General features: G+C 43.3%; 1 protein-coding gene across 1 annotated transcript; it reads left to right on the top strand.

Annotated features, from left to right (window-relative positions):
* Positions 1-46837: 46837 nt before the first annotated feature.
* On the top strand, positions 46838-71516 carry LOC138671182 (sarcolipin-like). Its single transcript, XM_069759134.1, has 2 exons — positions 46838-46950; positions 71210-71516. The coding sequence occupies exon 2, from the start codon at positions 71286-71288 to the stop codon at positions 71379-71381; it is 96 nt and encodes a 31-aa protein (XP_069615235.1). The 5' UTR covers positions 46838-46950; positions 71210-71285; the 3' UTR covers positions 71382-71516.
* The last annotated feature ends 573 nt before the right edge of the window (positions 71517-72089 follow it).

The following is a 72089-nucleotide window of genomic DNA, read 5'->3' as shown; positions in this document are numbered from 1 at the left end:
TGGATAATGACCTGCGTTTTGTAGTTTTACTGAATGACAGTTGGTGCCAGTGCTGGTGGGGTCGCTTATGCTGCATGTACACTTTTTGAGGTAGACAGTAAAATGTCATGGATTTTAGACAATCTTCTTTTGTGATTTGAAAAAAAAAATTGGTTCTTCCTTCACAAAAAAAATTGCACAAGAAATGCAAAAACTCAGTACAGTCACTTATGACAAGTAAGACCATCATCTCTGACTGACACTGATTTCAGAATATTTCTTTCTGAAAAAAACCCCATTGTGCTGGATTGCTGCTGCTTTCTAGTGCATTATGAATGAAAAAAAAAAATGTGTAACTATAATTCAAATGCAGGACAAATGTCAGTTGCTCCATATCACTAAGCAATCACGCATCTTTTATTTTTTCCCCTGTCAATTTCATCTATATTTTATTCCTAACTACTCCACTCATCTTCTTCAGTGCTGCAGCTGTAAAACACATTACTGTTTATTTGTTCAATGTGTGTGTACTTTCTTTTCCCATCTGTATTGCTGATCTGTGGGCTCTAATGTCTTCTCGCTATCATAAATCACCTTAAAATGGCTTTGGCATTCCCTGCCTCAGCTTTTATACAGGCTATGAAATTCCCGCCTGATTGGCTGAGCTATATCAAGTCACTTACAGGGGCGGTGCTGGTCCCTGCTTGCTTGTTCTTTACTTACACTGTGCAATGACAGTGCGCTCTGTTGCCTGTCTTCACTTCAGATCAGAGCGCATTGTCACTGTGCACTGAGAAGGACAGTGCACAGTGACAGCGAACAAATAATTTTTCTGGACCGCTGTGTGTTTTCTAGTATTGTGGCAAATGAATAAATCTCAACAGCTGTCTTGTTGCCATTTGTAGGGCAAACAAATAATATTTCTGGTCCGCTGTGTGTTTTGTAGCAGTGTGGCAAATAATTAAATCTCAGCAGCCATTTATAGGACAAACAAATACATTCTCTGGACTGGTGTGCCTAGTTGCCATTTGAAGGGCAAATAAATGATTTTTCAGGACTGCTCTTTGTTTTATAGTAGTGTGGCAAATAATTAAATCTCAGCAGCCATTTAAAGGGCAAACAAATACTTTTTCTGTACCTCTGTGTGTTTTCTAGTAGTGTGGCAAATAAATAAGTCTCAGCAGCTGTCTCATTGCCATTTGTAGGGCAAACAAATATTTTTTTCTGGACCTCTGTGTGCTTTCTAGTAGTATGGCAAATAAATAAATTTCAGCAGCTATCTCATTGCCATTTGTAGGGCAAACAATTTTTTATGGATTGCTGTGTGCTTTCTATTAGTGTGGCAAATAAATAAATCCCAGTAGCCATTTGTGCAGCAAACAAATTTTCTAGACCACTGTGTGTGTTTTCTAGCAGTGTGGCAAATAAATCACTATCCGTAGCTGTCTTGTTGCCAGTTGTAGGGCAAACAAATGATTTTTATGGACTACTCTGTGCTTTCTAGTGGTGTAGCATATAAGTAAATCTGAGCAGCCGTCTCATTGCCATTTGTAGGGCAACAATTTTTCTGCAACGCTGTGTAATTTTTGGTTGTGTGGCAAATAAAGAAATCTCAGCAGCCGTGTCATTGCCATTTGAACGGCAAACAAATAATTTTTCTGGACTACTATGTGTTTTCTATTATTATGACAAATAGATAAATCTCAACTGTCATCTCGTTGCTATTTGTAGGGCAAGCAAATCATTTTTCTGAATCGCTGTGTGCTTTCTAGTATTTTGGCAAATCTCAGCAGCCATTTGTAGGGCGAACAAATAATTTGTATGGACTGCTGTGTCTTTTCTAGTAGTGTGGCAAATAAATATCAGCTGCTGTCTAGTTGCCATTTGAAGGGCAAATAAATGATTTTTCAGGACTGCTGTTTGTTTTCTAGTAGAGTGGAAAATAAATAAAGCCCAGCAGCCGTCTTGTTGCCATTTATAGGACAAACAAATCATTTTTCTAGCCAACTGTGTGTTTTTTAGTAGTGTGGCAAATAAATTAATCTTAGCAGTCATTTGTAAGGCAAATTAATAATTTTTCTGGACCACTATGTGTTTTCCAATAGTGTGGCAAATAAGAAAATCTCTGCAGCCATTTGTAGGGCTAACAAATAATTTTTATGGACCTCTGTGTGTTTTCAGCAGTGTTGAAAATTAATTAATCTCAGCAACTCCCTCATTGCCATTTGTAGGGCAAATAAATAATTTTCCTGGACTGCTGTGTGTTTTTTACTAGTGTAGTAAATAAATAAATCTTACACACATGGTCAAAATTGTTGGTACCCTCGTATAATGACAGAAAAAAAACACAATGGTCACAGAAATAACTTGAATCTGATAAAACTAATAATAAATAAAATATCTATGAAAAGTAACAAATTAAAGTCAGACATTGCTTTTCAACCATGCTTCCACTGAATTTAAAAAAAATAAAATTCATGAAATAGGCCTGGACAGAAATGATGGTACCACTGAAAATAATGTGACAAAGAGGACATGTTAAATCACGGTGTGTCCACTAACTAGCATCACAGGTGTCTACAATTTTGGAATCAGTGAGTGGGCCTGTATATAGGGCTACAGATACTCACTGTGCTGTGTTGTGACATGGTGTGTATCACACTCAACATGAACCAGAGAAAGCAAAGAAAAGAGTTGTCTCAGGAGATTAGAAAGAAAATAATAGACATGTTAAAGGTAAAAGTTATAAGACCATCTCCAAGCAGCTTGATGTCCCTGTGAATACAGTTGCACATATTATTCAGAAATTTAAGATCCATGGGACTGTAGCCAACCTTCCTGGACGTGACTGGCCACATGAGGAAAATTAATGACAAATAAAAGAGACAGATAATATGAATGTTAACAAAAGATCCCAGAAAAACTTCGAAACAGATTAAACGTGAACTTCAAGCTCAAGGGACATCAGTGTCAGATCGCATCATCTGTCATTGTATAAGCCAAAGTGGACTTCATGGGAGACGACCAAGGAGGACACCATTGTTGAAAAAGAATCATTAAAAAGCCAGACTGGAATTTGCTAAACTACATGTTGACAAGCCACAAAGTTTCTGGGAGAATGTCCTATGGACAGATGAGACAAAAATTGAACATTTTGGCAAGGCACATCAGCTCTATGTTCACAGATGGAAAAATGAAGCATATCAAGAAAAGAACACTGTCCCTACCGTGAAACATGAGGGAGGTTCTGTTATGTTCTGGGGCTGCTTTGCTGTATCTGGCAGAGGGTGTCTAGAATCTGTGCAGGGTACAATGAAATCTCAAGACTATCAAGGGATTCTATAGAAAATGTGCTGCCCAGTGTCAGAAAGCTTGGTCTCAGTCGCAGGTCTTGCAACAGGATAATGAGCAAAAACACACAGCTAAAAGCAACCTAGAATGGCTAAGAGGAAAACATTGGACTATTCTGAAGTGACCTAAACCTGACCTAAATCCAATTGAGCATCTTTGGAAAGAGCTGAAACATGCCATCTGGAAAAAGCAACCTTCAAACACGAGACAACTGGAGCAGTTTCCTCTTGAGGAGTGGGCCAAAATACTTGTCGAGAGGTGCAGAAGTCTCATTGACAGTTACAGGAATTGTTAGATTGCAGGGATTTCCCCTATTTCATGAGTTATATTTTGTTTAATTCTATGGAAGCATGGTTGAAAATCAATGTCTGACTTTCATTTGTTCATTTTCATAGATTTTTTATTTATTACTTTTGTCAGATTCAAGTTATTTCTGTGACCATTAAACGAGGGGTACCAACAATTTTGACCACGTGTGTAGCAGCCATTTGTACTACTAACAAATAATTTTTGTGGACTGCTGTGTGTTTTTTGAAAAACTTTGATCACAGCAGGGTGGCACTCAGAGCAGCTCTCAGGCGTGACTTGGGGATGCCCAATACTGAGACGATACACCTCCCAGCTTGTAGTTGCCTCTGGGCAGTTTGGTACACATAAGCCAATAAATGCTGCTGTGGCCTGCGCATTGACCACCGAGTTGACCATATAGTTACCAGTGCGGACTACTGGGTGACTACCCTGTTGGTCCCCGCTATAATGACAACGTACCATCATTACGTCCTTCTGGAGAGGGATTGCAAAATGTGGGAATACAAGCACACTCTGGTAGAAAAACTACTGATGGCTTTTCCATCTGACAATGGGTCAGTGTAATAACAAGGCAGAGGTGAAGGACGATGTCACGATCAGCTGCAGCCGCAGATGCGGCCCAGCCCATAGACGCCCCAAAGCCGACCAACCTCAGAAGGCGTGGGGCGCGTGTCCCCCGGGGATGAAATATGGACCCTTTAAACCATAGAGGGGTACCCGGGCCTACCCGAACTAGGGGAGGGCAGAAACCGGGGTTCTGTGGCAGCTGAGCAGGTGGACAAGGAAAGAGACACGTAGAACTTGATTACACCGCACAAATTCAAGTATAGAGAAAGTAAAGTTTACTAAAGTAAAGTCACACAGTACATAAACAAAACATGACGATGTCAGGCTCCCGATTCCACACCTCCAGAAGGGTACCACCCAGTGGACCCCAAGGCACCAACGGATCACGGAGGCACACATAGGCAGGACATCAGGGTACACAAGGACATCAGGGCTCAGGCAAGACATCAGGATACAGACAGGACATCAGGATACATCTGGACTCAGGAAAGACCTCAGGACATCAGGACACAGGCAGGGCATCAGGACACAGGAATACTGGATAGATATCTGGGACACTGGCATGGCAGCCCAGGTTATCAGTTACATCAGAACATCGAACACAGGAAGGACATCAGGACATCAGGGAACACAAGGTCATCAGGATGCAGGTAAGACATCAGGACACACGAGAACATCAGGACATCAGTGTCCATGAGGTCATCAGGACACAGGTAAGACATCAGGACACACGAAAATGTCAGGAAATCAAGGTCCATGAGGTCATCAGGACACAGGTAGGACATCAGGGTACACACAGGACATCAGGACATCTGGACCCAGGGTCACCGGCAGACATCAGACAGGAGTCGTTTGGTTCCGGACATCCGACATGACTTACAGGCACCACCAGTCATCAGGCTCTAGCTCCAGGCAGCGGTCATCAGGTTCCAAACTGCGGTTGTCAGGCTCCGGGCATCGGACCTAGGAAGGAACTCAAGCATGATGGTGCAAGCACCGCTGTACTGGACGTGAGCCAGACGGGGTTAACACCGCATGGTAGTCAGAGCGTAGATGCTCAGCAGAAACACTGGTTTCAAGAGACTCAAAGTCACTGGAAATGAGGCTCCAGATGCAGGGGGATTCCAGGACATAATCACAGCAGACACAGTTCAGACAGGTTCAGGCTTAGGACAGGTACAGGATCAAGGATTCGGGCATGGGTATACCGCCTCCAGGACAGGCGCCAGAAAAGGACAAAACAGGAATCAAGGTAAGGACTTTGGTACCAAAACATAGACAGGAGAGGTGCAGGAACACAAACACACATAGCAAAGTTCAGGAGCTTTGTGAGTAGCAAAGGGCAGGGGAACTTTATATAGGAGCTGCCCCTCAGCAATTGGCTGGAGACAGCATTTCACGTACACACCTTAACCCTGATAAAAGCAGGAGAGGTGTGGCCGTGCACACCCTTAGCATACACAGAAACAATTACAGCACAAACAGTGCAGGAACTGTGGCTTAGGGCACCTGGCTGTGACTGCATGCACTGACACATGTGGAAAGTCATACACCAGTTGCAAATGACCTCACAACCCGCCGACAGCTTCCGCAGCAGCAACCAGGGACCGCATATGCGGATGGTCCTACAGCAGAAAAGACCTACAGTAACCACCATGTACGGCTGCGCAGCAGAGCAGGGAACTGAGAAGGCTCCATCCAGTTAACAGCCAACAGTATTCCAGCTCAAATTAGTGGGAAAAAAGTAAAGGGTTAAAGCAAACATATGCATTGTCATGCCAAAAACCAGAAACATGTAGAAAAGCCGCGGAGACACCATCATGTGTTTCTCAACGCAAGAAATAAATAGCCAGGTCTTTCACCGGGAAGGAACAACCACGGGAAGGGCAGCATCCAAAAGGAAAACCACAAATGCCAAAACATGGTATCCATCCACAGACAGCTGTTTTGGGGTATTTGCCCCTCATCAGTGTGGAGTAGGAAACTGTCTATTAGGAGAAGTGCCTGGTAAAAGGACTATAAACATAAGGATGAATGACCTCGTGGAGATCAAAACATCCAACACCGCGGAGACACCATCACGTGTTTCTCAACGCAGTGATCAAGAACACTGCCCCCATCCCTTATGGGAAATATGCAAATGCATGTAGAAAAGCCACGGAGACACCATCACGTGTTTCTCAACGCAAGCAATAAATAGCCAGGTCTTTCACCGGGAAGGAACAACCACGGGAAGGGCAGCATCCAAAAGGAAAACCACCTATGCTAAAACATGGTATCCATCCACAGACAGCTGTTTCGGGGTATTTGCCCCTCATCAGTGTGGAGTAGGAAACTGGCTAATAGGAGCAGTGCCTAGTAAAAAGGCTATAAAGGCACAGATGATTGGCCTCGGGGAGACCAAAACATCCAACACCGCGGAGACACCATCACGTGTTTCTCAATGCCGTGATCCAGAACACTGCCCCCATCCCTTGTGGGAAATATGCAAATGCATGTAGAAAAGCCGTGGAGACATCATCACGTGTTTCTCAACGCAAGCAATAAATAGCCAGGTCTTTCAAACAGTTTCTACAGAGCTGCCTGTCTGGATCTCTGTGGAGATATACATTTTCCTAACATACAATGCAACACCTCCTCCCTTCTTTTTAATCCTGTTTCTAATAAATAAGTTGTAGTCTTCAAGGTTTGTATTGCAAGTATGTGTATCATTCTACCAAGCTTCAGTGATGCCTATGACATCATATCTCTCTTCCAGTGTTAGCAGCTCCTTGTTTGTTTCCCATGCTCTGTGCATTTGTATAGACACGTTTTAGTTTGTAGTCGACTTCTCTTGCTCCTCTATTTTCATTCAGAGTTTGATGTTTTTATTCTTCCTTTCCACTTCTAATAGCAGGTTTCTCAAAATAATTAATTATATATATATATATATATATATATATATATATATATATATATATATGAGCCATCCCACTTTGCTCAAGTTTAAAGCTCTCCTGATGAGTGTAGAAAGGTGTCTAACAAATATGTGTTTTCCTGTTTTCGTAAGAAGCATCCCATCTCTTGTAAGGATTCCATCATACAGGTAATTCACTGCATGGTCAAGAAATCCAAAACATTGCTCACGACACCATTGACATAGCCAGTTGTTCACCTGTAGAATCCTGTTCAATCTCCTTGGTCCATGACCATTCACTGGGAAAATGGATGAGAAGAACCTGCGCTCCTAGTTCCTTCACTTTCTAGCCTTGGTCTTCAAAGTCTCTGCCTATAGTTTCGAGGTCCTTTCCTGCTGTGTCATTTGTTCCCATTTGTATTGGTGAACATGGTTAGTCATCTTTAGCACTGAAGAGTCTTGATACCCTATCAGACACACTTGTGAAGTAATGTCCGGTCGCCAGATAGCCGGCTTCTGTTCCTCTCAGTAGGAAATCCCCCACGATCAGCACTCTCCTTTTCTTCTTCATCACAGCCCTTCTTTTTTTCCCTTCAAGAGGCTTCTGATTTCTTACCGGGGTGTTCTTTCTGGGCAAAGAACTTCTTTGATATACATCTCCATAGTTGTCCTGGTAGAGCGTGGTAGCGGTTCTTCAGCGGTATGGGTGCTGACTGCCTCCCCTTCCTCCTGCTTCTTTGGGTTACATGCTTCCAATTTTCTTCTTCTGCGGATACATTGAAAGAGACTTCTCTTCGAACATTCTAAATAGATTTTTCTATTCTGTCATCTTCTGCAGGAACACTGAAAACTTCATCAGCGGCTGCAGTAATGTGCGCTGCTGGAGCTAAAATTTTGGAGTTGTGTTGGAAATGTGAAAACGTTCTGTGGGTGAAATTATTAATCAGCTTCTGTGGGGGCACTCTGCCTCATGATCTGTGGGTAACATTTTTAACTGGATTCCCAGGAGTAAGCCCCGTGGTGGACCACCAGCTCGATCTAACATCATGCTAGCAGCTTTTCATCGGTGACTGCTGTAATGTACGCTCCTAGAGCTGAAAGTTTGGAGCTGACGGGGAAATGTGAAAACATGCTCTCTAGGTGAAATTTGTAAGCTGCTTCTGTAGGAGTACTCTGCCCCATGGTCTGTGGATGAAATTTGTAAGTTGCCTCTGTGGGGGTACTCTCCCCATGCTTTGTGGGTGAAATTTTTAACTGGACTGCTGTTAGCAAACCTCAGTCTCTGTTGGAGTACTGTTAAAATTTTTACGTTATTCATTTACTTCCTATTTTACCATGATTGTTATGGTGAAAGAACCGCTTTAAGTAATTTCCTTAGCCACGTTTCTTTGCAGGACAATTATCATGCTCTTACCTACACTTTGCTCCCTTTTTAAGTCCCTAGCACTTACTCCAACAATTATACGGCTGTTTTACAGCATTGAAGTTTGGGTCCTTTTGACTTATATTGGGTTTGGGGTCCGGGGTCAAGTTCGGATCCTGAACCAGACTTTAAAAAAAGTCCGGAAGAACCCGGACATCCACGTGTCTGCTCATTGCTAATCTCAATGTTTTGGGTAATGTACCTTCAACATAGTTTGAATGGGGTATGTGTGGAATGTCTTCCTTGGACGAAGAAATGCAAAAATCCGCTTGTACCAGTATATGAAGAGATGGAATCACTGGGCTGTCCAAAGAAAGTGTGGAAGTTACTATTGCCCATAGGTGAAGGAACCCGTGGTACTACAATCATGGAGTAAAGAGGAATGTGGTTCTTCCAGAGCAGTGGGAATTCTTCTACATGATGCCTTTATTTAAGTATGTTATGGAGGTGGGTTAATGGGTTGTGATAATCAAATAGAGAAACTGCAAGCTAAATTGTTTTTATAAACAGAAGATTAAATTAGGATGAGTATGATTTCATGATATTAGTATTGTTTTTCCAGTCATTTTAATAAGAAATCATAGGTTAAACTTTTGCAAATGGAAAAATGATTAGAAACAAATATCATTAACCGTGAAGAAGTTAGATTGACAAGTATGCTGCATTTAGTAGGTGGTTGCTTTACCTTTGGAGATGAGTAAGTTTACATGCCCAAGTGGTTACTAGTTATTTTCAGAGGCTGCATGCCTCTTGATCTGAATCCCAGGAAGAATTTTTGGACAGTCAGCATTACTAAATGTAGACCAAAGCCATAACAGTGGATATGTAAGGGATGGGCAGGAAATTCTGGCGCAGCTGTAGTGTAAGGTTAGAACTTTCTATCCAAAGCCAAGAATTATGAGTATCATCTTAACAAACATCCAACGTATTATCCAATACTTACATCAATCAAGATGTTGTCCTCTTAAAAATATAACATTTTAACCTTTAAGCAAATGTTTTCAACCCCGATGTTTATTGAGAAGTTAATCAATCAGCCCAAATAAAATGGCAAAGTGTTTTTGAATCTACAATACAACTGGAGCGCCCCCAGACGCAGGGCCGCGGGTTACTCGGTACTGGTCCTCTGTCTCGGTGCTTGGTTTGTCACGGTGGCTGGACCCGGTCCGTGACACTGCTAAGGGGCGTCCAATAAAAGGGGTGATGATAGTTTGTCAAGGGTTCGTGATGCCACCTGTGGTCTTCGGTCAGGGTGACCGACGCTGCTTAGGGGTCCGCTGGGGTGATGGAATGGCAGCTAGATGGTATACCTTCCCACAGGTGAAGTATATCCCCAGGGCTTCCCAGTAGTGTAGGTGGCGATGATGTGAGGCGCAGTTAATAACGAGGACACAGGGTTGCAGTCTCTTTACCTTTTACTGAAGACTTCAGGATCCGCAATCCAGAGCCCTGCTAACAGGGCTGGCTGAGTCCGGCCGGTCCGAAGGCACATCCAGAGTTCCCTTTGCAGGTGGAAATCAGTGCCTACCAACTAGCGCCTGTGTGTTGTAGTCCTTCCCTGCTGAGCATTCGGGATAGTCCTCACAACTTTCGTATCTGTTCTCTTTCTCTCCGTCCCCCAAGTTATTGTCTGGATAGGACGCACCCGTTTGACGGGAAGGCTCGGAGCTATTCTGGGACCCTAGAGACGCCCCTCTCCAACTTTGCCCCCTATGTCTGCTTAGGTGATGTAAGGTAGACAGCCAACCTAAAATCAACTGTCCTGCCGCTGTTTGAAGTAATGCTTGGAGTCTGTTACTTCCTCGGCGTTCCGGCCACCGGCTATGCGCCTCAGTAGGATGTTGCCGATCACGGGGCACGACTCCTACTGGATATCTCCTTGTGCTGCGATTTCGTTTCTCACTTCTCCACAATATCCTTCGCTTCATGTCCTTCCTTAGGATGCCGCCGCAAGGTAGTGCAGGCGCGGCTCCATATGCTCTGTCCTTTCTGCTAGGTACCTGCCAGGAACCCACCCCTGACAGGTCCTCCCTGGAGCTCTCCCAGGCTGCGTTCTCACTAACTTCCTATCCAACCCCCAGTTTTGCCAGAGTGTGTGGAGTGGCCTAATACATAGTGCCTTTTGCTCCCCCTGGTGGCCGGAGTGTGAAGTGTAATGTGTGACTGTGATACCTGGTCAGGTGAACTCCTTTAGTGCAATCAGACATAACATCACTCCCCTTAGTGGCAGAGCGACATTACTGCAATGACCAGGACTCTGGGGCGCTGCACAACCACAGTGGACAATGAAGTGAACTCCTATAGGGCTGAAACAGGGAATTTATTGCTGTTATAATCATCCAAAATTAATATAAAAACTTTATTCTAGTAAAATTTATTGTAAGAGATAATTGTTGAATGTTTTGCTATTCTTTATACAGAACACGGGCACATAGTCTTTGTTGTTATAAATGTGTACAAATGACATATCATTACTAAGATCCAATAGGCTATGCGAATAATGCCATGAGAAATGGACCTTAGTAATAAGTGATTGGCCCCCCAAAACAAAAGAAATTATTTTGCCTTCTGCTGACCTTAGGGATCTGTTTTTGGTTGGTCAAAGACTATGCTCACAGGAGAATCCTCTTGTACTCTGGTAAGCCAATCCAATTCTGTAATAGATCAGAGCTACGTATGAACTATCAATAAAAATAGAAAATTCAAAGCTACAAAATATATTGATGCCTGAAGGTTTGTGAACCTGAAAACAATTTCCATATTTCTGCAAAAATTGAATTGAAAACTAAATGAGACTTTAATTTTCAAGTCCTAACGGTAGATAAAGAGAATCAAATCAAATAAATTAGTAAAAATTATTAGACTTTGTCAGTTTTTATCGTGGAAAATGATTCAATGTCATGTGTCCGTGAGTGGCAAAAGTATATGAAACTAAAAAAAAGCAGCAGATAATTTAAAAGGTGAATTTAGAGATTGGTGTTTTTAAGCAATGGATGACAATGAGGTGTGGGTGGGGAACCTTTTTTTATATTAAAAGATTAGGGGTATATCAAAGTTTGATTTTAACAATATGGTTGTGGAAAGGTATAATGGCAAGATCAACAGAGATATTTGAGGACCCCAGAAAAAGAGTTGTTGATGATTATCAGTCTGGAAAAGGTTACAAAACCATCTCTAAAGAGTTTGTACCTCACCAATCAACCATCAGAGTGTGTACAAATTAAAAATATTCAACATCATTATTATACATCACAAGATCAATCAACAAAGATCATCCCATCAACAAGGCATATAATAGATCGGGTTAGTCACCCAAGGTAACCTCTAATCAACTAAAGGCCTCTTTCACATTAGCTAGTGTGACGCGCCAGGGTCCTGGTCGTCACAGTGGCATTGCTTTCCTCACAGGGAGAGTGATGTCACGCTTGGAGGCAAGGAAGGATAACTTTCACCAGGTAAACACAAACATGCAACATGTTCACACTCCAGGCCACAAGGGGGAGCTTTTGATCCTATTCCTAGGTGACTCCCCTACATATGTTGTGGTTTGGAGGGAAAGTTGAGTCAGATAGTACCGGAGAGCAGACTAGAGCAGTCTGAGGCAGGAAGAATGTATGAGGAGCCGTACAGCCACAAAAAAGTGCTGCAGCTCCTGGACCGTGATAAACTGAAAGCAGAATAGATTTTAGCAAGCGTGTAGGAGAGAGAAGCACAGGCAAGGACACCAGGGGAGGACAGCAGCGAACAGACTGTCTCCCTGGCAAAGCGCAGACCCCAGTAGCCGGAAGACCGAGGCTTTTGTGAGACTCTAAGACACATAGCAGAAACCAGCATGGCAGCTGGATTATATATCACTTGTTCACCCTAACACCCAGGAGACACAGTGACACATAGAGCCCGGGTCGTGATAGAGACCCTGTAAAAAGGCTTGAGTCAGCTGTCATGCGGGTTTGTGTCCTAGCCTATATGAGGGACAGAGAGAAGAACTGTGAGGACCTTATCAGAAGCCATAGGCAGTAGGGGACTACATTACCACTGTGCTAGAAGGAAGGCTTTAATCTCCACCTGGAAAAGGGAACTCCCAACTTGCCTCCAAGCCGACCGGACTCTATCTGTCCTGTGATCTGGTACCCTGGACTGAGGCTGCCTGAAGTCTTCAGTAAACAAGGTAAAGAGACTGCAAACCTGTGTCCTTGTTCCTTACTGCACCATTCACCATCATCTTCCATCTACGCACCGAGAGCCCTGGGGATATACTTCACCTGTGGGAAGTTATATCATCTAGCTGCCATAACATCACCTCAGAGGATCCTTTAAAGCAGCGTCGGTCCCCACTGACCGAATACCACAGGTGGCGTCACGAACATAAACTTTATTCAATTTCCCTTTTACATGGGCGCCCAGGGCCACGGACCGAGTCGCCACCATCCTATACCCCAATGAATACCGGACTCGGTACCGGGTACCCCACGGCCCTGGCGGGCGACTCTCTACTGTTAATGTTCATGAGTCCATCATCAAGAGGACACTGAACAATAATGGTGAACATGGCAGAATTGCCAAGAGAAATGCACTAATCTCCTAAAAGATCATTGCTGCCTATCAGCAGTTTGCTAAAGACCTCTTGCACAAGCCATAAGACTTTTAGAACAATGTCCTGTACATGAATTGAACCAAAATAGAGCATTTTTTAAATTAAATTAGAAGCGTTATATTTGGATAAAGAAAAACTCTGCATTTCAGCATAAAATATCATACTATCTGTGAAACAAGGTGATTTGGGTTTGTTTTTCTGTATCAGGGGCAGGACGGCTTGCCATCAATGACAGATTAATGAATTCTGATTAATACCAGCAAATGATTAAAAAATATCTGTGGATATCTGTCCATGAATAGAATCTCAAGAGAACATGGGTCTAACAGTAAAACAGTGACCCAAAGCACACAGGTCGTTCTACAAAAGAATTGTTAAATAAGAATAAAAATAAAGTTTTGGAATCGCCACGTTAGGAACCTCTCTTGGCTCGGCCGGGTCGTGACCCCATTTGCCATATGGTCACTGCTTTTGCTGTGCTCAAAGTTGAGTTTTCCAAATGGTTCCATGTGTCTACTTGACATCATTTTTCAAGGTAATTTACTGACTGGAGACAACTAACAGACTTGTGATTATACTCAGACTATACCCAAATCCACAATCATTGTAGTCTCATCAGACGTCAGTGAACTCTGTATAATACCAGCTGGTTAACTTATCCCTTGTCATAAGCTTCTCGACTCATTATTGTATTATATTTGCATTACCTGCATCTGCTGCTATTTAACCCATTGACTACTGCGAACATCTTGAACTGTTGTTGGAGCCTGTTTGCATTACTTACAATTGTATGCCTGTTTCAGATCTGCCGTTTTTCCTACATCTGTACTCCTAGTTCTCTGACTTCTAGCGTGTCATCCATTACCTGTTTATCTGCTGTCCAGCATAGCCAGTTATCCAAGTCCTCATTGTACCATGTGCGTACTACCATGCAGTGCCGATACCCTCGGTCTATGTGTCCTCCCTGACCTGTGGCTTCATGGACCCAGCTCACTAGGTGATCCTTGAGATATTGTTGAAGGACCTACAGAGATACACTGAACACCTTGTATTTCTGTGTCTTGCTCTTTGTTAGTCGGATTTTCATCTTCCTTACCTCAGTCATGTCTCTGATCACTGAACACCTTGCGCATCCCTGCAGCAAAGCATCACGCAGCTAAACATACAGATGCCGCAGTTATTTCAATGGCAGTTAGTCACGGCAGGAGTCAGGACCCCACTCTATGTATCTGTCTCTTTTGGGTATGTCTGCTGAATAACCACTTCTTATTGTACTAACTTTTCTATTAACCCATCTTACTCCTTCAGCATGTTTACATATGCCCTTACAGTGTTTGCTCCACTAATACTCTCACTACTTCGCTATCCACAAACCCCAGCACCCACTAACCAAATAATCATCTCCACTGCACTCTTACCTCCCCACCTGTCCTCCTCTACTGACATGCTCCCCAACCTCAAATCTGTCCTAATAAAACATAAAACAAGTCAGCCACTCTCCTTCTCCCACCTGCTCTCCCTTTCTCTGCTTCTCCTCACTGCTGGCGACATATCTCCCAACCCTGGACCCCCACAGCTCATACCTCCCATGACTACCCCCTCCTATCTCTTCCTATCTAATACAAACTACCGCAATCTTTCCAATATAAAACCCGTGCCCCTGACGCCCACCCTTTGCTTCCTCTCCCTGGAGCACTCTGGAATTCCCGCTCAATCTGCAATAACCTTCATGTGATTCATGACCTTTTTCTCTCATGCAAGCTTGCCTTCCTTGGCCTCACAGAAACATGGCTAACACCCTCTGACACTGCCTCCCCTGCTGCGCTGTGTTACGGTGGGCTCCACTTCACCAACACCCCTCGTCCCGGCAACAGACATAGTGGAGGAATGGGTCTTCTCCTTTCTTCTAACTGCACCTTTAACCCAATCCCATTTCTACCCTCCCTTATCCTCCCCTCTTTTGAAGTCCACTCTGTCCGCATCTACTCTCTCTCCAACCTCCAAGTGGCCGTCATATACCGATCTCCAGGCCCAGCCACTGCCTTTATTGACCAATTCTCCATCTGGCTTCTTCACTTTCTCTCTGCTGACATTCCCACCATTATCATGGGTGACTTCAACATCCCCACTGATACCCTTCAGTCAACAGCCTCCAAACTTCTGTCCCGTACTGCATCTTTTGGACTTACTCAGTGGTCCTCCTCAGTCACCCACACAGACAGACATACCCTAGACCTGGTCTTCACCCGTCTCTGTTCTCTATATAACTTTACCACCTCCCCTCTCCCTCTATCCGACCACCATCTGCTCACTTTCTCATCCCTGTCCTCCTCACCGGTCACCCATGCCCAGCAACATGCGCACCCCCGCAGAAACCTTGCACACCTAGACTCCCACACGCTCTCTGACTCTATCCTACCTGAAACTGAAACTGAAGCTGAAACCAGGGATTCAAGCTTCAGGAGGCTAATTTGCATATTCCAGGTGCCTTCTGGGAGAAGCGAAGTCTCCCTAAGCTAGAAGATCGTTGGGTACAGCCGGGACCAGCTGCTTCGAAAGCATCACCAAACCAGGGATTCAAGCTTCAGGAGGCTAATTTGCATATTCCAGGTGCCTTCTGGGAGAAGCGAAGTCTCCCTAAGCTAGAAGATCGTTGGGTACAGCCGGGACCAGCTGCTTCGAAAGCATCACCAAACCAGGGATTCAAGCTTCAGGAGGCTAATTTGCATATTCCAGGTGCCTTCTGGGAGAAGCGAAGTCTCCCTAAGCTAGAAGATCGTTGGGTACAGCCGGGACCAGCTGCTTCGAAAGCATCACCAAACCAGGGATTCAAGCTTCAGGAGGCTAATTTGCATATTCCAGGTGCCTTCTGGGAGAAGCGAAGTCTCCCTAAGCTAGAAGATCGTTGGGTACAGCCGGGACCAGCTGCTTCGAAAGCATCACCAAACCAGGGATTCAAGCTTCAGGAGGCTAATTTGCATATTCCAGGTGCCTTCTGGGAGAAGCGAAGTCTCCCTAAGCTAGAAGATCGTTGGGTACAGCCGGGACCAGCTGCTTCGAAAGCATCACCAAACCGCGCGCCTTACGGCGTGCGAATTTTTGCCTGTAGGACATTATTGCAAGAGAGCTTGGCTGAGTAGATTACACAAGAAGGAAAACACACAGCAAGTCAGCAGGATCTAGGAGCAACATGGCAGATGTGACAACCTACATGGTGAGCTGCAGCATGTGCTACATGTTCACAGATCGACCAGAAGAAGAATCCAATTTCACCTGTCAGAAGTGTAGACTAGTGGCCCTTTTAGAAGAAAAGGTGCGGGGTCTGGAAGAAAGAATAGCAACTTTGAAACTCATCAAAGAGAATGAAGACTTTCTAGACAGAACAGAAGCATCTCTACTGGTCACAGAAGGTGCAAAAAGTGTCAGAGAACCTCCAAAAGCAGATGAGTGGAAGCATGTGACCAAAAGAAGCAAGAAGACCATGGAGAAATCACCAACCACACAACTGAAGAACCGATATCAAATCTTTGTAGAGGATGAAGATGGCACACCTAAGAATGAAGCAATACCAGCAAGCAAAAAAGAAAAGGGCACACAGCAACAAGTGACAGCAAAAAGTACAGCCAAGAAGCAACGAAGAGTGGTGGTGGTGGGAGACTCACTACTGAGAGGCACAGAAGCAGCCATCTGCAGACCGGACATAACTGCAAGAGAAGTATGCTGCCTTCCAGGTGCGATGATCAAGGATGTGACCGATAGGATACCAAAGCTCTTCAGCTCCAAGGACGTCCACCCATTTCTTCTGATACATGTTGGCACCAATGACACGGCAAGGAAGGACCTACCGACAATCTGCAAGGACTTTGAAGAGTTGGGGAAGAAAGTAAAGGAACTGGATGCACAGGTAGTTTTTTCTTCTATCCTTCCAGTAGATGGGCATGGCACCAGGAGATGGAACAGGATCCTCGATGCAAACAACTGGCTAACACGATGGTGCAGACAACAAGGATTTGGATTCCTGGACCACGGTGTGAATTACTGGTATGATGGACTCCTCGCCAGAGACGGACTACACCTCAACAAACCTGGGAAACACACATTCGCCAGAAGACTCGCTACACTCATCAGGAGGGCGTTAAACTAGAAGAAGAGGGGACGGGAAGAAAAACATTAGACTCGAACAAAGACGACCCAGGAATACATACTCAGAAGGGAGGTAAGAACATTTCTAAAACAATCCACAGTGAGGAGATTGGAACAAAACAAAATCGTCTAAACTGCATGCTCGCAAACGCCAGAAGCCTGACAAACAAGATGGAAGAACTAGAAGCAGAAATATCTACAGGTAACTTTGACATAGTGGGAATAACCGAGACATGGTTAGATGAAAGCTATGACTGGGCAGTTAACTTACAGGGTTACAGTCTGTTTAGAAAGGATCGTAAAAATCGGAGAGGAGGAGGGGTTTGTCTCTATGTAAAGTCTTGTCTAAAGTCCACTTTAAGGGAGGATATTAGCGAAGGGAATGAGGATGTCGAGTCCATATGGGTTGAAATTCATGGAGGGAAAAATGGTAACAAAATTCTCATTGGGGTCTGTTACAAACCCCCAAATATAACAGAAAGCATGGAAAGTCTACTTCTAAAGCAGATAGATGAAGCTGCAACCCATAATGAGGTCCTGGTTATGGGGGACTTTAACTACCCGGATATTAACTGGGAAACAGAAACCTGTGAAACCCATAAAGGCAACAGGTTTCTGCTAATAACCAAGAAAAATTATCTTTCACAATTGGTGCAGAATCCAACCAGAGGAGCAGCACTTTTAGACCTAATACTATCTAATAGACCTGACAGAATAACAAATCTGCAGGTGGTTGGGCATTTAGGAAATAGCGACCACAATATTGTGCAGTTTCACCTGTCTTTCACTAGGGGGACTTGTCAGGGAGTCACAAAAACATTGAACTTTAGGAAGGCAAAGTTTGAACAGCTTAGAGATGCCCTTAATCTGGTAGACTGGGACAATATCCTCAGAAATGAGAATACAGATAATAAATGGGAAATGTTTAAGAACATCCTAAATAGGCAGTGTAAGCGGTTTATACCTTGTGGGAATAAAAGGACTAGAAATAGGAAAAACCCAATGTGGCTAAACAAAGAAGTAAGACAGGCAATTAACAGTAAAAAGAAAGCATTTGCACTACTAAAGCAGGATGGCACCATTGAAGCTCTAAAAAACTATAGGGAGAAAAATACTTTATCTAAAAAACTAATTAAAGCTGCCAAAAAGGAAACAGAGAAGCACATTGCTAAGGAGAGTAAAACTAATCCCAAACTGTTCTTCAACTATATCAATAGTAAAAGAATAAAAACTGAAAATGTAGGCCCCTTAAAAAATAGTGAGGAAAGAATGGTTGTAGATGACGAGGAAAAAGCTAACATATTAAACACCTTCTTCTCCACGGTATTCACGGTGGAAAATGAAATGCTAGGTGAAATCCCAAGAAACAATGAAAACCCTATATTAAGAGTCACCAATCTAACCCAAGAAGAGGTGCGAAACCGGCTAAATAAGATTAAAATAGATAAATCTCCGGGTCCGGATGGCATACACCCACGAGTACTAAGAGAACTAAGTAATGTAATAGATAAACCATTATTTCTTATTTTTAGTGACTCTATAGCGACAGGGTCTGTTCCGCAGGACTGGCGCATAGCAAATGTGGTGCCAATATTCAAAAAGGGCTCTAAAAGTGAACCTGGAAATTATAGGCCAGTAAGTCTAACCTCTATTGTTGGTAAAATATTTGAAGGGTTTCTGAGGGATGTTATTCTGGATTATCTCAATGAGAATAACTGTTTAACTCCATATCAGCATGGGTTTATGAGAAATCGCTCCTGTCAAACCAATCTAATCAGTTTTTATGAAGAGGTAAGCTATAGACTGGACCACGGTGAGTCATTGGACGTGGTATATCTCGATTTTTCCAAAGCGTTTGATACCGTGCCGCACAAGAGGTTGGTACACAAAATGAGAATGCTTGGTCTGGGGGAAAATGTGTGTAAATGGGTTAGTAACTGGCTTAGTGATAGAAAGCAGAGGGTGGTTATAAATGGTATAGTCTCTAACTGGGTCGCTGTGACCAGTGGGGTACCGCAGGGGTCAGTATTGGGACCTGTTCTCTTCAACATATTCATTAATGATCTGGTAGAAGGTTTACACAGTAAAATATTGATATTTGCAGATGATACAAAACTATGTAAAGCAGTTAATACAAGAGAAGATAGTATTCTGCTACAGATGGATCTGGATAAGTTGGAAACTTGGGCTGAAAGGTGGCAGATGAGGTTTAACAATGATAAATGTAAGGTTATACACATGGGAAGAGGGAATCAATATCACCATTACACACTGAACGGGAAACCACTGGGTAAATCTGACAGGGAGAAGGACTTGGGGATCCTAGTTAATGATAAACTTACCTGGAGCAGCCAGTGCCAGGCAGCAGCTGCCAAGGCAAACAGGATCATGGGGTGCATTAAAAGAGGTCTGGATACACATGATGAGAGCATTATACTGCCTCTGTACAAATCCCTAGTTAGACCGCACATGGAGTACTGTGTCCAGTTTTGGGCACCGGTGCTCAGGAAGGATATAATGGAACTAGAGAGAGTACAAAGGAGGGCAACAAAATTAATAAAGGGGATGGGAGAACTACAATACCCAGATAGATTAGCGAAATTAGGATTATTTAGTCTAGAAAAAAGACGACTGAGGGGCGATCTAATAACCATGTATAAGTATATAAGGGGACAATACAAATATCTCGCTGAGGATCTGTTTATACCAAGGAAGGTGACGGGCACAAGGGGGCATTCTTTGCGTCTGGAGGAGAGAAGGTTTTTCCACCAACATAGAAGAGGATTCTTTACTGTTAGGGCAGTGAGAATCTGGAATTGCTTGCCTGAGGAGGTGGTGATGGCGAACTCAGTCGAGGGGTTCAAGAGAGGCCTGGATGTCTTCCTGGAGCAGAACAATATTGTATCATACAATTATTAGGTTCTGTAGAAGGACGTAGATCTGGGGATTTATTATGATGGAATATAGGCTGAACTGGATGGACAAATGTCTTTTTTCGGCCTTAATAACTATGTTACTATGTTACTATGTTACTATGTTACCAATGGCATCCATATCCTCTCTCCACGACACAGACACTGCCACTGCTTTCTACAATGCCACTCTCGCATCAGCTATTGACACGGTCGCCCCTCTCGTTCATGGCAGAGTGTGATGTATCAATAGACAACCCTGTCACAATAACACCACTAAGAAGCTCTGGCAACTGTCCAGGGTTTGCATAGCGACATTGGAAGAAAACACATTCGCAAGATGACTTCACTGCATTCAAACAGGCAACACTCGCTTTTAAATCTGCTCTCACCTCTGCTAAACAGGCCTACTTCACAACACTCGTATCCTCCCTATCCTACAACCCCAACCAGTTATTCAAAACCTTTAACTCCCTCCTCCGCCCCCCACTGCCCCCTCCAACCTCCCTCATCTCTGCTGAGGACTTTGCCACACACTTTAAAAATAAGAGCGACCAAACAAGGCAAGTCTTCATTGTTCAACCACCACAACCCCTTTGTATACCAGACCAATGCCCAAAGTCCTTAACCTCCCTCTCCAAGATCACTGAAGGGGGGCTTAATTGTCTCCTCTCCAAATCGCACCTCACCACCTGTGTGCTTGACCCCATCCCATCCCACCTCCTCCCCAACCTCACCATTACACTTATCCGATCCCCAACCCACCTCTTCAACCTATCACTAACTTCTGGCACCTTCCCTTCTTCTATCAAACATGCCACAATCACGCCTATCCTTAAAAAGCCAACCCTCGACCCAACAGCTATGTCCAACTATTGCCCAATATCGCTGCTTTTATTCGCTTCCAAACTCATTGAGCAGCATGTCCATGCTGAACTTTCCTCCCACCTCTCATCTAACTTGCTCTTTGACAATCTACAATCTGGTTTCCGCCCCATCATTCAACTGAGACAGCCCTGACCAAAATCACTAATGACCTACTGACAGCCAAAGCTAATGGACAACACTCTGTACTCCTCCTTCTAGACCTGTCCTCTGCTGATCAGTTGACCACTGCCTCCTACTACAGATCCTCTCCTCCTTTCACATCAAAGACCTCGCCCTATCCTGGATCTCCTCATACCTTTCCAACTGCACATTCAGCGTCTCCCACTCCCACACTGCCTCCTCATCCCTCCCTCTCTCTGTTGGAGTCCCCCAAGGCTCTGTTCTAGGACCCCCTACTCTTCTCAATCTACACACTTGGCCCGGGACAATTCATAAAGCCCCATGGATTTCAGTACCACCTTTACGCTGACGACACTCAGATCTATCTTTCTGGCCCAGACGTCACCTCTCTACTGTCCAGAATCCCGGAGTGTCCATCAGCCTTATTCTCCTTCTTCTCCTCTCACTTCCTCAAACTCAATGTGGACAAATCTGAACTCATCATCTTTCCCCCATCTCATAGATCTTCCATATCTGACCTATCTATCGCAATTAACGACATCATTCTTTCCCCCGTACCGGAAGTCCGCTGCCTCGGAGTAACCCTTGACACTGCCCTGTCCTTCAAACCACACATCCAAGCTCTTTCCACCTTCTGTCACCTCCAGCTCAAAAATATCTCCAGAATCCGTCCTTTCCTCAAGCGTCAATCTACTAAAATGCTTGTGCATGCCCTCATCATCTCCCACCTTGACTACTGCAACATCCTTTTCTGTGGCCTCCCTGCTAACACCCTTGCACCTCTCCAGTCCATCCTTAACTCTGCTGCCTGGCTAATTCATCTCTCTCCTCGCTACTCCTCTGCTTCCCCTCTCTGCAAATCTCTTCACTGGCCCCCATTCCCTCAGCGTATCCAGTTCAAATTACTAATACTGACCTACAACGCCATCCATAGCCTGTCTCCTCCATATATCTCTGAACTAATCTCCCGATATCTTCCCTCACATAATCTCCGGTCCTCCCAAGACCTCCTTCTCTCCTCCACACTTATCCGCTTCTCACCCAACCGCCTCCAAGACTTCTCCAGAATATCCCCCATCCTCTGGAATTCTTTGCCCCAACACATCCGACTATCAACCACATTCGGACCCTTCAGACGGAACCTGAAAACCCACCTCTTCAGGAAAGCTAACAGCCTGCACTGACCCAGCTGCCTCCTTACCACTACCGGAGCTACCGCCTCACAAACACCGGAGCTCCTACAACCCTCAACCTATTGTCTTCATCCCCACCATCCTGTAGAATGTAAGCCCGCAAGGGCAGGGTCGTCACACATCTATATCAGTCTGTAATTGTTAGTTTGCTTACTGTAAGTGATATCTGTAATTTGTATGTAACCCCTTCTCATGTACAGCACCATGGAATCAATGGTGCTATATAAGTAAATAATAATAATACATCTGGTCGTCCAGGGAGGTTGTCGTTCTGGAATATGACGGCACTGGAGGATAATGGCTTCCTGGTCTCTTCACATTTGATTCTTACCAAATCTTTGGCAATTAATGTGCAGCTTTTTCTTTCAGCATATTTTTTGTGACCCTGTTGACAACTTGCAACAAAGCTTTTCATGGTCATGTGATTGCATCCCAATATCTTAGCAATTTCAGAAGCGCTGCACCTTCTGTAAGACTTGTAACAAATTTTTGATTTTTCTGATTTAGTTAAATCTTTTTTGGCCCATTTTGCCTGAGTACAAGAAGCAACCTAATAACTCTGCACCTTGATAAAGGGTGTTGTATCCTTTTTCCGCACCCTCCTCATTGCACAAACACTCATCACCTAATCTGCTTCATACAATAAGAATTCAAGGTTATACAGCCTCGAGTTGAAAAAGCTGCATAAGGCTGGTTTCACATTTGCGTTGGGCAGAGCTGCAGAGGGCTGCGTAGTTCCTCTGTTTAGCCCTGCCCACTGTCGCACCTCTTCCATTCAGCTCCGCCTACGTCGGCATGCGTCCTGCATACCTATCTTTAACATTGGGTATGCAGGCCATGCGAATGTATGCAGATGCCTCCACGTGAGTCGTTTTGATGCTGCGCCGACTGCTACAAAATGTAACGTGCTGCGTTTGGCACAGCATCAAAACGACGCATGCGGAGGCATCAGCATACATTCGCATGGTCTGCATACCCAATGTTAAAGATAGGTACGCAGGACACATGCTGACATAGGCGGAGCTGAATGGAAGAGGTGCAGCTGTGGGCAGGGGTTAATGGAGGAACTACACAGCCCTCCACAGCTCTGCCCAACGCAAATGTGAAACCAACCTAAAAAAAAATTGTGAACTTTCTCACTCTGCGAGTGGTGACGTTAGTAATGTTAAACCAGTTCACACCTGGCCGCTCACAGAGTGGTTACCATGAGAACCGCTGGCTGTGACCGGTGGTAACCTTAATGAAGTCACCGCTCATTACTGCAGCCAGGTTCTCACGCTCCTCTTAGTGTTTTCCAGCTGCCGTGGTGAGCAGTAGCATTACTGATGTCGCTGCTGATCACAGCCTCTGGATGTAGCAGAGTGGAGGATCGTTGTGGGTAGGGTTGAGCGACTTTTACTTTTTTAAGGTCGAGTCGGGTTTTGCGAAACCCGACTATCTCAAAAGTCGAGTCGAGTGAAATCGGCCGATTATGGCGAAAAGTCGGGGATCGACCGAAACACGAAACCCAATGCAAAGTCAATGGGATTTTTTTTTCTTTCTCTCTCTCTCTCTCTCTCTCTCTTTCTCTCTCTCTCTCTCCTCCGTCCCTGAACAGAAAAGCTGATGTTACACATTGCAAATCGCTACAGCGCACAAGCGATAAGATGGCGATAGGCGTCCACACCCCTAAGACCTATGTCATCACTCTGCCCACGCTCCTTCATTGGCTGAAAAAATGGCGCCAAGCGCGTCATACGACACTCGACTTTGGCGCGAAAGTCGCGTACTGCATGGCCGACCCCACACAGGGATCGGGTCAGGTTTCATGAAACCCAACTTTGCCAAAAGTCGGCGACTTTTGAAAATGAACGATCCGTTTCGCTCAACCCTAGTCGTGGGATGTCCAGATTACGGATTACGGCGGACCCTTTCGATTACTTTTTCCTTTAACCCCTCTGTGACCTTAGACGTACTATCCCGTCGAGGTGCCCTGGGCTTATCTGACCCTGGACGGGATAGTACGTCATAGCCGATCGGCCGCGCTCACGGGGGGAGCGCGGCCGATCGCGGCCGGGTGTCAGCTGCTTATCGCAGCTGACATCCGGCACTATGTGCCAGGAGCGGTCACGGACCGCCCCCGGCACATTAACCCCTGGCACACCGCGATCAAAGATGATCGCGATGTGCCGGCGGTGCAGGGAAGCACCGCGCAGGGAGGGGGCTCCCTGCGGGCTTCCCTGAGCCCCCCGCAGCAACGCGATGTGATCGCGTTGCTGCGAGGGTCTCCTCACCTCCCTCCCTGCTCGAGCCCCGGATCCAAGATGGCCGCGGATCCGGGTCCTGCAGGGAGGGAGGTGGCTTCACAGAGCCTGCTCAGAGCAGGCACTGTGAAGCAGCCTGCACTCCTATCAGATCAGTGATCTGACAGAGTGCTGTGCAAACTGTCAGATCACTGATCTGTGATGTCCCCCCCTGGGACAAAGTAAAAAAGTAAAAAAAAAAATTTTCCAAATGTGTAAAAAAAATAAAAAAAAATATTCCAAAATAATGAAAAAAAAAAAAAAATATTATTCCCATAAATACATTTCTTCATCTAAATAAAAAAAAAAAAACAATAAAAGTACACATATTTAGTATCGCCGCGTCCGTAACGACCCGACCTATAAAACTGTCCCACTAGTTAACCCCTTCAGTAAACACCGTAAGAAAAAAAAAAAAAAAACGAGGCAAAAAACAACGCTTTATTATCATACCGCCGAACAAAAAGTGGAATAACACGCGATCAAAAGGACAGATATAAATAACCATGGTACCGCTGAAAGCGTCATATTGTCCCGCAAAAAAAGAGCCGCCATACAGCATCATCAGCAAAAAAATAAAAAAGTTATAGTCCTGAGAATAAAGCGATGCAAAAATAATTATTTTTTCTGTAAAATAGTTTTTATCGTATAAAAGCACCAAACCATAAAAAAATGATATAAATGAGGTATCACTGTAATCGTACTGACCCGAAGAATAAAACTGCTTTATCAATTTTACCAAACGCGGAACGGTATAAACGCCTCCCCCAATAGAAATTCATGAATAGCTGGCTTTTGGTCATTCTTCCTCACAAAAATCGGAATAAAAAGCGATAAAAAAATGTCACGTGCCCAAAAATGTTTTCAATAAAAACGTCAACTCGTCCCGCAAAAAACAAGACCTCACATGACTCTGTGGACCAAAATATGGAAAAATTATAGCTCTCAAAATGTGGTATTGCAAAAAATATTTTTTGCAATAAAAAGGGTCTTTCAGTGTGTGACGGCTGCCAATCATAAAAATCCGCTAAAAAACTCGCTATAAAAGTAAATCAAACCCCCCTTCATCACCCCCTTAGTTAGGGAAAAATAAAAAAAAAATGTATTTATTTCCATTTTCCCATTAGGGCTAGGGTTAGGGCTAGGGTTAGGGCTAGGGCTAGGGTTAGGGCTAGGGTTAGGGATAGGGTTAGGGCTAGGGTTAGGGCTAGGGTTAGAGCTAGGGTTAGGGCTAGGGTTAGGGTTAGGGCTAGGGTTAGGGCTAGGGTTAGGGCTAGGGCTAGGGTTAGGGCTAGGGTTAGGGTTAGGGCTAGGGTTAGGGCTAGGGTTAGGGCTAGGGTTGGGGCTACAGTTAGGGTTGGGGCTAAAGTTAGGGTTAGGGTTTAGATTACATTTACAGTTGGGAATAGGGTTGGGATTAGGGTTAGGGGTGTGTCAGGGTTAGAGGTGTGGTTAGGGTTACCGTTGGAAATAGGGTTAGGGGTGTGTTTAGATTAGGGTTTCAGTTATAATTGGGGGGTTTCCACTGTTTCGGCACATCAGGGGCTCTCCAAACACGACATGGCGTCCGATCTCAATTCCAGCCAATTCTGCGTTGAAAAAGTAAAACAGTGCTCCTTCCCTTCCGAGCTCTCCTGTGTGCCCAAACAGGGGTTTACCCTCACATATGGGGTATCAGCGTACTCAGGACAAATTGGACAACAACTTTTGTGGACCAATTTCTCCTGTTACCCTTGGGAAAATACAAAACTGGGGGCTAAAAAATAATTTTTGTGGGAAAACAAAAATATTTTTTATTTTCACGGCTCTGCGTTATAAACTGTAGTGAAACACTTGGCGGTTCAAAGTTCTCACAACACATCTAGATAAGTTCATTGAGGGGTCTAGTTTCCAATATGGGGTCACTTGTGGGGGGTTTCTACTGTTTAGGTACATTAGGGGCTCTGCAAACGCAATGTGACGCCTGCAGACCATTCCATCTAAGTCTGCATTCCAAATGGCGCTCCTTCCCTTCCGAACCCTCCCATGCGCCCAAACGGTGGTTCCCCCCCACATATGGGGTATCAGCGTACTCAGGACAAATTGGACAACAACTTTTGGGGTCCAATTTCTCCTGTTACCCTAGGGAAAATACAAAACTGGGGGCTAAAAATAATTTTTGTGGGAAAAAAATTTTGTTTTATTTTTATGGCTCTGCATTATAAACTTCTGTGAAGCCCTTGGTGGGTCAAAGTGCTCACCACACATCCAGATAAGTTCCTTAGGGGGTCTACTTTCCAAAATGGTGTCACTTGTGGGGGGTTTCAATGTTTAGGCACATCAGTGGCTCTCCAAACGCAACATGGCGTCCCATCTCAATTCCTGTCAATTTTGCATTGAAAAGTCAAACGGCGCTCCTTCCCTTCCGAGCTCTCCCATGCGCCCAAACAGTGGTTTACTGCCACATATGGGGTATCAGCGTACTCGGGACAAATTGGACAACAACTTTTGAGGTCCAATTTCTTCTCTTACCCTTGGAAAAATAAAAAATTGGGGGCAAAAATATAATTTTTGTGAAAAAATATGATTTTTTATTTTTACGGTTCTGCATTATAAACTTCTGTGAAGCACTTGGTGGGTCAAAGTGCTCACCACACCTCTAGATAAGTTCCTTAGGGGGTCTACTTTCCAAAATGGTGTCACTTGTGGGGGGTTTCAATGTTTAGGCACATCAGTGGCTCTCCAAACGCAACATGGCGTCCCATCTCAATTTCTGTCAATTTTGCATTGAAAAGTCAAACTGCGCTCCTTCCCTTCCGAGCTCTCCCATGCGCCCAAACAGTGGTTTACTGCCACATATGGGGTATCAGCGTACTCAGGACAAATTGGACAACAACTTTTTGGGTCCAATTTCTCCTGTTACCCTTGGTAAAATAAAACAAATTGGAGCTGAAGTAAATTTTTTGTGTAAAAAAGTTAAATGTTCATTTTTATTTAAACATTCCAAAAATTCATATTAAACACCTGAAGGGTTAATAAACTTCTTGAATGTGGTTTTGAGCACCTTGAGGGGTGCAGTTTTTAGAATGGTGTCACACTTGGGCATTTTCTATCATATAGACCCCTCAAAATGACTTCAAATGAGACGTGGTCCCTAAAAAAAAATGGTGTTGTAAAAATGAGAAATTGCTGGTCAACTTTTAACCCTTATAACTCCCTAACAAAAAAAAAAATTGGTTCCAAAATTATGCTGATGTAAAGGAGACATGTGGGAAATGTTACTTATTAAGTATTTTGTGTGACATATCTCTGTGATTTAATTGCATAAATATTCAAAGTTTGAAAATTGCGAAATTTTCAAAATTTTCGCCAAATTTCCGTTTTTTTCACAAATAAACGCAGGTACTATCAAAGAAATTTTACCACTATCATGAAGTACAATATGTCACGAGAAAACAATGTCAGAATCACCAGGATCCGTTGAAGCGTTTCAGAGTTATAACCTCATAAAGGGACAGTGGTCAGAATTGTAAAAATTGGCCTGGTCATTAACGTGCAAACCACCCTTGGGGGTAAAGGGGTTAATGGTATTAAATGGGTAAAAGAGAGTAATTGCCAGGGAGCACTTTTTCCAAATAAAGGACTTTTCCCTGTGTGTTTTTTGCTTTAAACTTACGGGGTTGGTAATAGTGGTGTCTGATAGACGCCTCTCCATTGCTAACTCCTGGGCTTGATGTAAGTGCACATTACAGAGCTGACATCAACCCCAAAACCATTACTCCCAGTGACAATGCACCAAGGCAATCAGGAAGATCCGAGGCTAAGAGACAGAAATGGCGCAAGTAATGGATGCACCATTTCTGAGGTGGTGAGGGTTGGTGTTATTAAACTGGAAAGGTCTATGAACGACTTGGAATGCAATTGATGTTGAAAAAAGATGATTTATTTGCAATCCACAGTAAACACACATGACGTTTCGGTGTCAGTTTAGACCTTCTTCATATCTGTATATCTGAGGAAGGTCTAAGCTAAGACCGAAATGTCATATATGTTCACTGTAGATTGCAAATAAAACATTTTTTTTATATATATATATATCAATTGAGTGCCAAGTTCCTCATAGATATTATACTGTGAATTGGGCTCCTACTTGTGCACTTGCTGTCAGAAGTGCCATGTTATACTGCTGTATATTAGTCTGGGAAGAGGACAATATCCATGGCCCTTCCCAGACTTGTAATAACAGCCTGTAGCTGTCTGCTTAACCTTTGCTGGTTATTAAAAATCGGGGAGACCCCACACCATTTTTGAGGGGTTTCCCCCTTTTTAATAACAAGCAAACGCTACGCAGTCAGCTGTGAGCTGATATTAATAGTCTGGGACGCTCTATGGATATTGGCCCCTTCCCAGAATAATAACACCAGTTCACAGCTGGCTGGCTGCTTTCCCTTAGATGGTTAATAAAAATATGGGGCATCCAAAGCCCTTTTTTATATATTTAATTTTTTTTTATTTGCTAAATACGTGTACAATAAACTACACTCACTGCACTATCTTATATCTTACTGACATATTTCTATCTATCTATATATCCATTTACCTATCTATTCTGACAGTTGATGAAATGTTGGGTTTCCCTTGAGATAGGTGCATAACAATAGGATGACACACACATGTTCATGAATGTGAATGAGCCCTAAATATGACAATCTCAGTTGAATAGATGAAGGATCTCTGTACAGTTGACCTTATTCTAGACAATGGCCAATTGCCATTCATTATTGGCACAATTTTCACTATACAATTCCATTTATAAGAATGACACATGTACACTACCAGATAAATACTTTTATTACGTAATGGAACATACCGCTGGCCAGCTGTAAGAGTTTGAAGACATCCGTTTGCTTGTGTCAGTAGGAGATATCTTGTTGTAATTGTGAGTGATGATGGACCTTATGAAGGTCTCAGAGGTTTACAATTCAGTACTGTCTAAATTAAGAGTGCATTAAATATGACAAAATAGATATTGCAGTCACTTTTTCCCTGTGGCTAATCCTTTCCATCTACAAGTCAGGAAATGGGGATTTGTTTCTAGAAGAGAAGATGATATTTAGCAAAAGTAGGAATTTAAAAGGTAACATTTAAAAAATTAAAATGTGTACCAGGACACAGCAACACAAATATGATTAGAGCCCTAAAGGACTTGCAACACAACCGACAAGTTCAATTAGGGCACCAATTGGCTATACACTGTGCGCAGAATTATTAGGCAAGTTGTATTTTAGAGGATTATTTTTATTATTGATCAACAACTATACATAGTTACATAGTTATTAAGGTTGAAGGAAGACTATATGTCCATCTAGTTCAACCCATAGCCTAACCTAACATGCCCTAACATGTTGATCCAGAGGAAGGCAAAAAAACCCCATGTGCAAAGAGTAAGCTCCACATTGGGGAAAAAAATTCCTTCCCGACTCCACATACGGCAATCAGACTAGTTCCCTGGATCAACGCCCTATCAAGGAATCTAGTGTATATACCCTGTAACATTATACTTTTCCAGAAAGGTATCCAGTCCCCTCTTAAATTTAAGTAATGAATCACTCATTACAACATCATACGGCAGAGAGTTCCATAGTCTCACTGCTCTTACAGTAAAGAATCCGCGTCTGTTATTATGCTTAAACCTTTTTTCCTCCAACCGCAGAGGATGCCCCCTTGTCCCTGTCTCAGGTCTATGATTAAAAAGATCATCAGAAAGGTCTTTGTACTGTCCCCTCATATATTTATACATTAAAATAAGATCACCCCTTAGTCTTCGTTTTTCCAAACTAAATAGCCCCAAGTGTAATAACCTATCTTGGTATTGCAGACCCCCCAGTCCTCTAATAACCTTGGTCGCTCTTCTCTGCACCCGCTCCAGTTCAGCTATGTCTTTCTTATACACCGGAGACCAGAACTGTGCACAGTATTTTAAGTGTGGTCGAACTAGTGACTTGTATAGAGGTAAAATTATATTCTCCTCATGAGCATCTAGGCCTCTTTTAATGCATCCCATTATTTTATTTGCCTTTGTAGCAGCTGCCTGACACTGGCCACTGAATTTAAGTTTGTCATCCACCCATACACCCAGGTCTTTTTCATTGACGGTTTTGCCCAGAGTTTTAGAATTAAGCACATAATTATACATCTTATTACTTCTACCCAAGTGCATGACCTTACATTTATCCCCATTAAAGCTCATTTGCCATTTATCAGCCCAAGCTTCTAGTTTACATAAATCATCCTGTAATATAAAATTGTCCTCCTCTGTATTGATTACCCTGCAGAGTTTAGTGTCATCTGCAAATATTGAAATTCTACTCTGAATGCCCCCTACAAGGTCATTAATAGGTGGCTCAGTGGTTAGCACAGCAGCCTTGCAGCGCTGGAGTCCTGGGTTCGAACCCCACCAAGGACAACATCTGCAAAGAGTTTGTATGTTCTCTCCGTGTTTGCGTGGGTTTCCTCCAGGCACTCCGGTTTCCTCCCACATTCCAAAAACATACTGATAGGGAATTTAGATTGTGAGCCCCATCGGGGACAGTGATGATAATGTGTGCAAACTGTAAAGCGCTGCGGAATATGTTAGCGCTATATAAAAATAAAGATTATTATTTATTTATTAAATATGTTAAAAAGAAGAGGGCCCAATACTGACCCCTGTGGTACCCCACTACTAACCGCTACCCAGTCCGAGTGTGCTCCATTAATAACCACCCTTTGTTTCCTATCCCTGAGCCAGCTCTCAACCCACTTGCACATATTTTCCCCTATCCCCATTATTCTCATTTTATGTATCAACCTTTTGTGTGGCACCGTATCAAAAGCTTTTGAAAAGTCCATATACACTACATCCACTGGGTTCCCTTGGTCCAATCCGGAACTTACCTCTTCATAGAAACTGATCAAATTAGTCTGACATGAACGGTCCCTAGTAAACCCGTGCTGATACTGGGTCATGAGGTTATTCCTCTTCAGATACTCCAGTATAGCGTCCCTTAGAATGCCCTCCAGGATTTTACCCACAGTAGAGGTTAAGCTTACTGGCCTATAATTTCCGAGTTCAGTTTTTGTTCCCTTTTTGAATATTGGCACCACATTTGCTATACGCCAGTCCTGTGGCACAGACCCTGTTATTATGGAGTCTTTAAAGATTAAAAATAATGGTCTATCAATGACTGTACTTAATTCCTGCAGTACTCGAGGGTGTATCCCATCCGGGCCCGGAGATTTGTCAATTTTAGTGATTTTTAGACGCCGCCGCACTTCCTGCTGGGTTAAGCAGGTGACATTTAATTGGGAATTTTTATCACTAGTCATTTTGTCTGCCATGGGATTTTCTTGTGTAAATACTGATGAAAAAAAGTCATTTAGCATATTGGCTTTTTCCTCATCCTCATCCACCATCTCACCCAGACTATTTTTAAGGGGGCCAACACTATCATTTTTTAGTTTCTTACTATTTATGTAGTTAAAGAATATTTTAGGATTATTTTTACTCTCTCTGGCAATGAGTCTCTCTGTCTCAATCTTTGCTGCCTTGATTTGCTTTTTACAGAATTTATTTAATTTTCTGTATTTATTTAATGCCTCCTCACTACCTACTTCCTTTAATTCTCTAAATGCTTTCTTTTTGTCACTTATTGCGCCCCTTACAGCTCTATTTAGCCATATTGGTTTCCTCCTATTTCTAGTATGTTTATTCCCATACGGTATATACTGTGCACAGGTCCTATCCAGGATGCTAATAAACGTCTCCCATTTTCTTTGTGTATTTTTGTGTCTCAGGATATCATCCCAGTTAATTGCTCCAAGATCCTCTCTCATCCGTTGGAAATTTGCCCTCCTGAAGTTTAGTGTCCTTGTAACCCCTCTACTACACATCTTTTTAAAGGATACTTGAAAACTTATTATTTTGTGATCGCTATTTCCCAAGTGACCCCCAACCCTTATATTTGATATGCGGTCTGGTCTGTTGGTTACTATTAGGTCTAGCAGTGCCCCCCTTCTTGTTGGGTCCTGAACCAGTTGTGAAAGGTAATTGTCTCTCATAATTGTCAAAAACTGATTACCTTTGCTGGAACTGCAGGTTTCTGTTCCCCAATCTATTTCAGGGTAGTTGAAGTCCCCCATAATAATGACTTCTCCTTGAGTCGCAGCTTCATCTATTTACTTTACGAGGATATTCTCCATTGCTTCCATTATTTTTGGAGATTTATAACAAACCCCTATCAGTAATTTATTATTTTTTCCCCCTCCCCTTATCTCCACCCACAGGGATTCTACATTTTCATTAAATTCACCTATATTATCGCGCAGGATGGGTTTTAAGGATGATTTTACATATAGACACACCCCTCCCCCTCGCTTATCTGTACGGTCATTTCTGAACAGGCTGTAGCCCTGCAAGTTAACAGCCCAGTCATGGCTCTCATCCAGCCACGTTTCAGATATCCCCACCATGTCATAATTATGCTCCAACAACATTAGTTCTAATTCGTCCATTTTGTTGGCGAGGCTTCTGGCATTAGTATACATGCACTTTATGTTCCTCTCTGTACTTCTATTTCTTAAATTATTAACTGTTCTGACCCCACCCCCCAACTATGTTCTCTATCAACCCAAAAGACTCATAAATATCAAAGCTTAATATTTTTGGAAGTTGGAGTGGTTTTTTTTTTAGATTTGGCTATCTTAGGAGGATATCTGTTTGTGCAGGTAACTATTACTGTGCAGAATTATTAGGCAACTTAATAAAAACCAAATATATTCCCATCTCACTGGTTTATTTTCACCAGGTAAACCAATATGACTGCACAAAATTTAAACATGAATATTTCTGACATGCAAAAACAAAACCCAAACAAATTAATGGCCAATATAGCCACCTTTCTTTATGATGACACTCAGCAGCCTCCATCCATAGATTCTGTCAGTTGCTTGATCTGTTTACGATGAACATTGCGTGCAGCAGCCACCACAGCCTCCCAGACACTATTCCGAGAGGTGTACTGTTTTCCCTTCCTGTAGATCTCACATTTTATGAGGGACCACAGGTTCTCTATGGGGTTCAGATCAGGTGAACAAGGGGGCCATGTCATTATTTTTTCTTCTTTGAGACCTTTACTGGCCAGCCACGCTGTGGAGTAGTTGGAGGCATGTGATGGACATTGTCCTGCATGAAAATCATGTTTTTCTTGAACGATACCGACTTCTTCCTGTACCACTGCTTGAAGAAGTTGTCTTCCACAAACTGGCAGTAGGTCTGGGAGTTGAGCTTCACTTCATCCTCAACACGAAAAGGTCCCACAAGTTCATCTTTGATGATACCAGCCAATACCAGTACCCCACCTCCACCTTGCTGGCATCTGAGTCAGTGGAGCTCTCTGCCCTTTACTGATCCAGCCTCTGGCCCATCCATCTGGCCCATCAAGAGTCACTCTCATTTCATCAGTCCATAAAACCTTTGAAAAGTCAGTCTTAAGATATTTCTTGGCCCAGTCTTGACGTTTTATCTTATGTTTCTTGTTCAAAGGTGGTCATTTTTCAGCCTTCCTTACCTTGGCCATGTCCCTGAGTATTGCACACCTTGTGCTTTTTGTTACTCCAGTAACGTTGCAGCTCTGAAATATGGCAAGACTGGTGGCAAATGGCATCTTGGCAGCTTCACACTTGATTTTCCTCAATTCATGGGCATTTATTTTGTGCCTTTTTAGCCCAACACGCTTCTTACGACCATGTTGGCTATTTGCCATGAAACGCTTGATTGATCAGTGATCACGCTGAAAAAGTTTGACAATTTCAAGACTGCTGCATCCCTCTGCAAGACATCTCACAATTTTGGACTTTTCAGAGCCCGTCAAATCTCTCTTCTGACCCATTTTGCCAAAGGCAAGGAAGTTGCCTAATAATTAAGCACACCTTATATAGGGTTTTGATGTCATTAGACAACACCCCTCCTCATTACAGAGATGTACATCACCTGATTTACTTAATTGGTAGTTGGCTCTCAAGCCTGAACAGCTTGGAGTAGGACAACATGTATAAAAAGTATCATGTGATCAAAATACAACATGCCTAATAATTCTGCACAGTGTACTGTACTACCTATGTGTAACAACCTGCCGGCATCACCACATGGCCTCCAATCTCCCACCTACCTGATACATCAACTTACTCCCTCCGGGCCATGCTGTGAGTTCTGTCTGCTGCCGGCTCCATGTGGTGTGCCTCATGGCTGCCTACTTCCTGGCTGTGTGCATAGGGGGGCGGCGCTGGCAAATCCAGATTCTTATTGAGACTGTGTGTATCCCCCTATGGTGTCCCCGGCCAGTTGCCTAGAGGCCTCTGATACTTAAGGCGTCCTCACCCATTGGAGGATGCCTGAGCAAACTATTTCCCTCAGTTAGTATCTTACTACTGAGCTGCCAGGTTCTGTCCTGTCTCTGCCTCTGTGGTCTGCAATACCCAGGCCTATATCCGTGTCCAGTTCTTGTGTCCGTGTCAGTTCCTGTCTGTACTCTGGCCTATGTCTGTTCCTGATGTTCCTTGCCTGTTAGTCTTTCCCAATCTGCTGTGCTTACCTTTATCTTCTCTCCCTCCTGCTTTGCTCAACCTGTGGCTCTGCGCCTCTCTGCTCTACCCGCCACAACCTGTGGCTCTGCGCCTCTCTGCTCTGCTCACCACAACCTGTAACTCTGCGCCTCTCTGCTCTACTCGCCACAGCCTACGGCTCTGCGCCTCTCTGCTTTGCTCACCATAACTTGTGGCTCTGCGGCTTTGCTCTGCACCCTGTGGCTTTGCTCTGCTCTCGGCTCCGCACTCTGCGGCTTTGCTCTTCTCTCTCCTCTGCACTCTGTGCCTTTGCTCTGCTCTCGGCTCCGCACTCTGTGGCTTTGCTCTGCTCTCGGCTCTGCACTCTGTGGCTTTGCTCGGCTCTGGGCTCTGCACTCTGCGTCTCAGCTCTGCTCTCGCTCTCCGCTCCTTGCGATTCTGCCTTGCTCTGCTCCTACGTTTCTGCTCTTAGCTCCGCCTCCTGTGGTTCTGCTTTGCATCGGCTCTTGCTGTCTTGCTCTACCTCCGTTCTGCAACTTTCCGAACAGGTTCCTACCTGTTCCCATATACTCTTCTGTCTGAATAGGTTCCTACCTGTTTCCATATATCAGCCTGTATTCCGGTACTTACCTGTCCTGCCAGAGTTCCAGTCCTGTCCGCCAGTCTTGTCAGTGTGCCAGTCATGCCCACCTGTCCTGCCAGTGTGGCAGCCGGTCCCGCCTGCCCTGCCTGAGGGTCACCCTTGCCCGCCTGTTCTGCCTGCCTGTCAGTCCTGCATGTCGACACTCGCCCGCACCCGTCCGAGTGTTCCGTTCCCCAGTGGGATCAGTAGCCACAGCCAGACACCATCCTGGAGTGGTACCTGGTAGCCACCTGCCGCACAAGCCTGACCTCACCATCAGAGGCTCCAGTGAACACCAAGGTAGCTACTTAGTTACACCCCTTCCAGGGTAGTCTGGTCAGTGGTCCAGTGGGGCCACACCCCCGCACGCCAGCGCCAACCTATCTGGGCACGAGCATTACACTATGCCAGTACCACTAACAAGTAGTGAGAAATCTAATAGGGTATTACCGATCCATATAAATCCATATAAGATAATTAAACTGGAATGGTCTCACCCAAAGTCATCCATATCATGGGATGAAATCATTAGTGCCAGTTAAGAGTAATCCGCCTCCCGCCCTCACCATACCAGGTAAAAAGAAAGAGCATAGGAGGCTATTGCAGGCTTTTTCTTTTTACCTGGTATGATGGAGCCCTTCATCCTGGCTGCATATCCCCTGATAAGTACCGGATGGGATGAAACGTGTCAGGAGGCGGTTTACTCTTAACTGGCACTAATGATTTCAACCCATGATATGGATGACTTTTCAGTGGCTGACTGACTACAGCTCCACATGAGTGTCTGAAAAATCTTTGCGAGAGGTACGAACACTAACCTAAATTGGGTGAGGTCATTCCAGTTTAATTATTTTATATGGATTTATATGGACTTGTAATAAAACCCTATTAGGTTTCTCACTACTTGTCAGTGGCACTGGCATAGGTAGTACAGTATTGCCATTTGGTGCCCTAATTGAACTTGTTGGTTGTGTTGAAGATCCTTTAGGGCTCTAATTATATATGTTTTCTTGTGCCCTATGAATGATTTATTAAATGTTGTGTTTTCTACTTTTGCTCATTATCTAATATCACGTTGGTGAGACTCCCCCTTTTTTCTAATTTTTTGGGGTAAATTCAGAAGTGCAGAAGAAAAGATGATATAACCTGTAGTTTTCATATCCTGTGAAACTTGAATTTTTTATTTGTTCTGCTACATGTAAATTATTAGGTAAATCCACCTTCTTGACAATTTGTTTAGTGTTCCAGTTCGTCTAATAAGATTACTTTGCAGATAGTCTTGAATAAAAGCTTTCCATGGCAGATAGTCTTGAATAAAAGTTTTCCATTGTTTTCTTTTTCACTGCTCCTGTGCAGACCTATTCCTTTCCATGGTAACAGACTGCAAACAAATCCTTTGTAGTCACATGCTGGATTCATACCACCATTACCTAGCTATTAGGTGTTGCAATTTTACAACTGCTAGATTAGCAAGTAGTGAATACATTAAAAAGAGTTTCTATTTTCAGAGCAGAGGAAGTTGTAATTAGTTCACTAAAATAATTCAGATGTGGTCTTGACTTTCTTTGGAATGTATTATTTGTGACCTCTTACCGACAAATGCCAGCTCCATATTTATTTTTTTCTTTATTTATATATATACATCCAGGGAACTAGTCTGATTGCCGTATGTGGAGTCGGGAAGGAATTTTTTCCCCCAAAGTGGAGCTTACTCTTTGCCACATGGGTTTTTTTTTGCCTTCCTCTGGATCAACATGTTAGGGCATGTTAGGTTAGGCTATGGGTTGAACTATGGGTTGAACTAGATGGACTCAAAGTCTTCCTTCAACCTTAATAACTATGTTACTATGTTATACACAGTGCAAGTCAAAAGTTTAGACATTATAATAATCAGAATGTGCCCATTATAGAGTCAGACTAAAGGTGGCATGACACCATGAAGGAACAAGGAGTAAAGAAATACACGTAAAATAAACAATATGTGCTTATCCTTAAATTCCTCAGAGTACCCCTCTATTACTCTGATGACAGCTTTACATACCCTTGTCTTTCAAGCAGCTTCATCAGTTTATCACCTGGGATGTATTCCAATGAACGGGTATGCCTCGCCAAGAATTTAATTGTTTAATCTCCGGCTATCAGAAAGTATGTGTTTTCTGGAGATAATGTTGGTAGACAGCGCCAAACAGTGCTGAGTCCACTGCACATTTTTTCTAACCCCAAATATGGCAAGAATTACGCAACTAAGTAGAGAAAAATGACAATCCATCATTACTTTGAAGGGGTTGTCCATTACTTGGACAACTCCTACTCAATTGATATATTCCCCCTTAAATAGGTAATATAAACAGCATGTACTCACAACCAGTCGGCGCTGTTCTAGTGTTGTCAGCACTGGATCTCCTGGGGCTCACATGACCTTGTTACATCACAGGAGTCCTGTAGCCAATCAGCATCTGCTTCACTACCACTTCATTCGGACAGGACATAATAACTAATATTCGGATGAAGTCAGAGAGCAGCAGCTCATCTCACTTCTTCCAGGTGCCAGTTTTGTCTGAAGAAAGTGAGGAATTAAGTGGTTGTGTGGGAGATTCTGTAGTGCAGTGGGCATGGTGGGCCAAAAATAATGCGCATGACAAACTTTATTGGCAAATAAGACGTGATGTCACCAATGTTAGTCGCCGGGATTCTCCTTCTGCATGAGGTGGATTCCAAGCCTTGTCTCCCTCTGCGGTCTCCCATTCTTCTTCAACCACAGTGGAGCCTGCGCAGCAGAGACATCGGTCTCAGCGTCTTGCTCAGACTTGTGCTGTTCGTCTCGTTACTGCTGGCTCTCCAGTTACAGCTATAGTAACTAGCAATATGCGGCAGCAAGCAGACGTTCCTGCATCGAAATCCAGAAATCTCTCCACTGAGCATGCTCGTGAGGCGACCTCTCATTGGTGGTCGGTAGTCAGCTGCTCAGGCCCTGTGCCTGTTCTGGATTGGCCCACGAACAAGCTCCTGTCTGATTGGCACAATCTGTAAAAGGATCTTTGGCGTGCCCGTCAATGCGCTAAGATAATTTACGTTACTTGTATGTGTGGAACACTACATTAGTGTGGACTTGTCTGCGTGTGCTCAGGGCAGGCATATAGCCTTTAGAACTCTGGCTTCTCCAGAAAGGAGTACGTGCATGTGCTCAGAGCGGGCATATAGCCTTAGAATTCCAGCACCTCCGGAGAGGAGTTCGTGTGAGTGCATACATTGTGACTGTGTCCATTACCTGTTCCCTTGCCCCTGGGAGGGTAGCGCTCTCCTGTGAAGTAACAAGGGCTTTCACATAGTGCCATTTCGACTAGCGTGGCATCTAGCTGCGCCATACAGTCCAGAGAGAGCTGCATTCAGACTCTACCCCTCTGTGAAGATAACAGAGCTGGGTAATTACTTTCTGTTCACAGCGGATGACATTTAACCCTGTATGCTTTCTAGATTGCTTGCCGCACGCTTCCACCATTGTTCACTAGCTGCGGTTTTACATCTCCGCACTGTGGACCCCGGGTTGCGATCGCACTTCATCTTTAGTTATGTTTAGTGTAGGATGCTAGCAGGTGCATGGGATGTAGTGACACACAGGAGGCAGAACAAGGGTTAAGAGGTTCTTTATGTATGGGAACAGTAATGGTACAAGTAGGGGGGTAAGGAATGTGATTGGAGGATAGGGGGAAAGTCAAATGCAATAGAATCTAATAGGTTAACTTATCAGTCTCTGTGCGCTGGAGGAAGGCGGCTGGAAGATCCCACGACGGCGCCTCAGGCGGCGCGGGATGTCTCCGATTCGGTCCCACAGATGAGTGATGCACTTTCTCCTTGCGATGACAAATCCTCCAGGTTCATCAGCATGTGATCTCCTGATCAGTGCACACGGTGAGGCAGAGGTGATGGTCGGCGGCACAGAAGAAGAAGCAGAGAGTTCAGTGAGCAAGGCCACAGTAGGAGCACACAGTCCAGCGGACACAGCCACAGGCACTGGCCGGTCCTCAGCAGGCACCACAAAGATGGGACTAAGCGGTGCCTCTGCGGTGGTCCGTACTCTATCCTGTTCAATACCCAGTGAAGAAGTCTCTCTGGGCTGAGAGTAGGAAGTGTCAGCAGTCTGGCTAGCTGAGGGTATAGGCACTGCTAGCCGGTGTGGGTCTGTGAAGAGGGAGTTAACCATCTTACAATTCACAAGCTCGGTTCCCGGCAAGTGTCCTGTCTTCCTGCTAAAAATGCTATTTAAGTCTGACCCGCCTGCATCAGTCAGGTATCTTACAAAATTGGTGACAGCCCAGACGATTCTGGCCCAGATACGCAGGAGAGACCATCAACTTGGTTCTCCTCCCTACATTTAGTGTGATCCGCCAACCCTAACAACCTCCAAAATACTTTCACCAGGCCCCATCCCATTTCTCCAAATATACAAACTGCAAACCTGGATGGATTTTAATTGGCCACGCCTTTATTATAACAAACAGCAAGTATAATGGTTGAAAATTGATGCGCCAAATCTGGCCCCTAACCTCACTAGTTCCACTTGCTCTGGTACGGTAGCAAGTGGGGTAATAGGGTTGGGGTTGATGTCAACTATTTTATGGTTGCTGACATCAAGCCCAGCGGTAGTAATGGGGGTGTATTATAGACAGCAGCCATAAAATAGTTGACATCAACCCCAACCCTATTACCCCACTTGCCACCACACTAGGGCAAGTGAGAAGAACGAGGCTAAGTGCCAGATTTGGCTCATCTTATGAATGCACCATTTCTGAGGCAGCTGAGGACTGATGTTCTTAGCCTGGTTGAGGGACCAATATTTCTGGCCCCTTCCCATGCTATTACTATCAGCCCACATGTGATGCAAGTCACTTCTCAAATTCAAGCCGTGAGTCAGAATGATCAAGGAGTCCAAGGTCAGTAGCCAGGAGAGTACGTCATAAACAGAAGGAAGAGACAAAAGCGTGGCCAGGTAACGTTCCCGAGGTCAGAGTACTGGGAGGATAACGGATCAGAACTGAAGGAGGTAAACAAACAAATGGTCAGATAGAAGTCCAAGGTCAGGCAACAACAGATCAAGCATACAGAACTCAAGGCACAGGAGCACAAATCTCACAAGCTGAATGTATGTCTGGCAGAGGTCTGGGAGACACAGCTCAGTTAAGTAGCATGGCAATCACCTGGAATAACGAACACATGGAGACAGCGAATGCCTCTCGGTCTCAGATTAGATAGTGGATCTGTCAATCAACATAATGACAGCTCAGCACGCCACTGTACCAGATTTGATGGCCAAGCTGTCAATCAAAGTACTGACAGTTTTAGCACACCCCATACCAGATTGGATGGCTGAGCTGTCAATAACTGCATCCCAGACACTCTGAGGGATGGAACCGTGACACCACAGCTGTCTGTTTATCCTTTGCTGGTGAGGAATTATATGAAGACTCTACTCCATCATTTTTTTTCTGGGGTCCCCTGTAAAATAACTAGTAAAGGCTAAGCCAGCAGCTGTGAGGTGTTATTAATAGCCTGGGAACCTTTTGGGATATTGGCCCTTTTCCCAGATTATTAACATCAGCCCCCAGCGGTCGATTTTCAATCTGCGGTCATGAAAATTACACAGGAGCCAAAACCATTTTCTTCACACACTTAATGATGACTTCTTTGTACAAGTTTCTTGTCTCCTAAATGTGCATCTCAATACCAGGGAGGGTGAAAGCATCTTTAACATCACGCAAAGGAAACCTTCTGAGAGATGTTACTTTTTTGAGAAGTTTCTGAATGCTTTACTGGCACCTAAGAAATTTTGCAACTCTTCTGATAGCCTTCCGGACATTCTGGGAGAGTTAACAAGTATGCTACAGGCTCAATCAATCTTCACCTCTTCTGTATAAGAGGCATCATATGTACACAACAGAAGGGGCTCATCTTGGCACTATACCAGAATTATACTTTCTTCTAGAATTTGCACTATGCCAAAAAGGACAATAACGTATGGAGTGAAAAATCTGAGTAGGGCTGGGAAATTACCTTTCAATGATCTATGGCAAGTAGTATGTACTATTAGACTTCAATAAACGTTAAAACTTTCTGGATGTTGTCTCCGGGTTACATAAAGAGACACTGGAGAAGCTGCTGGGTCTATATTAGAAACCGATGACAGCAACAGATGCCTGAAAACTAATGAGTTTTGAGACAGGACAGTTTTCAGACAGTGAGAAAACAGACTCGTCACAGATGGAGGTGAAAAATGTTATCTTAACTCTTTTACCTTGTTGGTTTTATGTCAAAAAGGTTCCTCTGGCCTCAGCATTTAACAAAATTCCATACACCTCCGCACACAGAAAACACACTGAACATAAATATATTTTTGCAGAATAGGAAATCCCATACTTTCTAGAACTAGTGATAGATTCTTACATTAAAAGACTTGACGTCCCGTACAAATGAAAGTCTTCAAAAATATATAATTTGAGAAACCTATTTGCCTCTCCATATAATAAGGATTCTAAAATCTTCTCATTCCTCAATCATCTGCCACCATAAGATCACAGGCTTATTTCTTACTGGAAGTTTAGTGAATAACAGCCTATGACAGTTGAATAGGTTAAAAAAGACATAAGTCCATAAAGTTCAACCTGTCTCAGCCTATTTTACAAAATGTATTGCTAGATTAATTATAACTTTATCCAGATCCTTTTTTAAATGCTGATATAGTATAGTATCTGTCATAAATACCTTTCCTTATTCTGCATTCCATAGTCTGACTGCTCTAACTGTGAAGAACCCTTTCCTGCATTGATCTATATATTTGTATAAATATAATGAAATATAAATGTAATGAAATCCTATCTTAAGCGACTTTTTTTCTAACCTAATCTAGCCCAGTTTTTCTAGTCTCTTGAATTGCATCCCATGTAATAATCTCTTTACTACCTCTGAACTCTCTTTAGCTTTTCAATATTCTTATTTAGAATGTAGTGCCCAAAACTGTATCCCAAATTCTAGATGTGATCGTACAATGTAATATTACACTGGGAGCATGGGGGTTTTATTTCTCTTTTTTGCATGCTAAAATCTGGTTTGCTTTTGAAGCTCCCACCTGGCATTGAGTATGGCTGCTTAATTACAGGAATGAATAGACCTGGAAACATCTGCTTTTTATATTATGAATATACATATAATCAATACTATTATGGAAACTGCAAAAACAATGGGATGTACCGGTGAAGGTCTGGTTTTGCCTAGGACGATATGTACTTGTGCGCCATATTCTAGGTTTACATTTTAGCAAGCAAATCTTGGGTGAATTAGAGGATAATACCTTTAATCAGTTCTCGCAAATTATGAGGTCTTGAAGCGACATGGTACCATATATTTAACAGGCCCTCCATATGATTGTAGGATTTGCATACATATAATACATATATAAGACACAGAAAACAAATAGAGTAAATAAACTAACAGTGACAGACTGGTACAGAGGGGTGATGACCTTGCTCTCAATGGCTTACAATCTATAGGGTGTTGGGGGGGACCATAGCTCAGGGAGCTGGAGCAGCTCCAGTGGTTTGAGGTGGTGGGGTTGTTGCAAGCAGTAAGTCTTCCTATAGAGATTCATTTTTTAGTTTGCGTTTGAAGGTTTGAGTTGTGGGAGACAATCGGACGTGTTGAGGAACTGAATTCAAGAGAATAGAGAACACTCAAAAAAATTTTGGGATACAGTTGGATGAGGAACATAGGAGAACAGTAGAGATAAGGAGATATTGTGAATGAGGACCAGAGATTACATAGATATTCGTTTGGAGATGTATGTGGGGAGACAGATTATGGATGGCCTTGTAATGGTACCGTCACACTATACGATTTACCTACGATCACGACCAGCGATATAACCTGGCCGTGATCGTAAGTAAATCGTAGTGTGGTCGCTGGGGAGCTGTCACACAGACAGCTCTCCAGCGACCAACGATGCCGAGGTCCCTGGGTAACCAGGGTAAACATCGGGTAACTAAGCGCAGGACCGCGCTTAGTTACCCGATGTTTACCCTGGTTACAAGCGTTAAACTAAAAAAAAAAAAACAGCACATACTTACATTCTGGTGTCCGTCAGGTCCCTTGCCGCCTGCTTCCCGCACTCAGTGACTGCCGGCCGTAAAGTGAAAGTGAAAGCACAGCCGCTGTGCTCTGCTTTCACTTTACGGCCGGCAGTCACTGAGTGCGGGAAGCAGACGGCAAGGGACCTGACGGACACCAGAATGTAAGTATGTGCTGTTTGTTTTTTTTTAGTTTAACGCTTGTAACCAGGGTAAACATCGGGTAACTAAGCGCGGCCCTGCGCTTAGTTACCCGATGTTTACCCTTGTTACAAGCGAACGCATCGCTGGATCGCATCGCTAGATCGCTAGATCGGTGTCACACACACCGATCTAGCGATGACAGCGGGAGATCCAGCGATGAAAGAAAGTTCTAAACGATCTGCTACGACGTACGATTCTCAGCAGGATCCCTGATCGCTGCTGCGTGTCAGACACAGCGATATCGTAACGATATCGCTGGAACGTCACGAATCGTACCGTCGTAGCGATCGAAATGTTATAGTGTGACGGTACCCTAAGTCATTGATAGCTAGTTTACACTAGATTCATTTTGGAACTGGAAGCCAGTGAGGCGACTGGCATAGGCAGAGGATTAATCAGACAGCAGAGTTAAGGATGGACTGGGGAGGTGCGAAAGTGTTAAGGTACCGTTACACTAAACGACTTACCAACGATCACGACCAGCGATACGACCTGGCCGTGATCGTTGGTAAGTCGTTGTGTGGTCGCTGGGGAGCTGCCACACAGACAGCTCTCTCCAGCGACCAACGATCAGGGGAACGACTTCGGCATCGTTGAAACTGTCTTCAATGATGCCGAAGTCCCCGGGTAACCAGGGTAAACATCGGGTTACTAAGTGCAGGGCCGCGCTTAGTAACCCGATATTTACCCTGGTTACCATTGTGAAAGTAAAAAAAAAAAACAGTACATACTCACATTCCGATGTCTGTCACATCCCCCGCCGTCAGCTTCCCGCACTGACTGTGTCAGCGCCGGCCGTAAAGCAGAGCATAGCGGTGACGTCACCGCTGTGCTCTGCTTTACGGCCGGCACTGACAATCAGTGCAGGGAAGCTGACGGCGGGGGACGTGTCAGACATCGGAATGTGAGTATGTACTGGTTTTTTTACTTTTACAATGGTAACCAGGGTAAATATCGGGTTACTAAGCGCGGCCCTGCGCTTAGTAACCCGATATTTACCCTGGTTACAAGTGAACACATCGCTGGATCCGCGTCACACACGCCGATCCAGCGATGACAGCGGGTGATCAGCGACCAAAAAAAGGTCCTGATCATTCCCCAGCGACCAACGATCTCCCAGCAGAGGCCTGATGGTTGGTCGCTGTCACACATAACGAGATCGTTAGCGGGATCGTTGCTACGTCACCAAAAGCGTGACGTTGCAACGATATCGTTAACGAAATCGTTATGTGTGAAAGTACCTTTAGCCCTAAAGCCATCTATTTGAGCATGTAGGTCTAAGGCCGGTTTCACATGTCAGTGGCTCCGGTACGTGAGGTGACAGTTTCCTCACGTACCGGAGACACTGACTCACGTAGACACATTAAAATCAATGTGTCTCTGCACATGTCAGCGTGTTTTCACAGACAGTGTGTCCGTTTGAAAAACAAGGAGACATGTCAGTGTTTGTGGGAACGCACGGATCACACGGACCCATTAAAGTCAATGGGTCCGTGTAAAACACGTACCGCACACGGATGCTGTCCGTGTGCAGTCTGTGTGGCGTGCAGGAGACAGCGCTACAGTAAGCACTGTCCCCCCAGCTTGTGGTGCTGAAGCCCCATTCATTTCTTCTCTCCAGCAGCGTTCGCTGGAGAGAAGGAATGAAAAATCTTATTTTTTAAATTTTTTTTGTGGTTAAAGTAAAGTTCCTGGTTATCTCCCCCCTCCCTCCTCCTGTGCGCCCGCCCGCTGGCATTAAAATACTTACCCAGCTCCCCCGACGACTCCTCTCAGCGTCGCAGCTCTTCCTGTATGAGCGGTCACGTGGTGCCGCTTATTACAGTGATGCATATGCGGCTCCACCCCTATGGGAGGTGGAGCCGCATATGCATCACTGTAATGTGCGGCACCACGTGACCGCTCATACAGGAAGAGCTGCGACGCTGACAGGAGTCATCAGTGGAGCTGGGTTGATCCTTCTAACAGATTCCTTTTAAAGGTAACCTGATAGCTGATACATGTTGCCCGATCCCCTTATATTAACTTTGACCCAAAGGGTGGACATTTTTTTGGAAAAGTAAGCTGTTTATACGGGCTTCACTTTGCAGCTTTCTTTTAACTAAGCCAAAGAGCAGTAATTCCTTCTAGAACATTTCATCCTAAATATCTAGAGGTCACGTTATTGTGCTGTGATATCAGATGACATATAAGCCCCTTGGCTTCGACGGGCCGATTGTGTAAAGTGGAAGGAGGAGAATTTTAAAAGATCACGTGATAGAATTAACGACCAACTCAAGGGCAGGCACCTAATTGTGTCCCTAAAGAATAGCGGATCTACAGTATCAAAAGTGACGTTTGTGGGTGGGATGGAAATAGCTGCGTATTTATAAGGGGGCTTGACAAGCTCTTAACGAGCCATTAACGTGCATCTCCGCAGAGATCGTAGGCGTTGAACACGATCTAAAAACAGATGCTAGGTCGCCAACGAGAGGAGCCATCTCGGCAAATAAAGGAGTTGGTAAAATCCATGAATCGATTGATTTTTTTTAACCTATAGCGTAGACTCAATACGACTATGTATGTTCACTTCTTGCCATATATATTCAGAAAGCATGACCTCATCAGAAATTCTGCCCGTTCATTTGATGCTCTCCACCCTCTTTGCTACTTTAGTTCCAACACAGACACTTGCAAATCACATTGCCCAGGGAGGTGACGAGAGTCAAAGCCAAGAAGGGATTGATAACATCCAAGTGCCCCAGGACTGACCGATCCGCGCCATTAGCTCAGGTAATCAGCTCTCCTGCTATCACACTTTATTAGGGCGCTGTGTTTCCATGGGCTTAACATGTAGTCTCTATTATACTTTACAGTCTATTCTAAGCCTGGAATGTAGCAGGATGGTATGTGCTAGACAATGGCATCAGCCAGGCGCAGCTCAGCTGTCCTGTATTTCTACATTTCAGATAGGATACGGCATTCTTGGCAGCTCGTGTAGATATAGTAAGTGCCCGATGTAAGAGCATTGCCCGCTAGGCTTACACTGCGCATATAAATCCGCACCATTACAGACACTTAGAAGTCATTTCAATTTTTTTCTTTATCTTCTTGCAAATTTTTTAAAAATAATTTTTTAACTTCAGCTGAGACTATCAAAAATTTTTTTTTTTTTTTTTAAATTGAGCAAAAAATATAAATCCATACATTATCTGTATACTGCAAAATATGTCAAATAATCTTGGCAATGTAGCATAAAAATATTGTTTGTTTTTTTAAGGGGGCAGAATGTGGCTTTGCTGTAACACTTAAGGGCTGTCTCCATTAACATCCCTATAAAATAAAATGATATAGTGGATTCAGATACAGTCCTAGATGAAAATATCGATAAAGGGTAGCTTTAGGTCATATTCAGAAGCTCAGGTTTTTAGATGCAGTTTTTTTTTAATTCCAAAGCAAAAAAGGGAATTCATTAAAAATTAGAAGACTCCTTTTTTTTTTTTTATACAGATGTCTTCCATTTATGAGCCATTCTTGACTTTGGTTTCAAAAAACTTCATCAAAATACCTGAGTATCTCATCTGCCAGGACAAAATCTGTCATCTCCATTTTAATAGAGCCGCATTCAAAGGATGTAGATGCCTATGGTGTCTTTTTTTTATTTTTTTATTTAAATGCCAGTATTTTGGGGTAGAACTAATTTTTGCAATTGGGTTTCATAAACAACAACAAACAAAAAAATAATCTTTTAAGTTTTACTTTATATTGCTGGCTGCAGAATGAGTGAAACAGGAATCTGTCAGCGAGTTCCTTCTGACATGGAACTTACAATTCTTTTATCTATCTTTTTCTAAACTCCTTCCTGCTGCTTTATGACCAAAGAACACATCAAAGTTGAGCTAGACTTTGATGTGGTCATAAACCAGCTGTGAGGAGCTCTGAAAAAAAGCTAAAAAAAAAAAATAATTGCAAACTCACTGTCAGAATCTCAGTTAACTCATTCTGCAGCCAGCAATGAGCAGGGAACCAAAAACTATAAAAAAACAAAAAACAAAAAAAAATACAAATGGTGCTAAAATGTTAATGAAACTATTTTGGTAAAAGGAAAAATCTCTTCACCCCACTCTAAAGGTGTCCATCTAATTTATATACAACTCTATTATAAGCACTGTAATAAGAGATTTCCTTAAGATGGATTCACACAGGCTGTTATTTTATGTTCCTGGCAAATAATCCTGGAAATGAGAAAAATCAGCATTTCTTACATGAGGATTTTGATGTGGATTTGCTGCTGATTTAATCCCCAGCCATTCTGCAGCATTTTCGTAGCAAATCTGTATAAAAATCCACATATATGACCTGCACATTTTGCATCGGATTGGTCGCGGGGCATAAAATTTTGGCCAATTTAATGCTCATTTCTTTCTTCGGTCCCATGAGGTCTGGCACAAATTTTCCATAAGTACCCAGGACGTTATGGCAATCTGCTCCGCTTCTCAATTGGTTTTGACACAGGCAAAAAGCGATCTTAGAAGGGTTACAAGAGATTAATGAGATGAGAAAAAAGTGCATCTTCACCAAAAATGTGGATGTACGAAAGCCCCATCTCTGATGATCATGAAAATACAGTCGCTTTGGTCAAGTCAGCAGTCTTCCCCATGATTGTGGAGCCTACAGAAACAGAGTAAGGGACCTTTTTAAACACTTAGGAAGCCTTTGCAAGGTGTTTTTTTTTGTTAATTATTCTAATTTACTGAGATAATGACTTTTGGGTTTTCATTGGCTGTAAGCCATAATCATCAACATTAACAGAAATAAACACTTGAAATAGATCGCTCTGTGTGTAATGACTCTATGTAATGTATGAGTTTCACTTTTTGTATTGAAGAACTGAAGCAAATTAACTTTTTGATGATATTCTAATTTTGTGAGATGCACCTCTTTGTAAAATTGGTCTGACTGGTGAGAAAGTATTAACTAATGTGGTTAAACCCACTCATCGTCCAACAGTCTAATGTGTATGGGGGGGTTCTCGACTGTCCCCCAACGAACGCATTGAGAGAGAATGATCCAGCACGTCGGATTTCCAGCACGGTGGCGCAGTGGTTAGCACTACAGCCTTGCAGCGCTGGGGTCCTGGGTTCTAATCCCACCCAGGACAACATCTGCAAAGAGTTTGTATGTTCTCTCCGTGTTTGCGTGGGTTTCCTCCGGGCACTCCGGTTTCCTCCCACATTCCAAAGACATACTGATAGGGAATTTAGATTGTGAGCCCAATCGGGGACAGTGATGATAACGTGTGCAAACTGTAAAGCGCTGCGGAATATGTTAGCGCTATATAAAAATAAAGATTATTATTATTATTATTTCCTTTGTTTGCGTAAGAAACAGTGTGACTCTCATAGAGAGCAAAGGAGCACTTGGCCGAGCAGAACACTCTTGTGTTTGGGGAATGCCGGGGGAGAAAGCCGTAGGCCAAAGCACAGCTAGCATACATTATAGAAGGTTTATCTGAAATCCTAGGTAAAACTGTAGACAACATTGTGATCTCATAAGTTATTCCCAATGACAGGATCAGCACTTTTACACTGACAACGCCAGAGCTGTAGTATTCAGAATATTTCAGATGCACAGATGTAGCAGAACTCAATTTATGGCTATGCTATTTGGCACTGTATCCTGTAACATCCTAGTAACATTAGATAATACAGAACCTCTACGAGCAGTCATGGGTAACACCACTCATTGCACAGTAATATCATGATGAGTCACGCAAAATGACAAACTCAGCACTGCTACATTGACAAAGCCAGCTCCACCACCACTGGACAGAGATATAAAGGTTTAAAAGAGATAAATGTTTTGTTAAAGGGAATTTATCACCCCAAAAACTGAATTTACACCATATGTACGTTCATATAGGACTCCTAGTCCCTATAAAAAAAATCATACTTGTGGTACAGACGTTACTTATTCTGTTCTATGTAAAAAATGCACCCTTAAGATGAAAAAGTTCTCAGTTCATCGTCCAACTTCTCAGTTACCATCCTCCGCCCCTTCCCCTATGATGATTGACAGTGCTTGCTTCGGAGCCCTGTTTGTGTTAAATCCTCAGTCCTGAAAACACTGTCACCGCAGAAGTGTAGAGCACACACAGTGTCAGTGCACACAGGTGCCTTCCCATCCGTCTCCTGTGTGTAGCGGCCACTTGCTGCACACAGCATTGCATACCAGTTAGCAGCCAATGAAGAGGAGATGAGAGCACGCTCTGACACTGTACACTCAGATCCTGTAGTGTCAGAATCTGCACTCATCTCTCTCCCTCCCCCGTCCATGTTGGCCACCTGCTAAAGTGTGATTTTGTGTGCAGTGAGTGGCCGCTGATACGGACAGGTGGATTGGAGGATGCCCACGCACACTGATCTGGTATGAGCTTGTGCATTGTCAGTGTGCGCAGGTGCCCTCAGATCTCCCGGTCCTGTCTCATGCAGTGCCCTCTCACTGCACACGGGATTGCATAGCAGTAGGTGGCCGATGCTGACAGGAGATGGAGACAAGAGCAGGCTTTGACAGTGTCAGAACATCCTCACATTTCCCTCTTCTGTCAGCAATGACTGCCAACCTCTGAGCAATCCTGGGTGCAGCAAGCCGCCGTGCAGACAGTAGAGGAATGAGAACACACCTACACACAATGCCATTGTGTATGCAGGGATGAAGATTCAATGCAGGCAGCGCTCCTTGTTGGATCCTGGTCTAGCGTACAGTGTTCATTTCAGAACATGATCACATATCAAAGTCAAACATCAGAAATACTCTGTCTGATACCTTATTCTGATACTTGACTCTGATACCTGACTTTGATACCTGATCCTGATACTTGACTTTGATACTTGAATTTGATTCCTGACTCTGATACCTGGCGCTGATACCTGACTCTGATACCTGACTTTCATACTTGAGTCTGATACCTGAATTTGATGATACCTGATTCTGATACCTGACTCTGATACCTGACTCTGATAACAGACTCTGATACCAGACTCTGATACATGATTCTGATACCTGAGTTTGATACCTGATTTTGATACATGAAACATTTAAACATCAGAATCAGAAGGTTTTTCAGATACCCTCAATACAGTGCTTGAATGGTTCATTTCATAAGCGAAGAAATTATATAATTTCACTACCATTTGAGCTAATGGCTGAGTGGTTAATTCGTGGCTTATGGAATAGAAACTTGAGTTCAAGCCCAGGGAAAGTAAACTTTGTTTTTCAACTTATGCTTCCTGGCACATAAACCTTAGAGATGTTTCACTTTGATGAGTGAAGAAAGTCACATATCATATGTCAAAATAAAAATTCTAAAGATTTTCCCACTCATTGAGAGTTGCAAAGAAGATTTAATTAACAAAAAAAAATCATATTTGGTATAGCTTGAGGTTGTGGTACAATGGTAAGGATGCCAGGTGATGGGAGTTTTTTCTGGGTTCAAATCCTATGTTTGATTTTTTTTTAAGTTATGCAGGTTACCACACACACTCCAATCATGCTCCACTTTTAATATCTGACATTCTTACTATCCTACTGAAGTCTAATAATCTATAGCCTAAGGGTGAAGCATCTGCATCACACATAGTTTTGGTCTAAAATAATAAGACAAATAATTAAGTTCCATTGCCGGGATTTGAACTCAAACCTCTGTTTATAAGCCTGCACACCTTACCACTGTGCTATACTTTCAATTGAAGGATATCAGTCTTCTATTTGCTTATGTGACTGTCGATGTATACATGTGGCCGAAACTCCTTGCTCTGTGATTTCAATAAATCAGTCTGATACCTGATACTTGACTACTTTCAGACTCAGGTATCAAAGTCAGGTATCAGACTCAAGTATCAGAGTCAGGTATCAGAGTGAGGTATCAGAGTCAAGTATCAGACTCAGGTATCAAAGTCAGATATCGGACTCAAGTATCAGAGTCAGGTATCAGAGTCAGGTATCAGAGTCAGGTATCAGAGTCAGGCATCAGAATCAGTTATCAGAGTCAGGTATCAGACTCAAGTATCAGAATCAGGTATCAGAGTCAGGTATCAGATTCAAAATTCAGGGATTCAAGCTTGAGGAGGATAATTTGCATATTCCAGGTGCATTCTGGGAAAAGCGAAAAGTCTCCCTCAGCAAGAAGATCGTTGGGTACAGCCGGGACCAGCTGCTTGGAAAGCATCACCAAACCAGGGATTCAAGCTTGAGGAGGATAATTTGCATATTCCAGGTGCCTTCTGGGAAAAACGAAAAGTCTCCCTCAGCAAGAAGATTGTTGGGTACAGCCGGGACCAGCTGCTTGGAAAGCATCACCAAACCAGGGATTCAAGCTTGAGGAGGATAATTTGCATATTCCAGGTGCCTTCTGGGAAAAACGAAAAGTCTCCCTCAGCAAGAAGATTGTTGGGTACAGCCGGGACCAGCTGCTTGGAAAGCATCACCAAACCAGGGATTCAAGCTTGAGGAGGATAATTTGCATATTCCAGGTGCCTCCTGGGAAAAGCGAAAAGTCTCCCTCAGCAAGAAGATCGTTGGGTACAGCCGGGACCAGCTGCTTGGAAAGCATCACCAAACCGCGCGCCGTAATTTTTGCCTGTAGGACATTATTGCAAGAAAGCTTGACTGAGTAGATTACACACTATGCACTACACAAGAAGGAAAACACACAGCAAGTCAGCAGGATCTAGGAGCAACATGGCAGATGTGACAACCTACATGGTGAGCTGCAGCATGTACATGTTCGCAGATCGACCAGAAGAAGAATCCAATTTCACCTGTCAGAAGTGTAGACTAGTGGCCCTTTTAGAAGAAAAGGTGCGGGGTCTGGAAGAAAGAATAGCAACTTTGAAACTCATCAAAGAGAATGAAGACTTCCTAGACAGAACAGAAGCATCTCTACTGGTCACAGAAGGTGAGAAAAGTGTCAGAGAACCTCCAAAAGCAGATGAGTGGAAGCATGTGACCAAAAGAAGCAAGAAGACGATGGAGAAATCACCAACCACACAACTGAAGAACCGATATCAAATCTTTGTAGAGGATGAAGATGGCACACCTAAGGATGAAGCAATACCAGCAAGCAAAAAAGAAAAGGGCACACAGCAACAAGTGACAGCAAAAAGTACAGCCAAGAAGCAACGAAGAGTGGTGGTGGTGGGAGACTCACTACTGAGAGGCACAGAAGCAGCCATCTGCAGACCGGACATAACCGCAAGAGAAGTATGCTGCCTTCCAGATGCGATGATCAAGGATGTGACCGATAGGATACCAAAGCTCTTCAGCTTCAAGGACGTCCACCCATTTCTTCTGATACATGTTGGCACCAATGACACGGCAAGGAAGGACCTACCGACAATCTGCAAGGACTTTGAAGAGTTAGGGAAGAAAGTAAAGGAACTGGATGCACAGGTAGTTTTTTCTTCTATCCTTCCAGTAGACGGGCATGGCACCAGGAGATGGAACAGGATCCTTGATGCGAACAACTGGCTAAGACGATGGTGCAGACAACATGGATTCGGATTCCTGGACCACGGTGTGAATTACTTGTACGATGGACTCCTCGCCAGAGACGGACTACACCTCAACAAACCTGGGAAACACACATTCGCCAGAAGACTCGCTACACTCATCAGGAGGGCGTTAAACTAGAAGAAGAGGGGACGGGAAGAAAAACATTAGACTCGAACAAAGAAGACCCAGGAAAACATACTCAGAAGGGAGGTAAGAACATTTCTAAAACAATCCACAGTGAGGAGATTGGAACAAAACAAAATCCTCTAAACTGCATGCTCGCAAACGCCAGAAGCTTGACAAACAAGATGGAAGAACTAGAAGCAGAAATATCTACAGGTAACTTTGACATAGTGGGAATAAATGAGACATGGTTAGATGAAAGCTATGACTGGGCAGTTAACTTACAAGGTTACAGTCTGTTTAGAAAGGATCGTAAAAATCGGAGAGGAGGAGGGGTTTGTCTCTATGTAAAGTCTTGTCTAAAGTCCACTTTAAGGGAGGATATTAGCGAAGGGAATGAGGATGTCGAGTCCATATGGGTCGAAATTCATGGAGGGAAAAATGGTAACAAAATTCTCATTGGGGTCTGTTACAAACCCCCAAATATAACAGAAATCATGGAAAGTCTACATCTAAAGCAGATACATGAAGCTGCAACCCATAATGAGGTCCTGGTTATGGGGGACTTTAACTACCCGGATATTAACTGGGAAACAGAAACCTGTGAAACCCATAAAGGCAACAGGTTTCTGCTAATAACCAAGAAACATTATCTTTCACAATTGGTGCAGAATCCAACCAGAGGAGCAACACTTTTAGACCTAATACTATCTAATAGACCTGACAGAATAACAAATCTGCAGGTGGTCGGGCATCTAGGAAATAGCGACCACAATATTGTACAGTTTCACCTGTCTTTCACTAGGGGGACTTGTCAGGGAGTCACAAAAACACTGAACTTTAGGAAGGCAAAGTTTGACCAGCTTAGAGATGCCCTTAATCTGGTAGACTGGGACAATATCCTCAGAAATAAGAATACAGATAATAAATGGAAAATGTTTAAGAACATCCTAAATAGGCACTGTAAGCGGTTTATACCTTGTAGGAATAAAAGGACTAGAAATAGGAAAAACCCAATGTGGCTAAACAAAGAAGTAAGACAGGCAATTAACAGTAAAAAGAAAGCATTTGCACTACTAAAGCAGGATGGCACCATTGAAGCTCTAAAAAACTATAGGGAGAAAAATACTTTATCTAAAAAACTAATTAAAGCTGCCAAAAAGGAAACAGAGAAGCACATTGCTAAGGAGAGTAAAACTAATCCCAAACTGTTCTTCAACTATATCAATAGTAAAAGAATAAAAACTGAAAATGTAGGCCCCTTAAAAAATAGTGAGGAAAGAATGGTTGTAGATGACGAGGAAAAAGCTAACATATTAAACACCTTCTTCTCCACGGTATTCACGGTGGAAAATGAAATGCTAGGTGAAATCCCAAGAAACAATGAAAACCCTATATTAAGGGTCACAAATCTAACCCAAGAAGAGGTGCGAAACCGGCTAAATAAGATTAAAATAGATACAGTGGGGCAAAAAAGTATTTAGTCAGTCAGCAATAGTGCAAGTTCCACCACTTAAAAAGATGAGAGGCGTCTGTAATTTACATCATAGGTAGACCTCAACTATGGGAGACAAACTGAGAAAAAAAAATCCAGAAAATCACATTGTCTGTTTTTTTAACATTTTATTTGCATATTATGGTGGAAAATAAGTATTTGGTCAGAAACAAAATTTCATCTCAATACTTAGTAATATATCCTTTGTTGGCAATGACAGAGGTCAAACGTTTTCTGTAAGTCTTCACAAGGTTGCCACACACTGTTGTTGGTATGTTGGCCCATTCCTCCATGCAGATCTCCTCTAGAGCAGTGATGTTTTTGGCTTTTCGCTTGGCAACACGGACTTTCAACTCCCTCCAAAGGTTTTCTATAGGGTTGAGATCTGGAGACTGGCTAGGCCACTCCAGGAACTTGAAATGCTTCTTACGAAGCCAATCCTTCGTTGCCCTGGCGGTGTGCTTTGCATCATTGTCATGTTGAAAGACCCAGCCACGTTTCATCTTCAATGCCCTTGCTGACGGAAGGAGGTTTGCACTCAAAATCTCACGATACATGGCCCCATTCATTCTTTCATGTACCCGGATCAGTCGTCCTGGCCCCTTTGCAGAGAAACAGCCCCAAAGAATGATGTTTCCACCACCATGCTTTACAGTAGGTATGGTGTTTGATGGATGCAACTCAGTATTCTTTTTCCTCCAAACACGACAAGTTGTGTTTCTACTAAACAGTTCCAGTTTGGTTTCATCAGACCATAGGACATTCTCCCAAAACTCCTCTGGATCATCCAAATGCTCTCTAGCAAACTTCAGACGGGCCCGGACATGTACTGGCTTAAGCAGTGGGACACGTCTGGCACTGCAGGATCTGAGTCCATGGTGGCGTAGTGTGTTACTTATGGTAGGCCTTGTTACACTGGTCCCAGCTGTCTGCAGTTCGTTCACTAGGTCCCCCCGCGTGGTTCTGGGATGTTTGCTCACCATTCTTGTGATCATTCTGATCCCACGGGGTGGGATGTTGCGTGGAGCCCCAGATTGAGGGAGATTATCAGTGGTCTTGTATGTCTTCCATTTTCTAATTATTGCTCCCACTGTTGATTTCTTCACTCCAAGCTGGTTGGCTATTGCAGATTCAGTCTTCCCAGCCTGGTGCAGGGCTACAATTTTGTTTCTGGTGTCCTTTGACAGCTCTTTGGTCTTCACCATAGTGGAGTTTGGAGTCAGACTGTTTGAGGGTGTGCACAGGTGTCTTTTTATACTGATAACAAGTTTAAACAGGTGCCATTACTACAGGTAATGAGTGGAGGAAAGAGGAGACTCTTAAAGAAGAAGTTACAGGTCTGTGAGAGCCAGAAATCTTGATTGTTTGTTTCTGACCAAATACTTATTTTCCACCATAATATGCAAAAAAAATGATACAAAACCAGACAATGTGATTTTCTGGATTTTTTTTTCTCAGTTTGTCTCCCATAGTTGAGGTCTACCTATGATGTAAATTACAGACGCCTCTCATCTTTTTAAGTGGTGGAACTTGCACTATTGCTGACTGACTAAATACTTTTTTGCCCCACTGTAAATCTCCGGGTCCGGATGCATACACCCACGAGTACTAAGAGAACTAAGTAATGTAATAGATAAACCATTATTTCTTATTTTTAGGTACTCTATAGCGACAGGGTCTGTTCCGCAGGACTGGCGCATAGCAAATGTGGTGCCAATATTCAAAAAGGGCTCTAAAAGTGAACCTGGAAATTATAGGCCAGTAAGTCTAACCTCTATTGTTGGTAAAATATTTGAAGGGTTTCTGAAGGATGTTATTCTGGATTATCTCAATGAGAATAACTGTTTAACTCCATATCAGCATGGGTTTATGAGAAATCGCTCCTGTCAAACCAATCTAATCAGTTTTTATGAAGAGGTAAGCTATAGGCTGGACCACGGTGAGTCATTGGATGTGGTATATCTCGATTTTTCCAAAGCGTTTGATACCGTGCCGCACAAGAGGTTGGTACACAAAATGAGAATGCTTGGTCTGGGGGAAAATGTGTGTAAATGGGTTAGTAACTGGCTTAGTGATAGAAAGCAGAGGGTGGTTATAAATGGTATAGTCTCTAACTGGGTCGCTGTGACCAGTGGGGTACCGCAGGGGTCGGTATTGGGACCTGTTCTCTTCAACATATTCATTAATGATCTGGTAGAAGGTTTACACAGTAAAATATCGATATTTGCAGATGATACAAAACTATGTAAAGCAGTTAATACAAGAGAAGATAGTATTCTGCTACAGATGGATCTGGATAAGTTGGAAACTTGGGCTGAAAGGTGGCAGATGAGGCTTAACAATGATAAATGTAAGGTTATACACATGGGAAGAAGGAATCAATATCACCATTACACACTGAACGGGAAACCACTGGGTAAATCTGACAGGGAGAAGGACTTGGGGATCCTAGTTAATGATAAACTTACCTGGAGCAGCCAGTGCCAGGCAGCAGCTGCCAAGGCAAACAGGATCATGGGGTGCATTAAGAGAGGTCTGGATACACATGATGAGAGCATTATACTGCCTCTGTACAAATCCCTAGTTAGACCGCACATGGAGTACTGTGTCCAGTTTTGGGCACGGGTGCTCAGGAAGGATATAATGGAACTAGAGAGAGTACAAAGGAGGGCAACAAAATTAATAAAGGGGATGGGAGAACTACAATACCCAGATAGATTAGCGAAATTAGGATTATTTAGTCTAGAAAAAAGACGACTGAGGGGCGATCTAATAACCATGTATAAGTATATAAGGGGACAATACAAATATCTCGCTGAGGATCTGCTTATACCAAGGAAGGTGACGGGCACGAGGGGGCATCCTTTGCGTCTGGAGGAGAGACGGTTTTTCCACCAACATAGAAGAGGATTCTTTACTGTTAGGGCGGTGAGAATCTGGAATTGCTTGCCTGAGGAGGTGGTGATGGCGAACTCAGTCGAGGGGTTCAAGAGAGGCCTGGATGTCTTCCTGGAGCAGAACAATATTGTATCATACAATTATTAAGTTCTGTAGAAGGACGTAGATCTGGGGATTTATTATGATGGAATATAGGCTGAACTGGATGGACAAATGTCTTTTTTCGGCCTTACTAACTATGTTACTATGTTATTCAGGTTTCAAAGTCAGGTATCGGAGTCAGCTATCAGAATCAGGATCAGGTATCAAAGTCAGGTATCAGAGTCAAATATCAGAATCAGGTATCAGACAGAGTATTTCTGATGTTTGACTTTGATATGTGATCATGTCCTAAAATGAACACTCTACTAGTGGCCATGTTGGAAGTTCAAGGCTTCTATCTGCTGGCATGCTGCGCGCCTCTTCTTATTAATAGGCCATTCACGACATTGCTGGAGCCTACTAATCAGATGAGGCAGTCAAGATTCAGTTAAGTAGCAGGACGATAGCAGGGCTTTGGTCTGGTTGACACGGAGGACCAATGTGCCTGCTGGACCTGCGAATCGTTTGCTCAACTCTACTTGGCGTACAGGTTACAATCTTTTACTGTTGGCAACTAGGGCTAGGCATAGGTAACAATGACCCTCAGTCTTGGGGCCTGAGAAGCCCCTCTCTCACATAAGAAAGGATAAATCGCTCTTGATAGGTCTCATTGTTACCAACAGCCTATAATTCATTGTAATGCTCCCATTTTTTAGATATAATCTCAACAAACTCAGGGATGTTTTGGACTAAAAAGGTTCAGGATTCATGTAAATTCCACCAAAATAAAGCAGTCCCACTTCCTTGGAAGACATTCCTTGGTGGAACAGGTTGACTGCTTCCATTTACCTTACCTGAATAACAAGGCCCTATAAAAAAAAACTCAACACAAAGACCAGTGTTGGGTGAACAAAATAGCCACAGCTTTATTGATTTACCAAATAAATAACGGAACACGTTTATTTTATTTTTATCCCAGTATAGCACCAAAAGATAACTCACCGCATGCCGAGTCACCACTCAAGGCAGTGATCATGTGTAAACCTCTGGGCCAAAACTCCATGATGACTACCATGCATAAACCATTTACCACAAAACCAAAGGGTCGGGAGGGTGGATGATCCTCCAATGATGATGTGATATGAAAAAGGTCCCCTTCTTCCCTCCCTCAAACGATCCATCCACCAATCCGGTGTCCTGCACGTCCACAGGACTCAAGTAACAGCTTTGTCATAACGTCTTAATTTCTTATTAACCCCTCGCAGTCCTAGACACCTTCTCTACTTGCTATGGGGCCCATAATTCCACTGGGACCCAGAGATTTATGCCAATCGGCTCCACTTCTGCGTTGTTTTCAACAGAGGTAGAAATCTTTCCAGCCATTCCTGTGCCTGAGATTTGGCTAGCCAACTGGATTTTTCAGCTAACCCAGACCCCTTTTTGACTCTTAATTAACTATGATGTAGAAGGGGTCTAGCATTAAGCAGCTGTCCCTACTGAACTATCCCTTCTTAAATACTACAGTGTCCCATATAAAATGAAAAATCCCTGCAGTCACAATACATTGCTATGTTAACTGGGAAGGCTGCAGCCCATCAGTGGCCACAGATGGGCTTCAGTGCTCACATAACAGAGTTTCATGAATGCTTGGAGACAAGGGGCCAACATCGCTGGGACAGCTTCTGTTCGAAAGGTGACTAGCTTCTGTTCGAAAGGTGACTATATGGATTTTTCATTTTATATGGGGCACTGTAGTATTTAAGTAATGTCTACTGGACAATCCCATTCAATTATTGAACTAATCCAGATTGCCAGCCATTTTCATATATACTGCTCAAAAAAATAAAGGGAACACATAAGCAACAGAATATAACTCCAAGTAAATCAAACTTCAGTGAAATCAAACTGTCCACACTGTTTGACAATCAATTTCACATGCTGTTGTGCAAATGGAATAGACAAGAGATGGAAATTATTGGCGATTATAAAGACACACTCAATAAAGGAGTGGTTCTGCAGGTGGGGACCACAGACCACATCTCAGTACCAATGCTTTCTGGCTGACGTTTTGGTCACTTTCGAATGTTGGCTGTGCTTTCATACTCGTGGTAGCATGAGACAGACTCTACTACCCACATAAGTGGCTCAGGTAGTGCAGCTCATCCAGGATGGCACATCAATGCAAGCTGTGGTGGCAAGAAGGTTTGCTTTGTCTGTCTGCGTAGTGTCTCGAGGCTGGAGGCACCACCAGGAGACAGGCCAGTACACCAGGAGACATGGAGGGGGCCGTAGGAGGGCAAAAACCCAGCAGCGACCTCAGCCTTTGTGCAAGGAGGAACAGGAGGAGCACTGCCAGAGCCCTGCAAAATGACCTCCAGCAGGCAACAAATGTGCATGTGTCTGCACAAATGGTTAGAAACTGACTCCATGAGGATGGTTTGAGTGCCCAACGTCCACAGATCGGGGTTGTACTCACAGCCCAGCACCGTGCAGGACACTTGGCATTTGCCACAGAACACCAGGATTGGCAAATTCGCCACTGGCGCCCTGTGCTCTTCACAGATGAAAACTGGTTCACACTGAGCACATGTGACAAACGTGACAGAGTCTGGAGACGCTGTGGAGAGCGATCTGCTGCCTGCAACATCCTTCAGCATGACCGGTTCGGCAGTGGGTTAGTAATGGGGTGGGGTGGCATTTCTTTGGAGGGCCGCACAGCCCTCCATGTGCTCTCCAGAGGTAGCCTGACTGCCATTAGGTGCCGAGATGAGATCCTCAGACCCCTTGTGAGACCATATGCTGGAGCGGTTTGCCCTGGGTTCCTCCTAATGCAGATCAATGCCAGACCTCATGTGGCTGGAGTGTGTTAGCAGTTCCTGCAAGATGAAAGCATTGAAGTTATCGACTGGCCTGCCCATTCCCCAGACCTGAATCCGATTGAACACATCTGGGACATCATGTCTCGCACCATCCACCAACGTCACGATGTACCACAGACTGTCCATGCGTTGGCAGATGCTTCAGTCCAGGTCTGAGAGGAGATCCCTCAGGAGACCATCCGACGCCTCACCAAGAGCATGCCCAGGCATTGTATGGAGGTCATACAGGCACGTGGAGGCCACACACACACTACTGAGCATCTTTTCCTTGTTTTGAGGCATTTCCACTGAATTTGGATCAGCCTGTAATTTGATTTTCCACTTTGATTTTGAGTATCGTTCCAAATCCAGACCTCCATTGGTTAATAAATTTGATTTCCATTGATGATTTGTGTGTGATTTTGTTGTCAGCGCATTCACCTTTGTACAGAACAAAGAATTCAATGAGAATATTTCATTCATTCATTCAGATCTAGGATGTGATGAGTGTTCCCTTTATTTTTTTGAGCAGTGTATGTCACTGACATAGGCAGCGGAAGAAGCTCTCTCCTGGAACTGACTGGTCCAGAGTACCTGTGCTTAAGGGGGTCGTCCAACTTTGGGGATGATATTCATTTGGGGGTTTTTTTGCTTTTTTTTTTTTTACTTGGATTTATATATTTTGGGTTTAACCCCTTTACCCCCAAGGGTGGTTTGCACGTCAATGACCATGCCAATTTTTACAATTCTGACCACTGTCCCTTTATGAGGTTATAACTCTGGAACGCTTCAACGGATCCTGGTAATTCTGACAATGTTTTCTCGCGACATATTGTACTTCATGATAGTGGTAAAATTTCTTTGATATTACCTGCATTTATTTGTGAAAAAAAACAGAAATTTGGCGAAAATTTTGAAAATTTAGCAATTTTCCAACTTTGAATTTTTATGCAATTAAATCACAGAGATATGTCACACAAAATACTTAATAAGTAACATTTGCCACATGTCTACTTTACATCAGCACAATTTTGGAACCAAAATTTTTTTTTGTTAGGGAGTTATAAGGGTTAAAAGTTAACCAGCAATTTCTCATTTTTACAACACCATTTTTTTTTAGGGACCACATCTCATTTGAAGTCATTTTGAGGGGTCTATATGATAGAAAATACCCAAGTGTGACACCATTCTAAAAACTGCACCCCTCAAGGTGCTCAAAACCACATTGAAGAAGTTTATTAACCCTTCAAGTGTTTCACAGGAATTTTTGGAATGTTTAAATAAAAATGAACATTTAACTTTTTTTCACAAAAAATGTACTTCAGCTCCAATTTGTTTTATTTTACCAAGGGTAGCAGGAGAAAATGGACCCCAAAAGTTGTTGTACAATTAGTCTTGAGTACGCCGATACCCCATATGTGGGGGTAAACCACTGTTTGGGTGCATGACAGAGCTCGGAAGCGAAGGAGGGCAATTTGACTTTTCAATGCAAAATTGACAGGAATTGAGATGGGACGCCATGTTGCGTTTGGAGAACCACTGATGTGCCTAAACATTGAAATCCCCCACAAGTGACACCATTTTGGAAATTAGACCCCCTAAGGAACTTATCTAGAGGTGTGGTGAGCACTTTGACCCACCAAGTGCTTCGCAGAAGTTTATAATGCAGAACCGTAAAAATAAAAAATCATATTTTTTCACAAAAATTATATTTTCGCCCCCAATTTTTTATTTTCCCAAGGGTAAGAGAAGAAATTGGACCCCAAAAGTTGTTGTACAATTTGTCCTGAGTACGCTGATACCCCATATGTGGCGGTAAACCACTGTTTGGGCGCATGGGAGAGCTCGGAAGGGTAGGAGCACCGTTTGACTTATCAATGCAAAATTTACAGGAATTGAGATGGGACGCCATGTTGCATTTGGAGAGCCACTGATGTGCCTAAACATTGAAACCCCCCACAAGTGACACCATTTTGGAAAGTAGACCCCCTAAGGAACTTATCTGGATGTGTGGTGAGCACTTTGACCCACCAAGGGCTTCACAGAAGTTTATAATGCCGAGCCTTAAAAATAAAACAAAAATTTTTTCCCACAAAAATTATTTTTGAGCCCCCAGTTTTGTATTTTCCCGAGAGTAACCGGAGAAATTGGACCACAAAAGTTGTTGTCCAATTTGTCCTGAGTATGCTGATACCCCATATGTGGGGGGGAACCACCGTTTGGGCACATGGGAGGGCTCGGAAGGGAAGGAGTGCCATTTTGAATGCAGACTTAGATGGAATGGTCTTCAGGCGTCACATTGCGTTTACAGAGCCCCTAATGTACCTAAACAGTAGAAACCCCCCTCACGTGACCCCATTTTGGAAAGTAGACCCCCTAAGGAACTCATCTAGATGTGTTGTGAGAGCTTTGAACCCCCCAGTGTTTCACTACAGTTTATAACGCAGAGCAGTGAAGAAAAAAAAATTTCCCCGAAAAATTATTTTTTAGCCTGCAGTTTCGTGTTTTTCCAAGGGTAACAGGAGAAATTGGACCCTGAATGTTGTTGTCCAATTTGTCCTGAGTACGCTGATACCCGATATGTGGGGGGAATCACCGTTTGAGCGCATGGCAGAGCTCGGAAGAGAAGGAGCATCATTTGGAATGCAGACTTAGATGGATTGGTTTGCAGGTGTCACATTGCGTTTGCAGAGCCCCTAATGTACCTAAACAGTAGAAACCCCCCACAAGTGACCCCATATTGGAAACTAGACCCCTCAGGGAACTTATCTAGATGTGTTGTGAGAACTTTGAACCCCCAAGTGTTTCACTACAGTTTACAACGCAGAGCCGTGAAAATAAAAAAAAAATTTTTCCACAAAAATTATTTTTTAGCCCCCAGTTTTGTATTTTCCCAAGGGTAACAGGAGGAATTGGACCCCAAAAGTTGTTGTCCAATTTGTCCTGAGTACTCTGATACCCCATATGTTGGGGTAAATCCCTGTTTGGGCACACGGGAGAGCTCAGAAGGGAATGAGCACTGTTTTACTTTTTGAACGTAGAATTGGCTGGAATTGAGATCGGACGCCATGTCGTGTTTGGAGAGCCCCTGATGTGCCTAAACAGTGGAAACCCCCCAATTATAACTGAAACCCTAATCCAAACACACCCCTAACCCTAATCTCAACGGTAACCCTAACCACACCCCTAACCCTGACACAACCTTAGCCTTAATCCCAACCCTATTCCCAACCGTAAATGTAATACAAACCCTAACCCTAACTTAAGCCCCAACCCTAACCCTAGCCCCAACCCTAACTGTAGCCTTAACCCTAGCCCTACCCCTAGCCCTAACCCTAGCCCTAACCCTAGCCCTAGCCCTAACCCTAGCCCTAACCCTAACCCTAGCCCTAACCCTAACCTTAGCCCTAACCCTAACCCTAGCCCTAACCCTAATGGGAAAATGGAAATAAATACATTTTTTTAATTTTTTTATTTTTCCCTAACAAAAGGGGTGATGAAGGGGGGTTTGATTTACTTTTATAGCGGGTTTTTTAGCGAATTTTTATGATTGGCAGCCGTCACACTGAAAGACGCTTTTTATTGCAAAAAATATTTTTTGCGTTACCACATTTTGAGAGCTATAATTTTTCCATATTTGAGTCCACAAATTCATGTGAGGTCTTGTTTTTTACGGAACGAGTTAACGTTTTTATTGGTAACATTTTCGGACACATGACATTTTTTGATCGCTTTTTATCTCGATTTTTGTGAGGCAGAATGACCGAAAACCAGCTATTCATGAACTTCTTTTGGGGGAGGCGTTTATACCGTTCCGCGTTTGGTAAAATTGACAAAGCAGTTTTATTCTTCGGGTCAGTATGATTCCAGCGATACCTCATTTATATCATTGTTTTATGTTTTGGCGCTTTTATACGATAAAAACTATTTTATAGAAAAAATAATTATTTTTGCATCGCTTTATTCTGAGGACTATAACTTTTTTATTTTTTCACTGATGGTGCTGTATGGTGGCTCGTTTTGTGCGGGACAAGATGACGCTTTCAGCGGTACCATGGTTATTTATATCTGTCTTTTTGATCGCGTGTTATTCCACTTTTTGTTTGGCAGTATGAGAATAAAGCGTTCTTTTTTGCCTCGTTTTTTTTTTTTTTTTTTTTTACGGTGTTCACTGAAGGGGTTAACTAGTGATATAGTTTTATAGGTTGGATCGTTACAGACGCGGCGATACTAAATATGTGCACTTTTATTGTTTGTTTGTTTTTTATTTAGATAAAGAAATGTATTTATAGGAACAATATATTTTTTGGGGGGGGGAATTTTTTGGAATTTTTTTTTTTATTTTTTTACACATTGGAATATTTTTTTTTACACTATAACATTGGGGGGGGGGAATCATGTTATAGTGTAAGATCGCTGATCTGACACCTTGCTGTGCAGTGTGTCAGATCAGCAATCTGACATGCACAGCTGCAGGCTTCACAGTGCCTGCTCTGAGCAGGCGTAGTGAAGCCACCTCCCTCCCTGCAGGACCCTGATGCCGCTGCAATCTTGGATCTGGGCCTGCAGCGAGGAAGGAGAGGTAAGAGACCCTTGCAGCAACGCGATCACATCGCGTTGCTGCGGGGGTCTCAGGGGAGCACGCAGGGAGCCCCCTCCCTGCGCGATGCTTCCCTATACCGCCGGCACACTGCGATCATGTTTGATCGCGGTGTGCCGGGGTTTAATGTGCCGTGGGCGGTCCGTGACCGCTCCTGGCACATAGCGCTGGATGTCAGCTGCGATAGGCAGCTGACACCCGGCTGCAATCGGCCGCGCTCCCCCCGTGAGCGCGGCTGATCGCTATGTCGTACTATCTCGTCGAGGGTCAGATAGGCCCAGGGAACCTCGACGGGATAGTACGTCTAAGGTCAGAGAGGGGTTAATAAAATCATTTTTGCAATTGGGTTCAATTAAAAATGTTGCACCTTTTTCCTAATATAGCTTTTGTGTTGCTGGCTGCAGAATGAGTTAACTCAGAATCCGCCAATGAGCTCATTCTGATAGGAAAGTTTATACCTCTTTTACCTGTCTTTTTCTGAGCTCCACACAGCTGATTTATGACTACAGACAACATCGGAGTTGAATTTACAGGAAAACAGTGATATTGTAAGTACCAAATTGTGAAAATTTTTAATGAAACCTAATTGCAAAGATTTTTTGCAGCCTCAAGTATAGTTATTTAAAAGGGTTGTCCAGCCTTAGAGTACAAGTCTGCAGTCACTCTATATGACTGCAGACCTGTGAATCATTGAAGAGCACAATGTGCGCGCTATGGGGGGTTCTCCGGTGCCGGCACCAGGAGTGGCGGGCTCGTGACCACAAATATGTGATTTGTATACATGCGATTATGTGCTGACTTGATGTGTACAGCCTATTGAGCGATGACGGACACGGCTACTTGAAATAAGGCCGGAAGTATGCAGATCGCATACTTGCAGTCACATGACCTCCTGCTACCAGCACCGGAGAACCCTGACTGTGCGCCGTGAGGATTCACAAGTCTGTAGTCATTTAGAGTGGTTGCAAACTTGTATTCTAGGGCCGGTCAACCCCTACAAGTAAAATAAATATATGGATTTAAGTTAAAAAAAAAAATGTTCCTGAAAGAGGACAAGCCCTTATGTTTGAACACAAGGGCAGCTTTAATAAAAATAGTATATTAATTAAGTCAGTTTAATAGTTTACTTCCTCTTCAAACACATCTAGGAACGCCAAACGCAGTGACAATTGGCTCTTTTGTGCGGTAGCTGCTGCTTTTATAATTAATGTGGCGCCCTCCCGTTTCTCTAAATAAAGCTGTGGATATTAGTAAGGCGTTAAGGATACAGTCTGTGTTTATAGCGCATGGTGTAAATGCTTATCTGAGTGCGGTCATATTTCTTCTGCCGTTTCTATATAGAGTGCGGCAGGCTCACAACCTCCACGACTCCTCTATGTCTGAGGCTTATAAGGAATCATCTCTAAGCTTACGGCTAATGCAGGAGGTCACGGAGATTTATATCAGATAACAGGTGTGACCCGGGGTGGCAAAGAATCAGCTGTTGTAACACTATACGTTATACAGTGTGTGATATGCTAGTGATCAGAGATTAGGAATTAACAGCCAATTGTGACTCCCGGTAGCAGTTAAAAAGGAAATATATTATAGAATTCTGTTTTCTGAGCTCTTACACCATATGATCAAGAGTATTGGGACACACATCTTAGTGACTGAATAAAATTCAGATTTTTCAATCCAACTACAAAGGCCCAAAGGAAACAAAAAAAAAGAAAAAGTGTCCATCCTCGTTTAGACCATTGAGAACCAAAATCAAACAGACCCCAAGTGCTCCCAACTCTCCACCTATGCTATTTAGAATAAAGACGACTCATCGAATAAATGTCAGTCACAGTTTAAATTTTTATTTTTTAACTAACAATAAAAAAAGAAACTTACCGTAATTTTCTTTTACAACCGGGGCCGGCGTCCCCACCCAGCGCTCTCGTGAAAGTGCCAGGTTCCTGGACAAACGGGGGGGCCCACTTGCCTTCGGTGACACTTGCACGCTATGGGGCCCAATGCCAGCGCCGACACAGCACTCCCTCAAAACAGTTGAAAACAATGATGGGAGAGGGAGGGTCCGCTGATGCTCCCTTTCCCATCATCCCCCCTCTGCGTTTGAGCTCTGTGGAGGTCTATGTGGTGCCCATAATACTATATACAAGACTATGTGGTGCCCATAATACTGCATGAAGGACTATGTGGTGCCCATAATACTGAAAGGAGGACAATGTGGTGCCCATAATACTGTATGAAGGACTATGTGGGGCTCATAATACTTTATGGAGGAATATGTGTTGCCCATAATGCTAAATGGAAGACTATGTGGGGCCCATAATACTGTATAGAGGACTATGTGGCACCCATAATACTGAATGGAGGACAATGTAGGGCCCATAATACTGTATAGAGGACTATGTGGTGCCCATAATACTGAATGGAGGACATTGTGGGGCCCATAATACTGTATAGAGGACTATGTAGTGCCCATAATACTAAATGGAAGACTATGTGGGGCTCATAATACTTTATGGAGGAATATGTGTTGCCCATAATACTAAATGGAAGACTATGTGGGGCCCATAATACTGTATAGAGGACTATGTTTTGCCCATAATACTGTATGGAGGACTATGTGGTGCCCATAATACTGAATGGAGCACTATGTGGGTCCCATAACACTGTATAGAGGACTATGTGGTGCCCATAATACTGTATGGAGGATTATGTGGAGCCCATAATACTTTATGGAGGAATATGTGGTGCCCACAATACTGAATGGAGGACTATACTGTCCGGTCTAGAATGAAAAGTCTGTAGTCACTCTACGTGACTGTAGATTTGCTAAACCCCCTTCCCCCCAGTGCACACTCTTTGCGCTGCGAGGATTCGCCTAAGTGAAATCTTTGACATTGTACTGTACTTATATTTCTCTCCCATATCTGTGCATCATGAATCGTGGTCTGGGTTAAAGGGGCCCGCTGAGATTCTTTCACCTGGGGCAAACAAAAACCTGCAGCCGGCCCTGTTTCCAACAATACATGTAGAGTAAATGTGACGCATATCGAAATGCCCTGTTGAACGTCAGCAGGCAAGTCATCCCGCGCAGCCAAACAATCTCTGTGCTTCCTTTCTTTTATTCTGACTGCCGCTATGACTTGGATTTCTAGAAATAATTAATATCTCACACATAAAAGTATGTAAAATTCAGCCCCTCACCATGCATTATGCCTTTACTAACATTTGTGAATTCAAGTGCTGTCCTGTAATAGGAGCCCCCAATGTAACAAGTCAGAGCATGACATTTCTTGCTATCTAAATAACCTAAAAATCACCGGTTATTAGGAAGTGAAGGAACCGCAGCAACTCAGCCACAAAGTAAAGACCATGTAAAGTCACAGAGCAGGGTCACAGAGTGCTGAGGAACCCAAGCATCCTCTGTCAGTAGGATCCCCCCTCTACATGGGCATGTAGGACCTTGGAAGTTCAATAAAATGATACCTTGATATCTGCCATCTGATGTCTTATTCCAAAGAAATCCACACTTTTTTAAATATGTAAATGAGCTGTTAAGATCTATAGGCCAGACATAGATCTCCCTGAGAATCTACCTCAGATATTATTTTAAATGAAAGGAGGCATTATCAGTGTGATACATGTAGATCAGGAGAGCCAACTGTCAGTCATTACATGTCTCACACATTTTTTTTTTATCAGTAGGGTCTTAGTGATGGGTTCTTCAGAGATCATACATTAATCCCTTATCTTGGGTAAAAGTAAGGCATTTTTTTTAGGACAACCCCTTTAGGCCTAGTTTTACATTTCCGACTTTCAAGGTCCATGTACAGCCACAATGTCAGGACCAGAAGAGAGTCTCTTGATCCAAATTCAACAGCCCTATTCACTTGAATGTGTCCAACCTGCAATGCAAGACAAAGCCATAAAGAAAAGAGGCACTGAAAAAAATAGGCAGACCTTTTATCTAATCTGATATAATCACTTTAATAACGCTGAAGCTGACACCTTTTATTAGTTACTGAACGGTGATGACAAATAGGAAGCTTAAGTCAAAACTATGAGCAATAAGAGAGGACTAAGTGTATTAGACCATGAATGTAATACACAGTGACAGGACTCCTTGTAATTGCCAGCCTATTATATTAGGAAGACTTGGCATCAGAACAGATCCTCGGCACATTGTGATCTATTGATATCCTCAGGAAGACAAACACATACAAACAACTACATCATACCATAACAGGTTACCCTAGAAAACTAATTATTTAATGATAATATAAGAAAAAAAACAACAAGAAATCTAAATCAGATTCGACACCTTCATTTGGAAGTGACTTTGGCATCAGTAACTTGGATTAATATTATTATTACACATGTTTCCTCCTTTAAGAAGTAGGGATGGTCTAAATCTCATATTTCCATAAAGAGTGATGCTGTTCTGGGAGAAAATTGAAAGTTCTGTTCTGGGAGATACATGTAGATGCAAAATTTTCTGGGTAACATGGTATAGGGCTGTTTAATTTTAGGTTATGTCAATGGTCATCATTCTTAAAGGGAATCTGTCAGTAGGAACAACCCTCCTAAGCCATGTATATGGTTATACAGGTCATAGAAAGTTGAATAAAATGATACCTTGATATCTACAATTCAATGTCTTTGTCCAGAGATATGCACATTTTTTCTTAATATGTAAATTAGCCGTTAAGATCTATAGGCCAGACATAGAATTCCTTCAGAATCTTCCTCCACAGCTTATTTTAAATGAAAGGAGGCATTACCAGTGTGAGACATGTAGATCAGGAGAGCAGACTATCAGTCATTACATGCCTCACACTTGTAACACCCCTTTTAAATAAGATCTGGAGGCAGATTCTCAGAGAGATTTATGTTCTCCTCTTAGCTCATTTAAATATTAAGAAAAAGTGGATCTTTCTGGAATAAGACATTGGATTGTAAATGTCAAGGTATCATTATATTCAGCTTTACTTGACCTATATGTCCATATAGACAACTTAGGAGGGTTGATCCTACTGACATATTCCCTTTAATTAGTAGAGATAGCAAATCAATTAGCAGGACCATAGTCTAGCAGCCAGGTCAGTATTTTCTGGCGACTGTATGGAATCCTTGCGCACCGCCTCGTACCTGACGGAATCCTTGGTTCCTGTTTTGATTTGTTGCCATTGTGTCATCCCCTTTTGTTTAGCAGACCTTGTGTGAAAGACATCATCATTGCGGAGTGATGCACACACTATTTTGCACCAGGTCGACCAAGCAAAAGTGGAGCCGAATATGCAGGTAAAAGTGGTTTTGCAGGACTTCTGTACAGCGACCGTGAAATACTGATGTGACTGTTGGACCAGAGTCTGGAAAACTTATTCACTTACTTCTATTAATTAGTCATCTATACATTTTCTTTTATTCTCTTTACTTTTTCCTTATTAGACTGAACTTTGGTGAAGATCTTGGTGGCTTTTCGTGACTTCTCAGAAGTACACAAACCCTCTCTTAGGACTTGAAGATGGAACGATCCACACAAGAGCTCTTCCTTAACTTTATGATCGTGTTGATCACCGTGATGTTGATGTGGCTTCTGGTCAAGTCTTACCTAGAATAAAAGGACTGTACGATGCTCCTCAGAAATATCTAAGTCAATGTTTTCAGCCCCTTCAGTGACGGTGATGTTGTCTCGGCACTGAAGGGGCTCCGTTAATACGTCCATGGCACTTTGTACATAACATCCATGCTTTCACTTGGTGGTTAGTTGTAAGAATTCATAGGAACCAAAGAAAGTTATTTGTCTACGCCCAGAACTTGTTGCTTTTCCAAAACACAAAAGAAAATCTTAGCCATACCCCTGTCTGCCACTGATCGTGAAGATATTGAACACCTGTGAAGATCAACGATATGGTACTAGCACCACCATCAGTACCTGCAATATAATGCTGTCATCACCTTGAGCCAAGATGAAAACAAATCAACTGACACCGGGACACAACAAGTTTTCAGCTCAATAAATAAAAGTTGAAAATAAAACCATATTTGTGTGTTCATTAGATTGTTTGTGACTCTTCAAGGTGCAGAAATTATTTAATAAGGCTTGTCCCAACTTCATTCTTCATGAGTGCTCCGTTCCTCAGCCTCCTGACTTTCTGGTTGGCGAGGAGTGGTGTACTGATGATTGACAGTTTGGCCCAGCGGCATGGTTGAGTCGCTGGCCGGAACTTTGTGCTTTCCAATGCTTCAATCAAAGGCAGCTTTTCCTCTGCATCATCAGAGGAGCGTAGGGAACTGATGCTGGACAGCTTCAGAGGAGGAACCTAGG

This window comes from Ranitomeya imitator, chromosome 3 (genome assembly GCF_032444005.1).
Source record: "Ranitomeya imitator isolate aRanImi1 chromosome 3, aRanImi1.pri, whole genome shotgun sequence".
Lineage (NCBI taxonomy): Eukaryota > Metazoa > Chordata > Amphibia > Anura > Dendrobatidae > Ranitomeya > Ranitomeya imitator.
Note: the sequence above shows the minus strand (reverse complement) of the source record. Positions and strands in the feature narration are given on the sequence as shown.

Coding starts and splice junctions, on each gene's coding strand:
- LOC138671182 (XM_069759134.1), top strand. CDS start 71,286: ATGGAACGATCCACACAAGAGCTCTTCCTTAACTTTATGATCGTGTTG.